The sequence below is a fragment of the Blennius ocellaris genome (assembly GCF_963422515.1).
Source record: "Blennius ocellaris genome assembly, chromosome: 13".
In the NCBI taxonomy this organism is placed as follows: Eukaryota; Metazoa; Chordata; class Actinopteri; order Blenniiformes; family Blenniidae; genus Blennius; species Blennius ocellaris.
Window position 1 is genome coordinate 13,784,282 of NC_137662.1, and position 64,641 is coordinate 13,848,922.

A 64,641-nucleotide genomic window follows, 5' to 3' on the forward strand; every position below is an offset into this window, starting at 1 on the left:
GACAGTTGTGAGTCTTGTCCTTGCATGGATTTTCTGGCTCACACACCTGAAGAGAATAATAATAATGATGGACTGCTTTATGAAAATTGTTAACATCAGAATGAAATGTGCCAGGCTTTAGGTATCCCTTTATTTAGGAGGCCACACTCAAAGTTATTTGATTCCTGGGCAACTTCGATGTCAAGAGACTTGCTGGTCGAAGGTATTCACAGCTGCCACTCATTACCAGCGGATGAACCAAACGGCAGCTTGGATGGCGCTCTGTGACCTCATGAGGCCCAAAGTGACAGCAAGAAGAGGCCTTTGATCTAAACTATAAGATGGAGCAATGAGACAATTCCCCATTTCCAAAATCAATCAGTGAAATTGGGGCATCAAATCGAGAGGCAGCTGCAGACGGCTAAAGAGAAATAAAACACTCCACCAGAGACGTCATGCAAGTCGAAGCTAAAGTGGCATGGCAAGTTTAAAAAGCTTCACAGGAGAGGAAAGCAGCTCTGCCAGTGAAGTAGCTGATGTTGAGTAGCTCATGTGAAAACGTTAATGTAACACTGACAAGAGGAAATACCAGGTTGTTGGTTTTACTGCAAATAACAGCTTTGCAATTTACTTGACTGACAGTACTGACTAGTTTAACATATGAAGCAAATATAAAATGCGGTTCTACTGAAATGACCAGAGATGTGTGACACGTTTGTTGTTAGGCGTTACTCTCCTCTCCTGTGTTTCCTTTTTGCTGGCCCATACTCAGTCAAGGTGAGTTATATCTATATTGTATATGGTGTCCAAGGGCTTTCCCGCCAATACTGTGCAAACAATCTCACTGCAAGAATTATGATTATAAATCATCGAGGCCGCTGCTTCAATCATTCATAAATTTGGATCTGACAAACAAAAATCCACACAGCTGCTCTAAAAAAAAAAAAAAATCAACCCTGAGCAAAAAAAAAAAGTTCACGTTTTGTCCTATACCACATGTTATCATTTTCACTTCTTCAAGGCTTTAGTTGTGTGAAAGGCGTCCAACCAACGGTCACATAAAGGTTCCTGATTGAAGGTGAGCTCACTTGTTTGTTCTTCTTGGCGGCCTCCACGCCCATGCCAAAGGGCTGGTTGCCCTTATAGCGCTTTGGACAGGGCAGGCAATGGAAACCAGGATCAGTGTTGACGCAGCGCTGCGCTCCACTCACTTTGTAGCAAACGTCAGACACAATGTCACACTGGAGGAGGTAAACAGAGTCGTCAGCGAGATGCAAATGGACAGCTGCACGAGGGAAACGTCAAACAGCAGTACGTTTTGTGAGCGTCACCTCATTAACGTCGAAACAGTGGGTACCATTTCCACGGAAGCCAGCGGGGCACGGACCACACTCCCAGGATCCATCCGCTGAGCTGCTGCAGTCCACTCCCCCAAAGCAAGGGTTTGACAGACAACCATCTGTGTGAGATTCAGACAACAAGAATGAAGACAAACCTGAAAAACTCAATATTGGTAACTAAATTAACCAAATGGTGTAGATTTGATTTTATACTCTGATGCTTTTGGAATTTTGCCCATCACATCACAACACAGTCAATACATTATACAATACAATTACCTTAGGTTAAGTTCAACGAAAAACCTTTTTCCTAAAGAACAAAATAAAAATATTTCTTTCTCTGTTGGGTAATTTGTAGAATCTCTTTGTGTAACCCAGACTGCTTTTAATATAAACTATGAAAATAATTATTTAACTTTAAGAAATTATTTGTCTAAAACCAGAAAGCGCACATTTATTTCTCGAAACTCTGTTTAACGCAGCCTCAATAAATATGTTTTCCTACATACAGTAACATATGCCAATAAAATGTCTGAAGTTTTTACATGCTTTTAAAAAAGGCAATATAGCTACTGGAGATTCACAAAAGCTGCTAAATTGCATCATTATTCCAAACATAGGCTTGTCCTACTTAAACGTGTTCATAATCATGCTCTTTTGAATTATCCTGGACTTTTGAAAAGAGAAAAAAAAAATCCCCTACAATGAAGTGCATGCAAAATCAAATTACGAGTTGAAATCATCACTTTTTTCATCAACTTGTTTTTTGTGTTACATTGTAATTTTAGTTATAGCACTAAGCTTAGAAAATGGAAACACAGGTAAAAAAAAAAAAAAAATTTCCTAAGCTACATATAGATATCTGAAAACATCTGATTATCCAATAGTGATTCCCACTACAATTTAAAAATGACTAGAAAATCCTCATTGGCCCTTATGTCAGGCAATTCAAATGGAGCAAGGTGATGTTAACGACTTGGCTTTAACTACTCTTAGCAGTATAATCTTAATGTAATTAAGTACCAGACTCTCAGCAGTTTTGGTGGAATTTGGTCCTAAATGTAAAAGAAGGATATTTAATGCTTCTCATAATGGATACTGTGTTACAATCTGGGCCAATGAAGTAGTTGTACATGAGTGACGCTCACCAATAGGACAGTCCTTCCTGTTACAGCTGTCACTGTCGTTGGATTCCCCGATACAGTTCTTGCCTCCATACTGAGGTTGGGGGCTGTTGCACTCACGCGAGCGTGTTTTCATTCCCCCTCCGCAGGTCGCAGAGCAGGTTGCCCAGGGAGACCACGGTCCCCAACCACCATCGACTGAAAAGATCCAGAAATACACATTGGTAAGGTCTAGTTTATGTCTCTTATTTATCTCTCAGAGATTTTTACTCTTCAACCATTGAGGTTAAAAAAAAAAAAAATCAGAACCTCACAAGCTTTTAACTTAAAACCAACAGAGAAAACATGCTCGGCTGATCTGGGTCAACCTTTCCTGAAAAGATTGACAGGAGGCCAATTCAAAGCACAAGGGGAATGTTGCCTCAGGGTTGTTGTGAAGCGCGAGAGACTATGGCTGCTGGACTTAGATGCCTGGCCTCCATGAAGGAAATTCTGACACACTCACTGGGACACGGCTGAGCGGAGCAGCCCTGCGTCTCTCTCCCGCTTCCCTCGCAGTCGTTGCCACCCAGCTGTGGCACGGGAGCGTTGCAATGGCGAATCCTGGTGATCTGTCCCTCTCCACAGGTCACTGAACAGGATGACCACGGCGACCACAAACTCCACCCTCCATCCTGGCGAACTGGGCATCAAACAGCCAACGTGTCAAACAGAGATCACTAAACCACACATGTCCTGTGTCACCCTGTAGATCTCCATTCAGTTCAAAAGTTACAGACATGTATAATTTGCAATGTGAATAAAAAAAAAAAAAAATGCCACAAGATTTCTGAGTAAATATTATGTGATGTTGGCGGCAGAAGCTCACTTTCAAAGATATATCTGTCATGCTTGCACCAGTATTTATGTCACTGTGGGTAAAATATCTTCGAGTGGTTAGATGGAAGCGGTCGCTCACGCAGACTCAGTGTAATGTTAGCTGCAAGATATGACAGATGCTTATCCTTTTACTTCATGGGTGTCCAACTGATTTGAGTCCACACAGACTCCAGTTTAATCGAGAAGGGACAACAGCCGCAAAAAGCATATAACCTTTTCAATTAACAAAACTTAATTATGACATTCTTTTTTACCCTAAATGAAAAGATGTACAAGTAAATTATGAAAATGTTCACAATTGAATGGATTCTTTGAAAATGGAAACTTGAATTTTCTTTTAAAAAGTTGAAATCTTACCTGCAGTGCTTCAAACCACATCAAAGTTCACAAAAGCCTTTATCTGCTGCATCCTTCTACATATTTTCACAATCTCACTAATGCATTACGGTTGAATTGCACTTGCAGTATGAAAGCGGCTTTCACTGCTGCATAACTACACATATTACTGTGATCTTCATTCTTGTGTTCCAGTGCTACTCCCAGTCATTCAGGGTTTTTTTCTACACAATGTTAGGTAATCCAGCAGGCCAGATGGGATTGTCTGGTACTCATCTCATCAGTTTCACCAACATGGACAAATCACGCAAAATCACCTCACACTATAAGTAGGGCATTCATTTGTCAAAGTCATAATATTTTATGTATTTCATTAAAGGCAATGGTGAGTCACTGCTCTGCGGAGCAGTGACTCAGCCAACAATTTATTTGGATTTGATTTGGACTGGGCACACCCTGCCCTGTGCTATTCTGCTCGTCTCTGTGCCACACTTGGACAAATCTGGATTTATGGAGGCGTTAACTCAGTCTTTATTATTTTGGAGGATCTCATCTGCTGAGCTGAGAATTTCCAGAGTTTTGTCCTGTTACACCCTCCCACAACTGGGTGTTCGTTTTATATTACTGTCAGTGGAGAGTAGATACTTTGAGCGAGATTATATCACAGCACTTTAAGGCAGTTAACTACTGGATGGTACATATTGAAATAAAAAAAATAAGTGACAGGAAATACACTGAAAAAATATTCTCACCACGGCTGTCACATTTGCCCAGACTGCACTTGCGGGTTTGGATAGATGACCCGGTGCAAGGGTTGCTGGTTGCATCACATGACCGGCCCCTCTGTTGAGTTCCTGCACCACAAGTGACGGTGCACTCTGTCCACTCTGACCAGGGGGACCACCCGTCCTCGCTGTCTTTAGCTAAAACAAATAAAAGAAACATTTGGCTCTTTTTGGGTTGTTTTTTTTTACACAAAACCGACTACTGCGTATATTTTCTTCAACAGAACTGTCGTAGTACTAGAAAATGACATTATGCTTTATTTCATACTGTTATTCACATGACGACATCTGAAGGAGCCACAGTTGACATTCCTACTAGTGTCTACCAATAAATATGTGGTTTGCTCCTTAAGACGAACTGCTGCAATTGTCCTGCAGTAAAAAAGTTTAATATGCAAAGCCTTTGGTTTTTTTTTTTTATTATGACACATTGCACCATTATTATATATAACATATACATAAAATTGTGTGCATGTTTTTAATTGTGTTTATGTTCCAACTACTTACGCATACACACAGGGCAACACTCCCCATCAACAAACGAGGGGCTGGCACAGGCCACCGCAGGGCATGTAATTTGGTGACACACAATCTTGGACTCCTGCAATCAGTGCGGATTTGAGATTCATTAGAATTCCTTGTGTATCCGGTGAATCTGTGTATCATTCCATGTGAGTTGCTACTACCTGGCAGGTACATTTGGTGCAGCTGTCTACAACCCAGTCCTCCTTATCATCAAACAGGCGGCCATCCTGCCAGCACATGTTTTTCTCTTTAGTGTCCTTCATCCTCCCAAGGGCCTCCTTCATGACCGTGTTCTCCTCTGTCTGAACATACAGCAGCAGACAGATTTGCAGTCAGAGATGAGCTCAGTGAAAAAGGATTAAGACACGTTTGAGATTGAGGTGTGCTGGTAGCAGTGGGGGGGGGGGGACTCACACATGCTGGCAAGCTTTTTCTTTCAAGAGTGCTAGTGTTAGGTCACTTTTTATCAGGTGGAAAGAGTAACAGCATGTGTCACTCCTGTAAAGCGCTGGTCCTGTTCACTCGTGTAAAAGTAATACAGGCTTTAGTTAAAAAAAAATTGTTACTACAAAATAATCTGAATCATGTTGCATCCTATTAACCTTTCAAACTCAATCCTACAAAAAGTAAACGCTTCAACCTAGTCTGTCTTTCTACAAGTCTCATAAGAAAGAGAAAAACAGCCAAGTCTTGATTTAATGGTAAATATTGGTGATTAAAAAAGACAAATATATTAAAAGTCACTCTTATTATCTGAATACTTTGCTTTTCATTCATGCAGCATACTAAATTTCTTTCACGCCCTCTATGGTTCAAGGAAAATAGTCCAGTGCTGACTTATGCACATCACAACCTCTAACCCAGTTGGAGCCCTGGAGATCTCTGGACTCTTCAACATTTGGGAACTGTCAGCTGAAAAATTACAGCCAAGGTTTGTGTGTCTGTGTCCATCCTTCTGTTGGAAAAGGCAGACGGCAGTGTGCACACACTAAAAAATAAGACACCACTCGGTCTGGAAGAGCCTCAGGGACCCTTCTCATACCAGTCGGTTTTTTTGGTTTTTTTTTTTTTAAACCATGGTTCATGCCCAGACTCTCTTATTGCTGGGAGGCTCCCTGAGGAAACACATGGGCTGTTTAAACAAAGCCAGACATTAGACTGGACCCCATCGCTGCCAGGGGAACACTTCCTATATCCACATGTAACATGTCATAAAATCTGTCTGACTCAAGCTGCCACAGATAGCGGGAGTCAAACGGGTTCAGCCATCACAGGCGACTCTATAAACAGTCCCGCGGCTACTTAATGTTTGCTTCCAAACCAATGTAGGTTACCTAGTAACCCATTTCAAACCCTCTACTTTCTGGCTGCAGCACTGAGTATTGTATCATTTATTTTCCTAAAAATCTTCATTATTCTCTAAAATGTCAAGCAGCTCTCCCTTGCACAGAAAATGTTTACACATTTCACATTCATCAATGCAATTGGCCAATAAAACGAAGCAAAACAGACAGCTGCTTTAGAGCCAGGATGAGGTTGATTTACACAGTGGAAGAATTGAACAGCCAGTTGCTTCTTACCACTTTTTGCAAGCCATCGATGAGGTTACTGACAACAATCCGAAGGCCTTTGAGCTCCTGGAACATGGTGCTGAGCTCCTCGCAGGAACGTTCACACATTTCTGCCCCCAAGTCATCCGTCTTCTGACCAATTATGTTTGTGGTGATAGACGGACTCACGTCCAGAATTTCAGTGGTCTCGCTCACAATGTTGGCATCGTCTGGAAACACAAACAAAGGAGATATCAGAGTGAATCAGAAAAGACACCAAATGAATTAACAAGACGGACTGCCGATCGAACAAATAAATTGAGGGATACTGTATGATGGTTGAATCATAGGCAATGCAATGGTTTCTTGTCTTTTTGTAGCTTGCCAAAGGATTACAACAAGGTGGGTAAATATCATCTTCGCAAAACCAAATGTCCAGTCAACAGTGTTAGACTTGAATGATGTATCTGTTTGGGCGGCAGGGTTGGATGTGGGAGGACAGAAAGGGCATCTCTGTACACAAATCTGGGTGTTCCTCATGCGAATGAAAAACCACACAGATGAGTTTACAATGAGAATATTTAACACTCGTCTTGACCATATATCAAATCCCTGGAGCACACACACTGGGGGGGATGCTTGTCTTGGTAACTAATGCAGGGAAATTCCCAGCTCCAAGCATGTATCACTAACACGGAGGCATAGTGTGCATGTTGTGAAAGCGAACGTTATCTTCAATTCCAGGGATGTTTGAAGAGCGAACTGAAGCTGAAATGTTAAGTTGTTGTTGTTTTTATTTGCATAATCAACAAATCTGGAGCACAAAGTCTAGCCCAGAGTAACGTGTCTGCCAGCTGTGATCCTTTGTGCAGACGCAGAGAGAGAGAAAAAAATGCCAACAGAGCAGGACAGTGCAGATTGTGTTGACTGGAATTTATGATATAATGACTCCTCAGTTTGTCTCAACTTCAACTGAAGCCAGGTTGACTTTATGAATTTGGGATATGCAAAACTAATAGAGAAGACACATATCAAAGCTCCACAGGATGCCTTGTCAGTCAGCTGAAGAAGATCATATATCTGCAACAGGTTTGGATCTGGCTATGTAAATTGGCGAAGATTAATAGCAGACTGGGGGACTCTAAATCACAAAGTCATCCACATTGAGTAGCGATGTCCCACTCCAGCCAGCGCTATGTTTTCTTTCCTCTTTAGTCTGTTAGATTCATTCAAATCTCAGGAGGGCTTCACACAGGGAGCGTGTGTGTGAATGCACTCGCGCTCGTCTGTGAAAGTATTCACACATTCTTCTCTCTCTGACAGCAATCCTCAATTTAAAAAGTATTTCAAAGAAAAGATAAGAAAAAGTATGTATGATTATCTTGTCTTCATTTAACATGAAGGCCATTCTTTTGAAGACAGCTAATTAAAATGCAGTGTAACACACTTTACAGGTGCTGCTTTGTGTGTGCGACACACATTTTGACCACTGTAGAGGTTTGCCGGACAAGTCAACACACAAGACACTTCTGGGCAGGGGTTAAACAAATAAACTCCACCATCGCATGACTCCAAAGCTACTTGTGGCAACAAAAATGCAACGACAAGATCATCATACACTAACACCGCACATGGATTTGTTTTGTCACAGCAGACCAAACCCTGGTGAGCTTTTAGGTTTGTTGCTAAGGATGATTATGTACATATTTACTCAGATATCTGTGTTTCTTTAGTTGCTGCAGCTTTTTCAGTGAATCCCACTGAGGATCAAGCAGTCTTAGGAGTCCCTCGTGTGAGGGAAGCTGCAGTTAAGAAAAAGCAACCCAATCAGCCAATTTATGACTTCAATGCGCGTGAGTCTATGTGCGTGTGTGTGTGTGTGTGTGTGTGTGTGTGTGTGTGTGTGTGTGTGTGTGTGTGTGTGTGTGTGTGTGTGTGTGTGTGTGTGTGTGTGTGTGTGTGTGTGCGTGTGTGTGTGTGTGTGTGTGTGTGTGTGTGCGTGCGTGCGGGTGTGTGTGTATCTGGAAGTAGAAGCTCCCTGCTCCACAGGATAACATTCAGTTTCTGTTTTCTATTTTCTTTCCCAGGGTAATATCCCAAGTACACTGCCAATGGAAATAAATATAAGCATCTGTCGCTCCGTTTGTTCACCGTGCCACTGCATCGACACTACTGAGTCTGTAAACCTGAAGAAATGGTAATGCAGATACAGCCACATATCCAACCTGCAAGCTTTTTGCCAAACCCATAAAAGAGAAGTAGATGGTTGATACTCAAACACGCTTGACAAAACACAGATTGCTTGTGTTTGAAACTTGCATGAGAGACAGTTTCCAAATCACATCTGCGAGGCATCAAGCTTGAATCAATTTTGCAAATGTAATTATCTTAAGTCATTTTTTTGGAGTTGTAAAACTCACATTAAGTAGAATTGGCTTTCATGTATTGAGCGTGGAAGAAAGTTTTGGACCAGGGCACGAATAATAACCAAAAACATCCACCGTTACCTTGCTTGGTGACCTCGCAGTCTCTGCTCAGGAGGATGTCTTCCACTGAGGTGTCGAAGATGAAGCGCACATTCTGGAGGAGGCCCTGTTTTCAGGAGAGAAAAAAAATCAGTCTCAGTTACTGGGGTTTTCATCACGTGCATTTCAGAGTTGGCATATCTATTTCTAAACCCATGACAAGCATGAGGTCGAAACACGTTCAGGCTCCAGCATAGAATTTCACTTTTGATCCTGTCACATACTGAATATTCACCCTCATTTCTTACACACAAGGGAAAGTTTAGAGGCTAAATTTAGAGTCTTTTCCACACAGAGAGATGAGGGTGATGCTCTGCCAGATTTTAAAGAGGGGACATGTTAGTCTCTACTTTTGGAAACTGCTGTTTAAATCCAGCTTACATTATAAGCTTAGCAAAGACCACAAAGTTGTTTTTGAAGCTGGCTATTGGTGACAAAAGCTGTGGAAGTATGACTCCCAGATCCTGGGAAATCTCTGTTGAGTTACTTAAAAAGTCCCAGACTTCTTACCCTGAAGTGGTTTTCCCGAATGGATCCCTTTGCGACATACATGCGGCTTCCCTCAGCCTGCAGGTGCTCATAGAAAGGCTCATCCAGGATGAAGCTGTCTATCAGGTGGCAGCCCACAAACAGGTTTGCATTTTCCCCATGAACGTGAAGCGTGATATTCTTCCATTGCGAGTCAGATAGATCCACATCCTCAAATGAAACCACGTTTTGTGAGCCGTCCACCCAGTAAACCAGGTCCAGAGTGTTTGCACGTCCGTTGGACACGATCTCAAACTGCCGGCGGCCATCAAGGCCCTCCAGACCGATCAGGGTGCCCCGCGAGGCGCGGTCCTGTCGTATGCTGGCAACAAACACAAAGCCCTCGTTGTTTTGGATCTGTCGTAGTATTTGTTTCAGTATGGGGGCTTTCACCGGGGGCAGGTGGTCAAAACGGATGAAGCGGTAAGCTGGGGCATCTATGTTTTGGCCCCGAAACTGTTTGGCCCCCAGGGTCTTGCGTGTGATTTCACTGATTTCAAACAGGTCAAATGACGTCTCGTCCTCCTGCTCACCATCTGCAGAGCACACGATGAGAAATGTGAAATTACAGTCTCTTTAGTGGAAATGAGGAGTTCATCAGTCAGTTAATAAAGAAGGAATGCATTTGATAAAAAAGTTTAAACTTTTAAAGAGTTTAATCTTAAGCATCATTTTTAAAAAAAAGACACTTAACTGGAATAGATGATTGCACAAGTGAGCTTCAATGATTAAAATACTAATATTAAAAAGAATCAATCACATTTTTATACAGGATTGGAGAGGGTAACATTTCCAACTTACCTTGAGGTATTGCTTGAAGGAAATTTAGCGTTAAGAGCAACGCAAAAAGACTCCTGAGTATCATATCTCCTTCAGAAACAAAGAAAACAACATATTAGCAGATTTAATGACCCCCTTGCTAATTTAAATATATTTCTTTGGATCCAATTCATGTAATTAAAAATACAAATAGGACAAGTGAATAAATTCATTAAGGTAGAAAATAATTCGTAAAATGACACGAACTATCAATGCCACAAGTTATCAGAATGTAAAGTTGAGCTTGTGTGCGCTTTAATCTCATATATACAAAGGTTTCATATCGTTTCTAACAAACAACCTAAATAAAAGATTGACTGTAACGTCTTGATAGCCTCACTTACCCGAAGAGTTGAGTATCTATATATATCGAATATCCAGCGCTTAGAAAATGAAAAATAATAATGAAAAAGTTTAAAATTCGACTTATTTAGCGTTTTGAAGTGATGCTTGAATGAATGAGAGGTTGGTATCTCCTCTAAAGGCCGTGCGTAAAAAGCAAAGTCCACTTGGGTTCGACTCCATCCACAGTCTCCAGGCTCAGTAGTGACTGACTGACCGCGGCTCCCTCCTCCGCCTCTTTATACACGCTCCCGCACCGCGCCCGTCAATCAAAGCGCGAGCCGGGTATCGGCAGTCTGGGGTCTCCGCTTTAACTCACAGTTACATAATTATCTTCCGATGGCGTAATTTCCTTATCCCGTGCTCGCACGGGGAGGCTGGTATATGGGGGTGGGGGTGGGGGGGGCGCACCGTGATGCCCACCGTCTCCTCCCTGTCTGCCTGTCCCACCTTCCCATTGCGCTGCTGCTGCCTCACTTTCACTGGACGAGGCATGGAGGGGGTGGTCTCCCCCCCCCCCCCCCCCCCCCCCCCCCCCCCCGGGACGGACCAGGACCAGGCACTGTGATGAGGAAGGGAAAAGCAAACAGTGGCCAAAACCGTACTGGATACTCCAGATACATGATGAAGTCTGCAAGGACTTGTAGAAATAAAGAAAATATATGTTGAGTAAAACTTTGTGGGGGGATAATGTTTTTTTTCTTCTTTTTTTAATGAGACCTGAACCTTTTAAAACACACATGACTCTCTGAAATAGAGGTGTAAATACGGTGTCACGCTAATTTATTAATTACATTATGCACATTTATGTATTTAAAAAAAAATCTACCATCTCATTCAAAACCTTAAAATTCCCCAAATTCCAGAAATACTTGAATTTATGATTCAATAGGCACTCAAAATCTGCACAGAGATCTGAAGCATATCTATCACCAGGTATCTTTAGACTGATGTTTCTAAAGCTATCACTCCTTCAACATGAATGTCATCACTACTACTTATACTTCACTACTACTTTGCTTGACTTCTCTGCTGCATCACTGAGCCCTCATCTTGAGTATCAGTGTTGTTTTGTTTGCTATTCTTTCTAAAACATTAAAAAAATGTCAGTTAATGTTTCTATTTTTCACACTTTGCATGGTCATGTGATGGGCTTGACCGAACCCATGGTTTTTGTGGGCTGTATGTCTGATGCTCTGCCTTGAATGTAAACCTAGATGAATAACACATGACCCAGGCCTTTGAAATCACACTTGGACTATCTTCAGACTTGAAGTCTGGGGTCCTTTGATTACACCTGGGTTGTTTCAGATGTGACCAGGACTCTTTAATGCAGAACTGGAGTCAGTGACATGAAGACAGATTCTTTAAACAAGACACAGGCTCTTAAAATTAGACTATTTAACAACACACAAATCCATCAAACAGCAGCTGGACTATATAAAGTAGACCAAGGTTGTTTGATTACACCAGGACTCTTTGAACTGGACCCAGACTGTTAGAGGTACACATGGACTCTTTTAAATAAACCTAAATTCTTATAGTTATAGTAATAAGATTAATTTACTTATTTGATTTTATTGTGTTGTATTGATATTTTAAATTGTATTGTATTGTATAGTATTGTATTGTATTGTATTGTATTGTATTGTATTGTATTGTATTGTATTCTGTTCCATTTATTAAAAAAATAAAACTACCACCATCAACAACTCATCATGAGAATCTCAGCTGTGCCAGCAATGTGAACAAGACAATGTCCTCTACTACAACAGATACTTCCACTTTGCTCCCACTTTGCTGGAAAGCAGCGTCTCACGCCTGGAGATCATCAGCCTTCTGCCAAGGCTTCCCTCTGCAGAAGGAAAAGAGAAGCTGATATGTCTCCCTCTTGGAGCCCTGTGGAGGGATTCTGCTCCTGACTGTAGGCAGGCCTTCATGTACCAATAGGAAGCATCGCAGCGAAAAGCCCTCCATCAAATGGAAATGTGCATTCAATTCGGGGGGTGGGGGGAGGGGGGGCTGAGAACAGAGGATTTCAAAGCAAACAGGGTGGCTGTCTTTCAACAACACGACGTATTCATTGACCTGGCTGAATTTAGAGATATTAGTGGACGGTTCGTCAGACATATGAGAGGACAACAAGCTGCACTGACCAGGGTGCATCAGATTGAATCTGCCAGGAGCGGAAGAAGCTGAGACACTCCACAGATGTCTGCTCATTAAGAGTGGCAGCAACTGCCATTCTTAGTGTTTCAAGATGAGCGTCAATAAAGGTCTATAAGTGACATCTAAATGAGAAATCAGCAACATTGTGTTATCCGATTAAAGTTTCTAATGGCTGTTTTTACAGGCTTGGCATGTCTGAAACCCAGAGTTAGATTTTATCTTCAGCAGCAAACACAACAGATGCTCGACATCTTGTCACACCAACCGTCTTCAAGTCCTCATTAACTATCCAACAATGTTCTCTGGTAGAAAATGCTTTCAGACAAACAATGCTCAAATTTTTATAGTACATTTTGATAAGCCCTTATTTTACTGGACTGTGAAGGGAAATCCTGGAGTTTCGGAAACATCTTGAAACATTTAGTTTACAATTGTAACATTGCAGCACCTCACAAACCTGTGAATTTTGAACAGTTCCAAAAATTTGAAAAGCACAACCCCCCCCCCCCCCCATAAATAACTGTTAGGCTGGTGGCAATTTCCTTACTTGTCCTCTCCAAGCTATGACTTTTGGAAATGTAGGTATTTTGAATGAAAACAAAGATTTAGACGTACTGTACATGCAAGAAAACATAGAAAAAATAATGTTCAGTATGATTCGAGGTCTCCTTTCAAAGAAGAAATTTGGCACCTGAAACAGTTGAAGTGCTCAGAACAACACATGTAACATGCAATATTTGAATACAAAACAATAGTTTGGGGTATGATGAAAATGAAACGGTAGACATGGTTTTTCAGCTACAAGTGACTCCAATAATCCCCTTAAAGTCGATTATGCCAGAAGTTGAGTAATGCCAATGAAACACATTTGGCCCAAATGACTGGCACTGTAAAATATACTTGCATCATCTCCCAGATGAAATGAGGACTCTGTTCGTGTGGCAATTGTACTTTAATGTGCGAAATTTAAATATCTGGAGAGATGCAACATTTTTAAAGCTGTTATTGTCACCATTATGCATTTACAGGGCAGTGACTATTGCTTGTTTGCTGGAGGTATAGCAGTGATGTCAACAGAATCTTTGTTTTGTTGAAGTTGTTGCAGCCATTTTCATTTTATTTACCCAATTTTGTGCTGTTGAGCAATATCAGTGTGAGCCTATCAAGCCATAATGCAGTTGCATTCTGCTCAGGGAAAACATGTGGCCCAGGTTGATTTCTGTTGGGAAAAAGCCAGGAAAATTATTACAAAAGATGAAATTTGAAGCAATTATTCTACTAACTAAACACTCCAGTGGTTTCTTAAGATCTCCAATGTGGTTAATAATTTCTGACGCCATCAGTCTTAAAACATACTGTACTTTAACAAGACCATATTGGTAGCTTCTGTGACTTGGACAAGACGACTCATCACGCTATAACTGTGTAAATAAAGGTGTCTGAATCTGAATCTGAATCTGTGCTCATGTTTTTTAGATTTCAGTCACATGCACAATCATGCTTTGCGTATAGCCCAAGGCAACGCCATTCGATCAAGAATCCCTATGAAACAATGGACACGGGGACTTTTTCGTCTTCAGGTGTCACAACAACCCTTTTCACTGTCAAAACATTGTGTTGCTTTTCCAAAGCAAACACAAGCCTGTTCGATATCACTGTCATTTACCCCGTTTTGTTTTTGTCTCGCTCCTTGGTTCAGACAGTTGTGTGCACTTGTTTATTTTCCTTCCACAAACTTCAGACACAACGCATCTTCTTGTCTGACCTGAAGGAAAAAGAAAAATCATGGCTTGTAGCTGATGTGTCACACTAACCACCAATCAAAGCCTTTGGGATGCAGAACGTTTGGGAAAACTGAGATGTCTTGCAAAACCAGATCTTTGTGGGAATAATTAACTGAGAAAGAGACATTGGGAGACATTTTGAGATTTAAAAAAAAAGTCACCTATTGTTGCACGTACGTCTCAGCATAATGAAACATCACTGAGACATTCTCCCAGAAAAGTCGCACGTTTTTTTCATCTGACAGGATACACACAGTGTTTCCTCACACACTGAGACGGATGGTTACAAGCCGTAATTTACAACACTTGAGACGCTCAACGTGGAGTCCTTTTTACAGAATAGACTTCTGTGAATTGTTCTCTTTAGTTTTGCGAGGCAATTAAGAAGTCAATGGGGGAGCCTGAAAAACTGTGGAAAACATTTAAGCCGATCCGTGCACACCATAAATCATCACGTCGCTGCACTTCAAGAGTGCCAGTTTGACTTTGTGGCTTTGAAGGAAATTCTAACTGTGCACTTGACGGGCTAATGTGCTCCACCAGTGCGCTTTCAATAAACAAGGGCCTGCTTTTATGAGAAGACGACCTTTATTGCCATCAAGGATTTCATACAGTGATCTGCTGGAAGACCATCATCGCCAAAGTATGCAGCAGGACAACGCAGGAGTTTACAAAACCAACTTGCACAAGATGATTTCTTGTTTCCAGAACAACACATGGTCAGTTTCAAAGCTTCTAATACTAGTTTTAATTTAAAAATTGGCTTCAACTTGACATTGCATTAAAGTGAAATAGGTCATGTCTGGTTTCTCCTTGTCTCAAAGCTTTTGGGTGGGGTATAAAGATAAACCCAAAGCTACAAAACATTTTTTTTTTTTTTGAGGGGGGGGGGGGGGGGGGTGATAATGTCCGCATATTATCAAATGGTGCTAATGATTGCAAAAGTCAGCAATTCCTCTGAAAAACAAAATGCAGCATTAATGATATTCTCAGTCCATTATGACAAAGGGTGAACAGTTTACTACCTTTGCTGCTTGCAAAGGTCTACAAATGTTAGATTTGCACCGGATAGTGATGCATTTATGGACTGAAGACTGATTTCAATATTTTTTTTAATTATTTTGTTGAAATTCAAGATTAAAAAGAATATAGAATTTTAGAACAGTAAGACATGCACTGTTGTCCTTAATTTAGTCACACTGATATTTATTTTAGATGCTGATTCCATCAGACCAGTCTGCTGTTAGCTTCTTCCCTCTTTTTCTCACAATTATAATTTCATTTCTGAGATGCAATTATTTGGTAATGACTTCCAGATTCCCATCCCCCCACACCCCAATGTGCTGCTAATGTGTGGAGTTATAGTAGATTGGTGAAATTCACTGAGGAAATTCATGAGCCCCTGAACTGAGATTTCTGGGTAGAATTTACAGAAAAATGTGTGCAATGTATAACAAAAGAAACCTGGAACAACAATGTGGATCAGAAAGTTTGACGTGTGTGGACAGTGAGCACAAACTCCATGAACAGTGCTCAGCAAGGGAGAGAAAAGTAAGAGTGAAATCTCTTTAGGAGGAGGAGGAGGAGAAGGAGGAGGAGCTCTGGCCTTGGGTCCCTGGGCACAGAAGGTGCAGCAGCACAGCTGAAACTCCACTGCCTGTACAAACCATGGAGGCAAACAAAGCACTTTACAATAAAACACAGTAATAATTGTGTTGAAGTACAACAGTTTTTCCACACCAAAGCTCCTTCCAGAAGTACTGATAGTAGCAGTATGGTCACTTCAGGAGAATTCAAGCATTTGTGCACGAAATCAGTGTTTCCTATTTGTGCTATTTTATGACTGGCAACATTTCAGTGGTTGTTTTTACTGGTTGTTGGACAGGAACAATGTGACGTCACGGTTCACTAAGGTAACTTGTATAGAAATCCCCAAAAGACATTTAAAAGCCATCACGATTATTTTCACTCCAACGAAATACAAAGTTTACCCTGAATACTTTCCATTGGAAACAAGAGCCTCACAATGCAAATCAGTTGTGAGCCATATGACAATGTCATCCTGCCTTTATATTCCATTAAAAATCATTTAAAATCCATAAACACTTTCTGTTCTAATGTTAACACTGCAGCTCATAACAGAAAGAGGATCTTTGTATCGTTCAGCGAGCTGTTTCAATGGTATTCTGTTATTGGCATCATCATTCTTGTGCCTGTCTCTTTATTGTTTTTATGAACTATGCTGTTTCCTCGCACTTTGTGACAAATTAATTTGAAATGAGTCAAAGATCAACTAAGAAACACATTGTCACAGTAAAGTTGATTTCAACAAAAATGGGCCTAAAATGGATCCTTGTGACAGAACTGTGAGATAACATCTAAATAACAGTTTTAATATTTAGCTGAAAGGTAAATGAATAACTGCAGTTTACTGATGAGATCATGGTGGATTTACAGATTCGTACTGATGTTAGAGATGCTACTGTTTAGATATGAGGTGGCAATATAGTCCACTCAGTAAAAGTTATGTACTAATTGAAGAATTTTAAGCACCAAAACACAATTCATTTTATCATTTGACTTAATGCTTTGACTTCATTGTTTGATTTGTTGCAAATTTCTTATAAATGAAATTTGAATAGTTTATGCTCAACTGAGTGCTGTGTTTAATTTTTTCAAAAACAGCAAATTGTCAGCAATATCTGATATTCACATCTGTTATTGATGTCAACTGTTATTGCTGTTATTATTGTCAACTATTATAGTTGACAATAATGTTGATGTGTGTCAGGTGAAATTAAATAGAGACTCAAAATCAACAAAAATTGTTTATCTCTTTAACATGATCAAAGTCAAACAAAGTGATAACGCTTAAAAAAAAATACAATAGAAATTGCTGACAGTAAGATGACTACACATTTTCACCAGATAGGGATACTTTTTTTTTCATTGAGCAGAGTTCTGAAATTTTAACATTTGAATTGTACCTACTGGACCTGCTGAGAGGAAAAAGTCCCACATGTTGGATTTTGTCATAACGAGATAATCATTGAAAACCTGGTGAAGACAGGTGCAGTCAGCAGGAATTAGAGTTTCCACAGGAAAACTCATGACTGACCGCAGGTTTTGTCGCTGGCTCCTCATGACAGTACAGGCAGAGCTTGAAGCATTCAGGCTAAATCAACGTGATGCAGCCTTCGTTTGACGCACACTCAGTGTTGACGCAAATGCAATTCTGAGGCATTTTCTCTGCTGCCGAGCTGGAGTTCATTCGAGGGTATAGAAACCTGGCGTAATATGAAAAGTATTGCCTCATACAAGGTTATTTCTCAAATTTAAGTTATCCAGACAGGTGATAGCCACGGCTAGTTGGCAGCAACATAACTTGAAAATGAAGTTCAAGTACAGAACGGGACATAAGATATCTAAACTTTTCTCTCTTTCATGTGAATCCAAACTCTGCCAGCATTGGAGTTTTAACTTCGATCACATCGTTCTATTCAGAGCTTTTCTGTTTATTTGTTTTGTGGAAAAAGTCAAAGGTTTAGAGTTAACGGCAGCCCCTCTATTGTGGAATGAGCTCCACTGCCCATCAGACAATCCCCCTCACTGCCCACTTTTAAAACTAATCTTAAGACCAATTTTTATTCCTTGGCTTTTAACCACATTTGAGACTGTGCCTGGCTTTATTGTTGCCAATCTTATAGTTTGTTTTTACTGCTTTTTGCTGTTTTTATTCTTCTATTTTTATTTTGTTTTTTATGTGAAATACTTTGGCTTCAGTCACAGTTGTTTTAAAATGCTATGCGAATAAAAGTGACTCGACTTGACTTGACTTAAAAAGTATTACATCATAGTAATCATGAAAATGGATCAAAGAAAGCTCAAATAGCTAATCATGGAAGCATTGTGAAATCTTAAAGCTAATGCAACAGTCATTAAAGTAAGTTTAAACTGAACTATTGTAATAATTGAGCTATTTTCATTGCTGTTAGATTATTGCAATAGGTCCAGTTTGTTGCATTGACTCATTTCTCTTGAGTTGATTTCAAATTCTTTCAATGTTGATGATTAGCTGATTTGTTACGGTGGGAAAGGTTCATTTTCTGTTTCATTCACATCTTCACTCAATATACACATGAGTTCCAGGCATCTCTGTAATGGTTCTTTAAACTTTGAGAACAATAGTTTCAATATATCTGCAAGCAAAAATGTGTGCATCATTTCAAGTTTCTCAAATATGTAATGAAAAGAAAATGGTAAAAGTCAGAATACAACATAATCATACATAGTGAAAAGGTCACATAGAAAGCACAGAAAAGTTTTGAGACTGAGTAAAATAAAAACTCCACAGAATGGACACCTCAGGACTTGATTTGAACCAAGGTTATTGTAACTGTGAGGTGGAAATGCCAACTATACTATAATTGTATAGTCACTTGTACTTATTAGTAGTTATATAAAGAGTGTGACTGTAAAGTTAATCATAACGTGTAAATGCTACTGGATTAGAGCTGATGACCTACTAAGTGAGAAGACTTCACTCCTCCAGACGAACTTCTTGACTCCAGCTTGTCTGTGTAAGGCTGATCATCTGTCAGCTGCTCTGTGCCAGTGACTCCAGGAAAAAAAGATTAAGAAAAACCTGCAACAATTTTAGAACAAGGTCTTATGTTACAAGTAAACTGCCCACTCAGTGACGCATATGATGAAAATGGTGGTAAAAGTGTCAGAAAGTAAAGCTGGGTGAGTTGTGAGGATACTAAGCAGGCAATTAAGGCATGACCTGCTGAGGCTTTTGGGGCCCGTCTTTGAAATAAATTGACTGACACCATTAATTTAGGTGCGTGGAGCTATCTGAGTGTTTGTTGCAGGGAACTAAATGAGCAGCTGAGAATTTTAACCTCTTTCTGACATCAGGACTGATACTCAAATAGATAATACATGAGGGGAGTTTTTAAAAGCTCCACAGTTCAAAAGTGAACGTGGTTTTGTTCAGCGATCTGGCACCTAACGAAACGTGCTCCTGCTTTCCCCATTTTTCCCTGTTAACTCCACAAGGGTCTCAATTTGATTTATCGGAGTGTTAAGCACTTGGATGTTTATGCCTTGTACCCTGGATGACACCATCTGCAACTAATCTGTATTTCCGTCGTTGTCTGCACACAGAAGCCCGGGACTGTTCTTTGAGATGGACTCGAGTACAGAGACATCGATTTCCCTCTTCCTGTGTGGCTTCGTGTGGATTTTTAACGGCCGTTTATAATCATGCTCACCGTGGTACTTTGAACTTAGCTCATACTTTGCAGTCACAAAGGGTTACTCAACCCTGGGACATGTTATTGCACTAGTCAAGCCAGAAATACACCCTTGTCTTTTGTAAAAGACATGAAGACAAACACAGATCTGCTGACACCTGCGTCTTTTCTACAAAGTGTTTAAACAAACATGTGACTCATAAAAGAGAACAAATTCAGGAGTGTTTCTTTTCCCCTGATGTTTATGTAGATTGATGTACAGTGAAATGTTAAAATGAATCCAGCTATTTCTGTGGTGAGACCTAATTTGGCGATGCTACAGGTACTACGTTCTACTCACCTCGCAGCTCTTTTTAAATGTTTCTTTTGGGTGCTACTCAGTGACTCCGGGTTTTTTTTTTTCTTCTGAGTGGGTTTTGATGAAGTTTTCCTCTCCACACTCAGGTCTTTGTTTAGTTTCTGAGGCTGTTGGGCTCATGCTCCAATCAAACTATAGTTGGAGTCGTTGCTGGAACTTCAAAATGTAAAAACTCAACTGAATGATGGATTTTAACAGTAAAATAGATACTCAAAAATCTAAATCTGTCACATTCGTATATTATCCCAGCTATCAAGCCCCACAAGTCAGGATTTATAGATGTTGTGCATATGCATGGTGGTATAGTGCATTGGTCTTGGGAGCATTTGAGGTATGATGTCTTGCTCTAAGACAGGCTGAGAGGGTGATCTAACCACCAACCTTTGGATCAGAAGACTACCTCCTCTGCCAACTGTGCCACAGATGCCTGCAGGGCCAAGGAAGTGAATTTCTAGTTTGAGGAATAGCGTTGTACAAGTTGCTGATAACAAGCACTTGAGAAAAGTTAGTTAACTGAAACTAGAAAGCAGAGACATGAAACATAACTGGTACATCACTTTTAATTGAGTTTTTCAATTTGTATAGCCTAATGACAATCACAGAGTGGTACATCAGTTGAGCTGTCAGCACTATGTGGTTCAGCAAAATGAAAGTTACTGATGTTACATAAGTAAAGTGGTTGCAATTGGCAGCAACATGAATCACTTTTTGTTTGAGTAATTCAGACATTTTCAATTGGAGGCACTTCTTCTCGGCGCATACACATTTCGGGAGTCATACAAAACCCTGCATAACACCTGTTCTTGACAGAAATGGATTGATGAAGTCATGACAAGATACATCTGCATCAAAACAGTTTAGAAAAGGACAAGCAAGCAGACAGCTCTAAATGAAAGAAGTTTATCTCCCCTAACCATGAAACCTTTCTCCCAACTGGTTAGCAATGCTGCTACCTCGGTCATCACCGGACCACCATCCATCCATCACATAACGCCTGTCTTCCAAAAACCCGTCTCATTTTCAATTCACCAACACGTTCATTCCAAAATTCTACTTCTTACACTCAAGGTCTTTCATAACCTCACTCTTCCGCATCAAGCCAAGCATCCATGCTCTCAGATTTGCTTTCTCACTCAGCCCACCTGACTGCCATGACATCCAGAGCCTTCAGCCTCCCTGCATCAGAAACATTCAATCCAAGAGAACTCTCAAATCCCACCTTGGAACTTATGTTGTTGCTGTTTTAAACGTTGAACATTTCATTCTGTATGATGACCTTGAGTGTTGTTCACAACACTGGCGAACACCAACATCTTCACTATTTATTTACGATTGTGGAGGAATTGGTTCTGTCATCTTATTCCTGCAAGACAAACCAATAAAGTAGTTGATCATAACCAAAAAAACCGCAAAATTGTGAGAAAAGTTATGAGGATTTACATCAGGTCTGATTCTGGCTGTAGTGCACACCAGGTGTTAAAGGCAGCAATATTTAAAGCTCTTCACGAGAAGACTGCCAATAACCTGAAATACTGTTTTGTTCTGTCTATCTTCCATAAAATGTAGTAACAATACACATGTCAAAGTTTACATAAATATTTATAAGCCTGGCTCCTTCTCTCATATGAAAGTTTCATAACACATTATGCAGTATTAAGTTTGGACTTGCATGAGTCACAGCTATATGACAGACGTTTTTAACATGTGCACGAATAGTTCCCTCCCTCAACTTGGAGCCTTCAGTCGCTGGCTCTGTAGAGGATCATTAAAATGCATGTTTCATGATGTCCAGTATATTTTACATCAGTTGGGAAAAGTGAAGGCCAAGCCAGAGACCAGAGAGCTCACAGTGACATAAGCCCCCCTACATTTCTGAACATTTCAGTAGAAGATGATGCTGATGTGGAAAATGAAAAGATGAATTGTTTATTGTATCTTGTATCTTGTATCTTTCCATCGCAGGACACTCTGCTCCATTCAGAGCTGTCTTAAATCCAGTGTACTCGTACTTTGTGAAGTTGGACTCAGACTAACTTCATGTTAGTCAAATTAATGACATAGTATTGCGAGAGATGAAAACTTTTGGAGGAGAATGCGTTATGACGTACGGGTGTGGCTGTCCTTGAAGTGCTTTTTATTTTCAAGTACAAACACGTCATTCTTAACTCATGAGATCGACGCAGGGAGTGCACCCAGAATGACTTCACACAGAGAGTGTGTGCACACACTCCAGTATATCACTGAGGCTGGAGAAAAATATGCTCACTGGATCTCAGTAGCCAGTTAATTCATTCAAGAGAAGATACTGTCTACTAAACACACACACACATACATTCCAGCACACAAATGGAGAAAAAACAAGGAAGCATAAATCAAATTTTCCAAAGACAATTTATTAGATTTTACTCCACTCCATGCAGCCAGTAGGAACACTAAAGCTCACTAAGACAGGACTGAACCAAGCTTGCCAATACATACCTATCTTTGTGGCATTAAAACAGACACAAATCCACATGCATATGTAACGTGGCACACGACAAAAACATTAACTATCTCCCCATAAATCCTATATGGGCTCATGCTCTAATATAGACAGATTGTAGGGAATTGGAAATGTTCCAGCTGTTAATAAGTAGCTTGGAAGTTATATTTCAAGCTCTGTGGCTGGTGGTGCACACACAATAATCTTGATATCAAATAAATCACCCGATCCAAAAAGATAAGTAAATCAACGGCAGGATATTGGAAAGGGGACCGAGCGGAGATGAGCAGACTTCTGAAAGATCACTGTCTGAGAGAGTTAAGAACCGGCATCCTATCAGAGGATTTATCTTTATATCATCAGTATAAACATCAGCGTCGCATAATGCGTCAGATACAGGGTTTTTTTTCTTCCCAAATGGATAAGGGATGGGTGATGCTTGAAATTTCATTCCTCTATAGATAGGCAAAGTTTTCCTCCAGCTTCTCCCAAGGCTGAGCTAAGTGTCATAACATCCCAACAGGTGAAGCAAAAAGCTTCACTGCAAGACCACAAGAGGCTCTAACCTTCCTCCTACATTAACTTTTCGAGAAACTTTCAGCAAATAAGTAGCTGTTGGCAACTATAATGGAACAATATCAGTTTGTTTTGATTGTACTCAGCTACCAATGAGGTACCTCAAGCAAAACCTACTCAGAGCATTAGTCACAATTAGATTTGTTAAGACATTTACTGAACATTAAAATGGCATTAAAAATACTCATAAAAGTACAAGTACACGTGTGACAGTAAACAGTCGCTGTCTCATGTTAAAGAATATTATTCAAAGCTTTTTTTCAAATCTGTATGTAAATGCATAGATCTTTATAATTGAAATTAAATTCAAAGCAAAACAAAATACTGAAAGCCAACGATGCAAATTTTCTCATAAACTTCTCAGAGTGGAATTTTATGGTGTTTGAATTCACGTATCGGCACTGTTGATATTATGTTGAGGTGAAGGTCAAAAACAGTAAATGTACAGCTCAAACAATGTGTACGGGTGTGTCAGTATGAACAGTAGGAGCATCAGTGTGCCTGGCAGCCAAAGAGGTTGCACCCAGTTGACGTCATAGCTGATCTGCTGTGGGGTGGTGACAGGCAGTGATATAGAAGTACATCTGTTCCACAAACTGAACAAACTTAATGTGATGCTTTAGCAACCACCATGTGTGACCAATAGGAAGGCTGATGAATAATTATTTGTGGAAAAGTTTAGCTATAATTATCAGTAACCGTGTCATGTTACTGAAGCTGACAAAAAGACAATCAAACAGAAAAGCTTAGAAATGAACAAAGAAGAATAAACTGCAGGAGAAGAAATCACAACAGCAAATCTATTCTTTTTTTTTTTTTGCTCCTGTTTTTCAGTTTAATGAGACAAAAAACAACACTGACGCTGTCCTTTCAGAGTGAAATCCCAGCAATTGAGCTGAACTGCCTTAATGAGGCTCTTGCGTGTTCTCTGCATGTCTCATTTGTAATCATGGAGTCGAGGAGAGAGACACAATGCACAGCAGCACGGGTGTCATGAGTCCAACAGAGACCGGAACAGCCTCAGCTTCCCATCCAGAGTACCAGTCAGCAGCTGCAAGAGAGGGGACAAAAAAAAAATCCGACATCACCTTCAGCTTCACCTTCGGTGGACCATCTCTCATAAACTCTGTCACGCCTCTCTTATTGCATAACAGCACACCTGCTTTGTTATAAAGGAGACAAGCACCACTGAGATCAAGGAGGAGACTGTTTCCCATTGAAATTCTGGATTTTACATACCTGCGATTTACCACAAAAAATACAAAGCCGCCTGCCTGAAACTCTGTTATATAACATTATTTTAATGAGGAGTAGTGGGAATGGAGGTTCCTGCCAGTGCTAGTCTTTGTGAGTCAACTGTTTACAGATTATTAGCAAAACCAGGCAGCAGTAAACTAACAGTGATCCACACCCAGCATGCAAACACTCATGCGCCGCAGCCCAAACCATCACATTAGTGCCGCCCACAGCCGAGCACACATGCAAAGAATCAGTTCTTTACAATTCTGAGTAAGAAGTACACATTATCTCATCTGGTTTTATCAGCCAGAAGCACAGAGGAGTGTGAGGAAACGTTACCTCAACACTCAGACAGCCGATGAGCAGCAATAGCAATAGAAAAAAAAGGTTTTATTTGAGGCTAAGGAATGCATGATACTTACTCAAATCTTTAAAAAGAAAGAATAAAAAGATTTGGAAATCCTAATCAAAGACAAAGCTCAAAGTTCAACTTCATGTCCTTGCATGACCATTTGAAATCATATCACAAGTCAAGTGTAGTCATACGCCTCAATCACCCCGTAAAGACTCCACAAATCTTGCATGACTGAAAATAAACACCTAAATGCTATTTAAAAGAAAACGATGTAGTGAAAATACTTGGATTTACATCATTTCAAAGATGTTAGGTGGCTGTAAAGACCTTTTTTAAGTTTATTAACGACAGACCTTGGAAAGCAAACGTTTGCCAATTGTTGATAAAAAACATATTTGGTACAACAATAGTCCAAGATTTTCTTTTCTCCATGTGCTAAAAGAGTTTTATGCGGAAGAAATAATCTTTTACCAGCAAGCGGATGCCTGTGCTGGGAAAGGGAGTCACAGCAGCGGAGGTCGGAGGATGATTCAAACATACTAAATCGCAGAGGATTTAATACCCCTTAGAGGGAGAAATTTGAGAGATTTCCCAATGTGCAAAGAGCAGACTGTCTTCAAAGAGGCTACCCAGTTTGCAAAAACACTTCATGTCTACACAACTATCTGTTGCACTTGTGTTTTTATAGGAAAGCCCAAGATACTCCCTCAAACAAATGACTTGAGAGCTCTCTTCATAATCTCTTTTATCTTCAGGCCGTCTTCTTTCACCAACACCTCTGGCTCAATGACCTTGATCAACAATAGACAAGCTGTCTGGATCCTTCCCCAGGGGTTGTTAAAATAGCTGCTTAGAACTCCACAAGGTGGGAGAACGGCTCCTTCATCCACCACAGCTCTCCTAATCATCCAAATCCATAATCGCCGCGGCATTACACTCATGTCAAACATGCAGTGTTTATTTGAAACTGAACCACAGAGTCCAAAAAGGCAATAACAACATCGGGGGAATTTTTATGTTTCACACGTGCAGCAAACAACAGCAGTGCAACACATTCCTGCTCTGCAACCTTCAACCTCTGTTTAATTATGCTGAAACAAGCACAGCTGATGAGGGCTGAAGGTTTTGGGCGATGTTGGGGGTTAGAAGTCAGGACTTGTTACAAACTGATTTACTAGAGACCTAAAGAATGAGGTTATGATGGGTCATTGCAAGTGAGTTATGTGGTTTTCCTCAATGCAGCACTTCTAAGAAACATTGTTTTCACAAGCTTGGTAAAGATGTATTTACAATGTCTGATGTGTAGTCTTGTAATCACTACTTGATAAATGTATTTTGTTTGTCTGGTACACTTTGGGACACGCAAAAATCTTGAGAACTGCACATCTCAAAATGTGCGATGTGGCTCTTCAGTTGTCTTTTTCAGTGATGAAAGTCTCCTGTGACCATTGCTCTTACAGTTTCTTTCCAAAAACAAATAGCAATCAAAATCACTCCTTGCACTTAACAGTATCTAAATAATTATCAATTTACTCCCTATCATGGACCCTTTTTTTCACTCTTCATACTTAAAATCAAGGTGCAAACGTATTCAACTTAGCTGACCAGGTGATCATAGAACTTTGCCCGAGTTTATAATTTCTATTGCTGGCACTCTCCAGGAGAAGCATGTCCTGCACTGAAAACCTCCGATCAATGGGACAACTATGACAAATAACGTCCAGAATATGGGCTCCTTCTTCCTTTGTTTCTATTTTTAGAAATCTTCTTGGGAATCCTGAGTAAAATCAGATTGGGAGTTTGAGTGCTGCATCAAGTTATATTCAGGTGCGCTGGCTCAATGTAACAGAAAGACCACAAATCAGTAGTTCAAAGGAGGAATAAATATGACAATTAAGAATGCAACATGGATTACATGTTCAATTGTAAACACTTGTGTCAAAAGTGTCCATCTGTGCAAACTGCTACGAACAAAAGCTTGATAAACTAGAGAGCAATGTGTTTTCCCCTCCGAGAGCACATCATTCATCGGGTGTAGAGTGCAAAGTACACAAGTGCCAGAAAAGCAAGATGTTCTGTACTGAAGATGTCAAGAGGGGAAGGAAGCGCCACAGGAAAGTTCGACAAAGGAGCAGACGCTCTCCACGACAAGCTCACATGTCCATGAGCTCAATGCCAGTAGTTTGAACAAAATTCAAATTCTATCTGTGTGGAAAACATATAGTTTATATTATATATCTGAAACTTGCAAACACACCAAATCTTAACCAACATAGATATTTTTTTTGTTCTTTTTAACAATCAATATACATAATAGCATGTGTCCTATACAGCTCAACAAGATAGAATTTCAAGCAGAGCTGTTGAACTGGATCACATTCAATTTTAAGTCCAACTGATGATGTAGTTGGTGAGGGTATATCAATGTATTATATATTCAAAGTGTCAAACCATAAATCTGAAGCTCATAATAAAGTTTTAAAGATATATCATGTGCTATTTAATAACTTTGTGAATGTAAAAACTGCCCATGTGAATTGCTTTTTTAGCAAGTTCCGAGACAAAGAGTTCTACAATCTTGATCATGTAAGCAGTCTCCAACACCACATCCGACCGAGGAAATTCTGTCTGCTACATGTGAAAAGTTTTTTGTCCTTAAAGATGACACCTGTGATTTTCTACTTCCTGATCATTGCAGATCCAGCTGTGCTGAACAGGCCGAGTGATTTCAGGGAGGCTGTCTCAGCTCAGTCTGTGTCACACTCTCATGTGACATTCTGGAGCCGACAGCGGAGCCCACCTCTGTATTTGCTCTGACCACTTCAGGGTTTCACTCTCTCAGGTCAGGAAAGAAAGGAACCAGCAGATAAAAAAAAGAAGGAGAAAAAGACTACAAAGACCCAGATAAATGTGTTGAGGATGCTATAATAATGTAAAAACTATAAACAATTAAATATATTTTAGAGATCTTAAACGGAACGCAGTAGACAACTAGAAAAGTCTGTTATTGTCATCTTTGGCAGTGTGCTGTGTTTGTGAATGCATCTCTTAATGTTTTCCAGGAATTATGTTAGAAAAACAACTCAAAGAAGAAAGGAGAACACGTTTGTAACATGGAGAGAGATGGTGATGGTGGAAACTGAAGTGTGACAGATTAATTACAGGAAATCTGCCGCAAGTAGGAAATTCAAGGAATTAGCTTTATGTGCGCGTTAAGGCTGGCAGGTTTATTACACTCTATTAAAACCAGGTAAAAGGAGATATAATCCTTAAGTATGTAGCTGCAAGTTACAGTTTATTTATATTAATGACCAACAAATTCTATTCAACCCATGAATTAGTTCATAAAATGTCCAGCTTAGCTTTACTGTGTCTAGGATTGTTTCCTGTTATGTATTACAAATCTAAGAGTACTGAAGATATAAAAATGAATTGTCTAATAGAAAAGAAAACTATGTCACGAAGCTTAAAGTCTTCTCAGCATTGTTAAATCACAAAAAGTAGAACTCCTTGAGGACAATAATTTCTGTGTTGTCAGCTAATAAATTACATCATTACATCCCTTAATTGAGTTAGTACTCTGTATAATTCCTGAGGGAAGCTCAGGGGAAGCTTTTATGTCAAAATCCATCCTTGCAGAGGGCTGAGATTAACTTTACAGACACCAAATGGCCACAAATAAAATGATACGGTATAAAAGGTCTAAAGGGACTGAAAAGAACAAAGGTGGTGCATGCAGACATGTGGAGACAAAACTATGCTGAGAAAAAGTCAGTGAGATGATTCACTCATTGTTCAGCTCAGTTTGGCTGATAGTACGTGGTAACTTTCTCAGACAGCTGCTTGTGTCAGTAAGCGGTCACTGCTCTGCACTCCAACGCACAAAGAGCAGATAGGATCCAAAGCACTCCAGAGACACAGAGAGAGAGAGAGAGAGAGAGAGAGAGAGAGAGAAAGAGAGAGAGAGAGAGCGAGAGAGATTACAAACATTTTTATGATTCCAAAGGCTGAAATGTTAGAGAACATTTCATGAGCCTTTACCCACCCTGATTCTGTTGTTGAAATAATATATGTATACAGTATATTTGGCCATCATTGCAAATCTTGTTTCAATAAACACACACACATACACACACACACTAGAAAAACAAGCAAATAAAACTAAATGTGTCAAACTACAACTTCGTGTTGTTAAAAGACACTTTCACAGAAACTAAATTAGTATAGACTATATTTATTTGTTTGTTTGTTTGTTTATTTATTTACATAGTTTTTCTTCTTGCTTACTGATACCACACACTCATTGCTGAGGCATCTCTTCTAACAGAGAAACTTAAGTAACACAGTCGAGTCTATTTTATGCTTCAGTAGGAGTGTTTAACATGTTTCTCTGTTTAAGGTTGAAATAAATAGGTCACCTTTTAAAAGACGATATTTGAATAATGAGAAACACAAATATTGAGCAATGAAACAAAAAAAACAAAAAAACACAACATCCCAAGAGCATTCAAAACAGTCCATAAAGGAACAATATGTCAAAACAAAATGAGAAGCACACTCTGATGTCCCATCTAATAAACTGAAATCTGGGAAATACTTCAAAGATGTTAAACATTGGTGATGTGGAAGAATATAATCTGAGCTATCGGCAGTTTTACACGAGACAGTACAAATATCTGAGTAACCCAAACAGAACCCGGCCTCTTGTCTGTTTCTTTAAACTGACCCAGTAACCTGCTTCTCATAGTTTCATCTTCTCTGTCAATTTTCTTGGCTTTTGGTCATTTCTAATAATTCCATCAATCCAGCAAACACCTTATCATCACTGTCTTGATTTTTGGCACACAGCTTGGTTTACACCCTACATCCAATTTAATTTCCAGCCAACAACTACAACAACACTGTGCTGCATGCTTGAGAACACGTCTGTTCTAATTTGATAGGTTACTTTCAGGGTCTCACATTTACATCTGACACAAGGAACCATGCTTTTTTTTTTTTTTTTTTTTTTACAGAGGTAAGCCACATGAAATCCCACAAAGTTTTACAAGACAACAAAGTGAAGTGACAATAAAAGCTGGAACCTCTCATTATAGGGTAAAGTACAGGAATAAACCTGAGGGAAAGTACCTCAGAGGTAGATCTGCCTGCTTGATGGTCTTTTAAGTATTAGGATGGAAAACGTGAGTGAAAAATGAGTTAAAAAAAACATGCCTTCCATTATCTACCTGTGTTTCACATCAGAAGCTTCCCACAGCAGTAAATATATTGCACATCTGCACTTCAAATGTGACTAAAAAGCAAAGTGAGCACAGGGTTGGAGATGCTTTATAGATTTAGTCTGTTTGTTTTAAAACTGACCGGCCATTTAACAATGTTAGGTATGATGTTAGCAAAGGAACGTGAAGGAAAAAAAGAAACAAACACTGCAAGAGTGTAGTGCATACATGTGGAGATTGAATGATGAATATCCATTCTTAGCACGGAAAGAAGTCATAAGAGCACAGTTGGTATAATCATAACATTTACTGAGGATGCATTTTAACCGATCCATCTCAAGTAACAACTGAGCAAAACTGCCTCCCTTGACAGGTTTGTATCAAAGCACTCTGAAGAGATCTGTGGTGAAATCGAGTGATAGTCCTCAGCTGTTTGTTCTCTGCACTCAACGACGGCCCGATAAACACTTCAGAAGACTATTCATCGATAGAACACTTGGGTAATAGGAAACTGTGATTGCATAAACTGAACTTAAGTCAAAATTCAACAAAATAGCAGAAATGGCAGGCCATATCCACATGGCCAAGATAGTATCTGGCTTAAATTTTTAGATGGCAAAGCTCCTCATATATTTCAGCACCATCATGATTGTTAAACCAACTGTTAACCTTGAACTAAGGTTGTTTGTGGGGGTTTTTTTAAGTTGGGAGGCTTTGCCATGGTTCTTCATGGAGGAAAACGCTCCAGTTGTCTTCAGTTCCATTGTGAATTTGATACATCCACAGGTTTAGGTGAGGTTGTCATCAACCGAAGGCAGAGAACTTTATCAAGTAAAGGCCAGGAAGGAGCACCATAGTGCATCTATAGTGAATACAGTTAACAAAAATATCTTATGGATACCAACTACTTTGAAAGGCTCATAATGTCCACTCAATGATCACTTTAACCACTGTTGTAAATGCTTAATTGGCGTTCCATGTAGAAATGATTTCTAAAGTTGTTACACTAACAGTCTTTGTTAACATTTCACCAGTTTACATAAAGCTGTGCATATTCAGGATTAAAAAAAACTAACAACATTTTAATTGACTCACGCCTGAGGTGGAAAATACGTTAATAGTTCAGTGCAAGGATGTCCTAATTATTCTTACATTCAGCTTTGACCACATGTCTCATCAAATAAAACAGAATGTGCACAAGTAGTGACGCGAAAGTACACTGTGACTGATGAAGTGCACCTTCAAACTCTGCAGATCGCTGTACTTCAGCCAGTGAATGGCCAAGGACCAAACTTTCCACTTTCAAACTTAGATATTTAAAAGCGATGTCTTACTGCAAGGCTGAATAGAACTGAGTTAGACAGATGGACATACAGATTTAAAACATGTGCCTTGACTCAAGTAGACAGTCAACAAATCTCAGGAGATGTCCAGTATGGTTCAGATATTATATTTTAAGATGTTTCTTTTGCACATCTACTTACCTTGAACTGTTCCAAAGACTAAACTATCAGAATGGTAAACCATTTCTATGGAAAACCGATGCTCTTCAAGAAATGCTCTGGAGGTTTTGTTAGAGACAGTGAGGATATGCTATGAAGTAGCACTGTAAATTTAGACTCCTTATTTTCTTCCAATGTCAATTCAAGCCAGTCAAAAGTATTTTCCAGTTATCGCTGGAAGGATTCCCTGTTGCTCTTGAATTCCTATGGATGTCAGCAAATACAATGAGAAGGTGGGCCAAGCAAAGACAACAAATTGTCACTTATTAGAGGGGGCAATATGAAAAAAAGAGAACAATTGTAGATAATAAAACATTTAAGCATTTCTCGCTCAGGTGGGACTTGGGTAATGCTAAACAACACCGTGCACCAGTAAGTGGTGAGATGTGGAGTCCTGTGAACACTTCATATGTGGCTAAACACAAAAGGTACAAGGAAAATCATGAACTGAACAAGCACAACCTGGGATGCACCTTTTTCTCTATTACTGTGCGTCTGTAAAAACACTTGTGGGACTGTTTATCCAATCACAGCCCAGCAATGAGCCAGTCACACAAGTTAATCAGTCCCAGTACAAACAGCAAGCCATTTGATCCCGCAGGGTTATGGCACAGACAAACAGTAGACATTATCTGATTGGACTGTAAAAAGACCACCCCTGGTTACACCCGCAGAGTGATTTGGGAGATATGAATTTTAAATTAACGTGGTTATATTGCATGGGAGAAATACGGGGAGAAGTTGGTTTGTTTTCTCAATGAGGTACCGGTATGTAGATCTTCTTCAGACATTCCCCTGCTCAATGCGCTACAAAAGATTACATGTTAGCAATTTAAAATTATGTATAAAGACAAAGAAACATAGAGGTAACCATACATACGCGATCTTCATTAAAGCTTCTTGCATAGAAAACAGATTCCCCCGAGTTATTAATGAAGACAGTCTTACAGATGTTTATGTGACAACTTGATATTTTGTACTGGCATAGATTTAACTGCTGAATTTAAGCACAAGAATAACAACAGTGAAGTTGATATTAAACCCTGGGATGCTTATGAAGACAATCTCGATCTACACCTGGAATACTAAAGCAGTATGTGTTTTTCCTGATCAGCAGATGTAGAAAAAAGTGACTGAAATGACAATGTTCAGTTATAATAACTTAGAATAGGTTAGGTTATAATAACTTAACCACAAAGACAAAAAAAAGATTCATACCTGTGGTGTAGCAGGGTTGAAAGCCAAACTGAGCACAGTGTCCGAGTGTTTTTGAAGCTTATGCAAGTAGATACTGCTACGGATGTCATACACGTATGCCTGAAATACACACAAGTGGAGAATAAGAACGCGGGACCTTGTGGCAATGTATAGATTATCCTCAAACAAATAGTTTTGGACTGTGGGAGAAAGTCCTCGGAAGTACGAGGAGAACATGCAAACCCGACAGAGACAGGCCCCTCAACAGTTAGTCCACACGATGTACAAGGCAGTGCAGACTGTTGATGAATTGCATATTGAAAACAGAAGAATCCATTGGCAGCCAATTGAAAGACAGGAAAGAATTGTTTTAACATTTGTAAGAAACCATATCCGGTTTTGTTGCGATTCCAATCCTGTGGCATATACAGTACGTTGTGTTAGAGTTATGACGTTTTCTTTGACCTCCGAACTGTGACGCTTCCCGCATGGACTTATTCAAACTGTTAAAATGGCGGCGGACTGTTTTGTTATTGAGCTGTAGATGGTGGACAAATACCGAAATGCATCATGGGTACCGTAGTTTGTTCAGTCTGTGTGAAGGTCCGCCAATAGGAGAGCACGTTGCTTACGCCTCTTTCTAGCGGTGGCCAATGGGAAGAGGGGATTTAGCAGCGCGCGTGTTTGATCTGGCGGAAGCTCTGTGTGGAGTTTTCTTCTTCCTTCTGCTCTTCGACTGACCTGAGGCGCGTTTATCCTCAGCTGCTTTAACGGCTAAGTATAAGGCGATTCTCTACATGGCCAGTGTTTCTGTCTTTTGTAATAAATTACTGTGTTAATCCAATCTCAAGGTATGTTGAACTATATTTAAAGTTCGCCGCGGCTTCCCTTAACCAAGAGATCTGTCCTCTCTTCTGGGCGGGTGAAAGACAAAAGGACATCAGTTGTTAGCATGTGTACATCTGCTCCTGATTGTTTGTCCATTCATGAGTCAAGATAGATAAATACATCAGACTTTACTGTGAATCCTTACACAGATTAAGGTTTTCGTTATGTCTATCAGACACCATCAACAGTGATCGGCTATCACAAGGAGACCTGGCTATGGTTGATATCAGTAATCAGACGCGTAACAGTCATATGAGATCATTCATTGTCTTTGCCAGGATCCTAACAGCTGGATTAAACCTAAATGGATCTGCAGACAAGTTTAACAGAAGATTTAAAGTGAACGATTGGCAGGTGGTCTCAGTTTTCCATACTTTCTGAGTATGAAACCAAACAGGCAGCACCAGTGATCACATTAATTAATTCAATAGACTCGGATAACCTTTTCCTTTTATTGACAGGGAGAAATTTAAATCTAGCAAAGTTTTCAGATGTATTTGATAAAAAAGTTTATGTTGTGCTTCTGTGTAAAAACTGTAATAATTGAAATGTTCTAAACATTGAGATGACCTTGTTGAACTGATTGAAGAAGCTACTGTCAATCTAAGTGGACACACATCACTTCTGTTCTGTTTCATCAAATATAATTGCATGTGTGACATTGGTGTGAATTTTACATTTGGCATTAGATGGTAAAAAAAAAAAGGGCAAGTTCATGAGGGTTTATAGCAAAGAAATATTTGACTGCGTTATCAGCTTGTAAGCATAGTTTTCTTTTTCCGAATATGATCAGTACATTTTGAGACAGATTTGTTTGTTTCAGAGCCACGACCACCGATAAAAACAGATGTCCAGATGTTTGTTACCAGACGACGACTCATCAGATTCCTGCGGCTGTTTTTTATTATGTTTCTTTGGGAAAAAAAAAAAAAAGCCTCTTCAAGGGAGTTCTGTCAAAAAGTTTAGAGTGACTCCTGTCTGAGGCACATGAACAGTGTGCTGCCGAAAAGGGAATTAGTTACTTGGAAGAAAGAAGCTCTCGTAGGAATGATTAAATATCACAAAGATCCCCCGACGTATCTGTGTTTGTCAGCCATTACTGAAGCAGAGAGCAGGGCCAACAGATTGTGCGGTTAGGAATCATCGGGCATACATCTTCATTAACCAATTAATAGTTGTCTTCTATATATTCAATTCAACGTCAGCTGATAAGGTTGAGGAAATAAAATGAGTGACACTGTGAACTATATGCACAACAGGCTTGTTTTGAAAACACTGAAATCATGACCCCCTTGGAAATACTTCTTTGGAAAATATGTAATATGATCTAGGGAGTCTTTTAAGCGTATTCAACTTTTTTTTTCCATGATTGCCTTTTGATATATGAAGACAAGTACAAATGCGTCTGGCTTATAGAAATCTCAGGGCAGCTACAAATAAATACGATGTTGCTCACAACCGTACACTTTTCCAATTTCCAAGAAATGCTGGAAATGTCCGATCTCGATAGAGATGTTCTCAAATGTCCAAACTGTGCTGAGTCCCCATAATTAATAATAACCACCAGCATACATATATTATTCCACTGCTGTCAACAAGCACACAGACCACAAGAAAAGAGAGATGGTTAAGGAAAGGGAGGTTGTCTCCTGAAAAAGTCCTCAAAGAATGAAGAAGCCGCAGTCTGGAAAACCAATTAAACAGTTCGGCTTCAACATGATTGTTGAATTTGACTCCTTTGGAAAAAGGCTTGAATCCAACGTAACAATGTGAGTGAAGCACGGTCTTCACCTTAAATAGGGGTACAAGTGATTGAAAAAAAGAGCTGCCATTGTCCGGCTGTCTTTTACCTTCATGAGGCCAAGTACATTTGTCTGATGACTCTCAATAGAAAACAACAGGGTGAAGGGTTAAAAATCTGGGGTGCTAACTTTGAGAATGGTATGGAAGCCAAGTTGGCGAGGTTAAAGTCTGAGACAGAAAGAAGATTGAAGAGAAGGATTACGCTTGATCTGTGGGTATTAAGATGGGGCAAAGCCACAAAGAGTGTAAAGTGGGCAGCATTTGAAGTGTAACCTGTAGGATTTAGAAGTCACACTTGCTGAAGCTTTTATTCAGAATATACATTTTTTCTGCCATCGCTGCTTTAAACTCATGAACACATATCAACTGACAATGGTTAACAATGCAGCTTGCTCAGGCTCAATCATTCTATGAAGTTCTTTGAAAGTATTTCTCACATTGCATTGTTCTTTGTAAATTGCACTATTATAACAATAAACACACAATTTTGATGTATACACAAGACTAAATGCTATTTGAAAATATAGTGGCGGTCTATTCTAAGCAATAGGTTAGATAAACTCATAACTTGATTCCAATCCAGGATTACATTCATTCTACTAGAACATTCAGTATTAATACATTCTATGTGGTATGCCTCCATTTTGTAAAGTTGTGGCTGCAACGCAATTTTTTAATCCATGCACTATTGGAAAAGGTAACAAATGTAGTTATAATGACTGACAATGAATAATCTTGCTAAACTGAATTTCTTTTCAATAGCTTCATCATCACCCAATGCAATTTCACATGAAGACATTGAGGAATTGTTGCAGTGATTTCATCAAAATGGCTATCAGATAAGCACAATGCGCATTATGCAGATGCAAAAATAAACAACTACAAAAAAAAAACCCCAAGTGAGATTACTCACAGCATTATCTTCAGAACCCGAGGCAATGAACCGGCCACATGGTGAGATGGCTGCAGAACACGGATGAATGCGATTCACATGGTTGTCATAGCGACGCACACACCTGAAAAGGAAAGGCACACTTTGGTACAAAATAATTTTGACTATCACATCTGAAATCCAAAACTAGATTATATAGAATAGCTGACTATTTGAGCCCTCAGGTTTTATAGTGGATGCCATGATATCACAGCAATACTAAATACCTCTTTACTAAATAGTATAATTTAATCTACAAGACAATGTTTTTTGTCCCCCTGAAGTGTAAATACCAACACAATATGGAGTTACAAGTTTGTTAAAAGATTTTTACAATCAGTGGTGAAGAAGTGATAGAGTTTTGTCACAAATGTGATTTCCTATGAGTTTAGTCATTTTTCTAATGAAGTGATCAGTAGATGTTGTCATACTATTAAATGGAACAGAAAAAAATGTCACTCAGCAGACTTCATGCTTCACACAGACATGTGGAAGAGCTGGGAACAAGGAGGAAAGCTTTACTCAGGTGAAACACAGGAAAGAGAAAATATTAAATGATAAATGGTCCCTTCATGCAACTTCTATTATGTTTGGTTTGGTTTAAAACAACATATAAAGTATTTACAATGCAGTTGTATGCAGCCCAGTTCTCTATGGTGTGTTGGCAGTTCAGGGCTTTGACAGGATCTGGTGAGAGCATGTCTTTAACATCCACATGCTAATGCAATTACACTGGACTGAAAGTAGGTCATATTCACTGGTGATCCTTCAAAAATATAACGTACCTTCTATAAGCGGGTTCCTCAAACTTACAAACAGTGAATGCAAAGGCAGAAAATACAACAAGACGTGAGTTGCTAAACGCTCACTAGTTTGTGGCATTAAACTGCAGCTCACGTGTTGATTCAGCTCTATGTCATTCTCCTCTATTTAATGATGACCTAAATTTCATTTCACAATCGTCTGATCATATTCACATGTAGTGAATATAAATGTTAAGAACCAAGGATGTGTTGCAGCTGAATACCTCCTGCTAAGTCAATCGAATTAAAACATTAAAAATACCTTGTAGCATTGAGACCTATAAAAACGTATCTATGCATTTTTAAACTGTGAAAGCAAAAGCTCCCATTTAGAAAGAAGTGGGACTCAAAGCCAACTAATATGATCATATATCTGATTCAGTTTTCTGCTCAACCCTTTTGCTTGAATTAGATAGTTTTTGAAAGTTCTTCCACATCAGGAAGGATGACAATCTTTTTCATAGCAGTGGTGAAAACTATGATTTGCTGTTGTTAGTTCAGTGCATGCAATGACAAGTCTTTTTCAACTTTGGATGCGCAATAGCTGGCATAACCTGCCTCTATCACACGCATACAAAGCAGAACAGGTTGGAGTAAACACTCGAAAGGTTTTCTAGGTCAGAATGTGGATTTAATGAGGGGAGATGCGAGCATGCGATACACACACACACACACACACACACACACACACACACACACACACACACACACACACACACACACACACACACACACACACGCACATACACACAGTCTCCATGTTGTGTGAGTGATGACTGTTCGACATTTTCCTGATGACTAAGGCAGACTGCACCACAGGATCGGATCCACTTGAATGGAAGCCTATAAGGTTACTGAAGGCACCTGGGTATTCAGTGTCAGTCATCAAGGTAATCAGCAGGATAATCATAGCTCCATACATGCTGCCAGTAAATTTCACCATATTTATCTGTATCACTGCATATCATGTGAAAGTTTGCTTTTTGCATTGGATATATTTTAACGTACATAAATATGGTATTTATGTATGTATTGACAGAATGCATTGCATTGCATTTCCGTGCATTTATGAATGAAGCAAAGTCCATCCTACTTAGGGAAAAGACATCACTGCATAAAGAGAAACAGATTACCATCTGTTCCCTATATTGGAATCAGCATCTGGGAGGATCTGACATTAAAGCATACTGAATGTTGGTGAACTGAGTGAACAGTGAAAGCTTGAAAAAAACTGAAGCAAACTTGAACCTTAATAACACAGAATACTGCACAGAGTACTGCTGTCAAAAAAAACATGAACGTTTATTTGCTCAACCAGATTTGTGAGACTAAACTGGTCTTGTTGAGTTTCTAAGTAATTTTATTTTATGCCTGTCAGCTCACATTTCATGGATTTATGTGAAATTTATACTGATGAAAAGCCATAAAGTTTGATTTCAAAATGTGTTTCTTCCTCCTTGATTTGACATAATTAAAGTTGGTATAAACAACATAATCTTTATGAATTTCAGAAATTTCTAGATGTTTCTCACAGCAAGTTGAAAAGGCAAGTTCAACAAAATGACAAACATTTACTATTTAACAAAGTGCTGCCAGCAGGCTGCTTTTACAAGAATGTACTTAGTTAATTAATGCTGATTCACTTATTATCTTAAAAAACAAACACACAGTAGTCTGGGTGGGGTCACAGTCAATGCCTCATGATACTTTCTTCAACAACACTAAGGGCAACCGAAGGATATAACTCAATTAAAGCCACTATTTTCCAGTCCAGGATGATGCCAGCCATCAAGCAAACAGAACTTATTTCAACAGCAACTGCAAAGGTGAAAAATAACTTTGACTAAACTCCAAGTATGAGGATACAGCTCTCACAACAAGCGTGTAGAGACCTATTAGCCCAGAATAGTGACCCTTGTAACTTATGCTTGCTAAGCATATCCAACAAAATGTCTCAGAACACATTCAGAAGCCAAAAAACTCAAACAAATGTAGACTGGACTATCAAAATCACATATCCATTATTTAATCTGCGTGAATGAGAAAAGCTGATCCCCCTCTGGGATAGGATCTACCTTTTCAGTATGACACTCTTCTTTCTATCCCACTGGAAAGACTTTCCCCTGTGATCCAAAAAAAGCATGATACAATATGAGTTAGAATGGACTTTCCATTTGCCTTTTTAAAAAAACGTGGTTCACTACACTGGTCTACCAGGAAACAAATACTGGACCTGAGGTCCAACCCCAACAGCCCCACGGCTTCTTTGCCTTTATGCATTTCCATACATATTATTCAATAGACCAAGCCACCAAGGAGTGTTTAAGCTAATTTGGTGACCATAAAAAGGGAAATGGAAACAGACAACTGAAAGACAAGACTTAGTTTGTAGAACTGCCAGTGCAAGCATCCTTGCTGCAACCACAACAGAAGCTTTGACCAGTGTTCATTTGACACTCAGACACAAAGTCCACTACGTACTTTTTACTTATTTGTATGTTTGAAATAATGTTTCATTCATTCATTCATTCCTCCACTTCAGGAGATAACATGACACTGGGATAAAAGTGGAATCACTGAGGTCAGCGTCTTCTTCGCAGTGCAACCTCACAATTCCTTGTGTGTCTCGTCATGTCTTGATCCAACTAATCTCTGCTGCCTTTCACACGCAAATTCCCAGAACACACAACGTGTCATCTCAGGTCAGGTAAGAGATCAAAAAAAGGAGATCATCAACCAATGAACATAGATGCTAACATTTATGAAGATCATTTTGTGTGAAGCTCTGGGCAGTCTATGCCTGGTATGGAAATCCAACATAGGTCAGGTCAGAAAGAGCAGATAGACTTTCTTTCAGTGACATCCTCTCGGTCACATGGTTTTTGGAGACTGTATTGAACATGAAACTGTTAACCGAATTTGTTGCCATTAGCTGCAAATCTCCTGCTTACACAAATATAGTGAGGTGATACTTTAGAACTGTAGATAATTTAATGGTTGTCACTAATGACAACGGAAATGAATCAGGAAGTGTACATAAAACAAAAGAGAATGACCTACATATCACACATACATATGTTTCACCTCAGGGGAACTGCCTGTGTTGAAGGAAGCTTGAGAAAAAAAACTATGAGAACCAGGAGTTGACCTGGAAATGAGGCACAAATATTTTTCCGATAACAATAAGATTGTGATGGAGTGTGGGATGAGGAGTAAAACACAAAGGCATTCTCAGACATGAAAGGATGACATACTTAATAATGACTCCAACTGGACCCACAGGAACAATCTGAATTCTGAAATGGCCTCCTTGAATTATGTACCTTATATGGATATCTATGACTAAAGGCCAAGTAAAATCTCTGCACACTGGAATTTGAGCAACTGATAGGCTACTCAACAACAGAAGAATGTTTATGCTCGGAAAATGTTGATGAGATTTGAATATAAGGTAATTTTGCACTCTCAAGATAATAATAATAATAATGTTTTGTAGCTTAAAGTGAGCTTTGTTTCTCTATCGTATTGGACAGATTTCAAGAGTGGAATACACAGCTCGGTAGTTAAATAGAGGTACATGGTGATTTCCAATAGGTTGAGATTACATTCTTGTGCTAAAAATGCTGAATTAATGGCAAAAGAGAATTAAGTTAATATAGAGGATCCTTGTTTTGTTTGTCTGTCTTTGGTTGCTATACAGTATTATAATGCCTCAAAGGTGCTTGAACATTTTCCTTATAAACAGAAATAACACACATTTTCAGATTGAGTAATCAATGCCATCATATCACAAACCTTGTTGTACGAAGGTCCCAAACCTTCACGCCATCTGTGACTGCACTGGTGAGAAAGAGGTTGTATGATTCTGGAGACTGTGTGCTGAATGCGGATCCCTTCAAGATATGCACAAAGGAAAATAGCTTAGTCAGTAAATGCTTGACTGAAATAAGTCATAAATCAACTTCAATTTTTGTCCACTCCTGGAAAGTTCTGCGGCTGTGTGTTCGTCACTGGCAAATAGTTTTCATAAGATTATTCCAGGTAGTATTTATTCTACTTAAAAGCACAAGTTGATTGTAAAAACAATGTAACCACATGAGGGCTAGATGAAAACACTTGTAGTTGTTAAATTGCCTGCGTCATTTTCCATGCATTTTTGTACCTAACTTGGGCTTCATCCCAAACTGTAGATTCCACCGCACATCTGTGTGTAAATTCCATATATAACTTTGAAAGCAGGCTATCAGATGATAGAGTAAAACGTGCACGTGAGGGAGAGGAAAAGAGAGCGAAAGAGAGCAGCAGTGGGGGTGTTTTTTGTTTAGATTTCCATTAAGAGTGTGAGAACGGGAGTCTGAGAGGGCATTTCCAGTTCCATTTTCCGAGAAGTCCTCAGCACTGATGAGTTCCAGGTGAATTTTTGCACGAGGGGCGATGGAAATTTGAAGTGGGGAAAAGCTGCTTTTTTTTCTCTGCAAGTCCTGATGTTTGGTCCGCCTCAGGACGAGACAGCGACAGGGGAGGGAAGAGACATTGTGAGTGCAGTCTCCAGGCAGGGGCAATCCCTCTGATCCACAGGTACTGACCCAGCAGCAGCCAAAGGCCCTCGGGCACCCAGGCGGAGAACCCCACATTGACGCAATAGCCAAGCTGAAACAACACACCACAGGCTTTCCACTATGTGTAGCACACAATAGCTGGCGTGACAAAGAACAGGCACCTCTGGGCTGAAGGAATATAGTCAGCTGTGTGCAAGAGTGGATCACAGTTGAATGCATTAATGCACCTAATCCATGCCACTAGCTGCAGTCTATCCAACTAATCCAGGCTGGTCTGAATGTCGAGTATGTAGAGGCCAACATGCAGAAGTGACTAAAGTCAATATCTTTGGGTCATTAAGTACAAGTTCCTCTGACAACCGTAACCCTTCTGCCGTCCAGCACGTTACGTGAGTATCTGTATGGAGGCTAATCGCTTCCAATATTTTTACAATCAAAATATAGTTATTTTTTTATTGTCACTACATTGCTGGCAAACATTCTTAAGCTGGAAACGATTACCTGCTTTTCACTGTAAAATGGAAAGTGACAGAAATGCGAATCATATGTCGAATTACAGTCATTGGATTTTTATAGGTTTTAGTTCAAGTGATGCAATCGTGTTCAATAGAACTATCACATATGTAGCTCCAGGCCCAAGTTTTCTACTTGCTCGCCACCAGCAAATTGGGTCCACATTGAATCAAGACAGCGATGTGGGAGGAAGGCCATGAAAAACCCACACCACATCATGGAACAGCATTACTCCAAGGCCATCATCCAGCATGTAATCTCCTGCCGCCGTTCCCTATGGCAATCTTTATTCTAATGCTGCAGGGACTTACATTCAAGATGAATGATACTGATGATAGTAGATCCTGTACGTCTGCCTGCCATGGAAACTTTTAGATAATCAGGACATTCTTCTAAGCATTCACGCCACAAACTAACACTGCTACTCACCAAAGTCGATTTGTCTTATGTAACTCACGAAACACTCCGATGGCTTATGTAACGCTGTAACATCTGCCAAGTAGCAGACCCTTCGTGAGTAAGATGGAAGATGAAGCTCATAGTAGCAGTTGATGCCAAGCCAAGCAAATTCATAGCCGAGTCGGTTTATTCTTAATGTTATTTATGGGCTGATGAGCCGTCACTGCTTCTATCCATTCATAGAGGGTAAAAGGTTATCCCAATCACAAGAAACTCACCTGTCCACTTTCCTGACATAACAAGACCTGTTGTCAGAGTTCAAGTCTACATGGCTTGCCATCATACTTCCAATATCAAAAGGGGAAAAGTGTAAAGTAATTGTATTTAGTGATGATTTTTGTGTTCTAACAGTAACACTGTAATTTCTAACTGCGGTCAGACATAAAACGTCTTCATTGGTCTCTTGTCTTTTATTCTACTACTAAATTCTGTTCCTGTTGCGCCATGGGACATTGCCAGCTGCAGATATTCCAGTTCCCATTAAATTGAAATAAAGACTCGGATCCGATAATCAAAACCACCAATTTTTGCTTCGCTTGCCTTAAAAATCAAGGATTGTATATTGATTTGTTGTATCATTTGTCATTCCACATGTGTTGTCACTATTGACATTATGACTGAACAAAATATAATTGTGTTATACAAATAAAATCAAGAACACATAAAATACAGGCCATGAAACATTTTAACTCCTTTTTTGAGCCCTTTGTTTTTGTCATGGAAACACTGTCCAGGCCCTTACCTTATTCTGTGTGATGCAGTGGATGGCTCTGCTGTGGGCTTCAGGCACTTTCCAGACAACTGCAGCTTTGTTCATGTCAAACACTTGCATTGACCTATCAATGCCACCCACCAGGACAATGTCTGAAGCAGTTATCATCGGAAATAATGACATTTATATTCCCTTTCATGAACGTTCATTTCTTGAGACAGCGTTCCACACTAAAATAATGGATTTGATCAAGGAACTTTCATTGGCCGGTACTGAGAGGAGTTGTTGAGCTGTTACAACTGCAGAATACATCAGTTTGCTTTTGGGCAGACATTTACTGTCGTTCCATGCGGTGATACAGAAGTATGTAGCTTTAAAGGTCAGGAGATGCATGTAGGCTTACAAAAGTCTTTTTCTTAATCACTGTTCCCCAGAAATTTCCAATAATCCACAATACAACTCAGAATATGAAAAACCGTACACTGCTTTTTTCACTTCATTGAATCTTGAAAAGTATTTTTTTACAAAGTGATTTCTATTTTTTGCACAATAAAACTGGGTTTCTGGTGAAATTAAGTGGAATAACACCATCTACTGTACCAACTGTACTTTATAAATAACAAAACCTTATTTTAAATACAGTAGTTCTATTCAAATTGATCTTTTTGTGTGATTATCTTCACAATTTGCTAATTTAATTATATATATATATATGTGTGTGTGTGTGTGTGTGTGTGTGTGTGTGTGTGTGTGTGTGTGTGTGTGTGTGTGTGTGTGTGTGCGTGTGTGTGTGTGTGTGTGTGTGTGTGTGTGTGTGTGTGTGTGTGTATATATTCATACAACTACATTTTACCAAAGTTACAGCCCATGTAGTTTCTGTTAACGCACAATAGAGCTGAGGAGTCTGACAGCATCGCATTCATTCCCACACAGCTCTGTTTTGAGGGTTATTGGAAGCTAAATGCATCATAAACACTAACAAGGGGCTGGAATGCAGACATTCCTAAAAAATTAGAAGACACCTCAATCATTTACACGTAAAATCAGCAGTGGAAGCCCCGGAGCCACACGTTAAGATTTTTATGAAGCACATACTGATTGCAGTGGTTCACTTTGAAGTTAGTCCAACCAGATGCTCCAAGTGAAAATACTACAGAGATATGGCCATTTGTTCAGCAATCTGAACTGCATCATAATAACAGCAAGCAGAAGGATACACGAGAAGAAATCATTGATTGAAGACATGGCAGTGATGTCTGTTGCAGATGTTGTGGTAAAGCGACTTGTCAGTTTGATGACACTTTGCTGCTTATACCTAAGAAGAAAAATAGCAGGTTTCATCAGTTTTAAACCAACAAGCATGTAAATAAAGTTTCAACAAAACAAATCACTTTTCAGTCATCTGAACTACACAGCTGAAGCATAAAAGAAAGGACATTGCCCATTATTTTCTTTCCCAACTGATGATTGCTTATGTTTTTTAGGATACAAAAATAAATTGCGCAAATAGGCAAAGGAGTAAACAACATAACCTGTAATAGGCTCCTAAAAAAGAGGATATAAAGGATACAGTAGAAGGCCTGACAGCTTATAGTAAAAAGTGAAGCAGTTTGTATTGTAATTGGGGCAGTGGTGCCTAGAGGTTATAAATGTCTGCGGTAACCACTAAATAAAGCCAGCTTCCTATCAAATTAGTAACAAAGCTAGTTTAAAAAAACAATGCTTTCTTTAATAAAACTTTGGACGGTATTTGAAATAAATCAATCACAATCTATCCATGTATCTAATCTGGAAAATTTCTATTACAATAACATGGTTTGCATTCTATTTTTATAGAAAGTTAAATATTTGAAAATAGCTGGTTTAAATCTCTGAAAAATGCCTTCCACCCTACAAGCATGGGTAATTATTTTCTAAAATAGTAGTGCTTGTGCTAATATGTTAATGGAACAATAGTCATAAACGTTAGATATCAGGTTGACAAAGCAGCCAATATATCATTTTATAGATATCAAATATTTCAGTTATATGCCTGTTACCTAATTTCTTATTTCATAATTACTGTTGCCAATTCATGTCCATTGTGACGAGATATGGTGAATCTGAAGGCAATGTTAAAATCATCTGACAGGATCATGAAACCCACTGCTTGCACTTTACTTCACTGCCTTGTGTGGTCCAAGTAACCCAAATGAGCTAATAAACTAACTCAACTCATCCTGGAGCAAATAGTTTTTTCTGCATCTTAGTTCTGGGATGTGGTGGGTAGCCACATTAGTGGCACACCAGGTACCTGATGGGGGTCAAGGGTCTTTTAGGGAGACACAGTGATGATCTGTCTGCTGTGGGAATCCAAACTGTGAACTCCTGACACTCAAGTCCGCTTCCAGCCTCTTGGCCACCACTGCCCCCTGAGCCGAATTCTCATTTACTGACAATTACCAATGTACAGATACCATTATAGATTTTGTATTATATCCTGAAAATCCAAGTTCATCTCTTCATCTGTCAGTGCTTTGAATGGTGTGGCCACTTGGAGTGTGGTTCATGTGATTACCTTTTTAGGTCATCTTTTGTGGTGTCCACATGATACAGGTACAGGTGAAGAGAAGGTCCAGATGCCAAAAGTAAAAACTTGTCAAGGTAATAGAACTGAGCTCCTCTGATGGGCTTAGAGAACATGTTTTTGTCCTAATAGAAGAAAGATAGACACAACATAGTGATATCTTGAGGTAACTAATGAGTTGCAATGTAAGAACATACATGCCTAAAGGGAAAATCTCAACTTCTTCCTGGAAAAAAAATTCCAGGAAAATATATAGAAAAATATATTTCAATAAGTTATTTAGCTTTTTAGATAACTGATAACAGTCATAGTTCATATCACCTGGAATTCATCAATTACTTACATGTAGTAAAGAAAAGGAGCCTGCAAAACTAGCACTATATAAACATGTGTTAAGGAACTTGTTAAATTTCAAATGAGATTTGGCAATCTTTGGATGTAGTTTGAATATCATTCATGTTGCACATCTGTGTCATAATCCGTTTTGCTCAGTTTAGACATCACAGACACACTTTTACAACAACTAGGTCATTAATAGGGACTCTAATATTAAGAATATCAGGAAGCCAGTTATCATTCCTTTTTACTGAGTTTTGAAAAAAATCCCACACAAAACTATTTGCAAGTCTGGCTCACCGCAAATTAGCTCTTGTCCTTGAAAAGACGCCTATTTGTTTCCAAGTTGTATCAAAAGAACTAAAAGCAGTTGAAGGCTGAAGACACAGCCAAGCTCAAAACAATTTCCCTGAGTGAAGGAAAGCATGGATGGTTAGCATCAGCAGCACGGGGAGACCCTAGTTCTTAAGGACAGACCATTGTTTTCACTTGGCATCGGAAACACACTTCTTACTGTCCCATTAAATGTGATACCCGGTGAAGTAAGCAGTGCCTGCATATAATCAGAGCTTTGGATGCTCTGAGTCCCACAGATGCTTCCAATGACAAAGATGATATAACCAGGGCAAGAACACATTCTATCAGAGCATTTAATTAGATTTTTCCATGTGGTAACTGTGATCAGAAAAAGAAAAGAAGAAAAATTGGCTTTTTACTGACGTGCCAAAAATAGATTTTTAACATTACATTCAAATATACGCATGCGATTCCATTATAAATACATGACAAACACACACAAAGTCATGTTGTGCTTTTGTGCCTTTTGTGGACATTGCATCAACCTATATTCATTCAGACTCACTTGAAACTCAAACGTAACCACTGCTGACCGAACCCTAACCAGAGTTAAATCTTTCACTTTATAGGGATTGGTTTTCCTAATGAGGACTTCCTTAGTCCTAAAAAGCATAATAAGTGCCATACTATGAGTGTGTAAACATTTGTAGGTGAAAAAAGCAAGAAACTACTTGTCAGTGGCAACCAGTAGCTTCTTATAGGTGCCCAATAAACCTAAATATATCTGTTCTTGTGTGAGCTGCTGAAATGAGCTACCTCACAGGGCAATAATCAAATCCAGAGGGGAAAAAACTGAGAAAATACAATCTCAAGAACAACAAATGGATAAAAGATCCATTTGGGATACAATACCAGGCTTGAATGACAGGCAAACCAAATCTTTGAAGCAATCAAACCTGCCATTGAAAACACAAGTGGAAGTAAAAAAATGTGTACAACATGTGTGTGTAGTTAATTTGTTTTACTTTTAAACCAATCTGAGTTTTTAGCCCTTCAGAGAGAGGACATTTTTGCAATATGAGGTCACTCTAGCTGGTCCTCATTTCACAGTTTGTTTTTTTTTTGTTTTTTTTATGGTTAGTACTTGGACTAAGAATGAGAGTATGAAAGTTTCCTTGAGACTTAATGTAGGACAATGGAGTGGTGATGGTGAAGAGAAGAGTGGCATGGAATGATAAAAAAAAGAATAGGAATACATAAACACGTGTGCATAAGCATGGGACATTTACCATGATAATGGCAGGTTCTGAATCGCAGTGGGTCCAGACTCGCAGTGACAGGTCATCTGAGGCGCTTAACCACCACTGTCTGCTGAGGCTCCAGCTCACACAGCTCACCGGTTTGTTATGTCCTGTGTACCAAAACAGAAATTTTCAATGGACCCCGTGTTCCAATGTGGGGTTCAGTATTTACTTTAACCATACTGCCCAGAAAGCAAGACAGACTGGTGGTGACCTGGGCCTCACCTCAACTCCTTTCTTCCTATCTCTGCTGCCCCCCTGTGGTGACTGTGTTCCAGCCACGTTCAAATGGGACTCAGATGTGTCCTTATTTCATTCACTATTTGCTTCACTATTGTAGATAATCAAGAAGATCCACTGTTCTCAACAACTCATTAATATCATAATCATGTGTCTTGATTTCCATATACTCTATCACAAAAAAACAAAACAAAAACGGACCAACACGGAACAAATTCCTGATTTGGAAAATTATCAAAACACTGGGAACAGAAATCATGGGTGTATCTACACTTCTGACAGTGATAGCTGGGTGAGTCAGTTTAAATGCTCATTGAATCTTTCATCTCAAGCCATAGAGCTTATTCAAAGTAGATCAAAGTTCACTCGATTATTCCAAGTAAGGACAAACTTCTTATTATAGATGCCCTCCCTGTCTCCCAAAAGCATCATGGTTTATGGTTATTTGAGGTCTTAACCTTAAGTAACCATTAAATGTGAGGGTCTTTTTTTTTTTAAGACATTTCAGCAAATGCTGACAGACACTGGAGGGAGTAAGGTTAAATATAAAGGATAGCATGAAATACAAATAATTCTGTTAGTTTCACACACCTGTGTAGACAGAGGAGTTACCAGTGAGGCAGGACTTGTACAATAACACTGAACTGTCGCCAAGACCACACAGGATTTGTTTTCCATCACCTGGGAGAGACAAGAAAAGCAATTGTTTTGTCTGTCAGTGACAACACAGCTGATTTATTCCTTGCAAAATAGGAACGAATTTTGCCTAACAAAGAAAAACTTTACATTATTTCTGAGACCAAAAGTGTGACACCAAAAGTGTTGTCTATGTGAGTGATCATCTGCCTCACCGTGTTTGCACTGTGTACGCCGAGCGTCTACTGTCTTCACTCATAGTTAACAGGGATTGGCTCAGTGCCTCACAACATCCAGTTGGAGAAAGAGTTACAGACAGTTGACGACGGAAATCTCAACTACTACCTATTTTTGTTAGTCATCATTAGGCCTTGAACGTTGTATTACCAAATCATGTTTATTCATTTTCATTGTGTTAAGTCATGTTGAATATGACAATTGTGTACATACATTTAAATAAATAAATAAGGAATTGGAGGGCGTCACCCACCAGAAAACTGAAGACAAGAGACTTGTTTGTTGACGATGCTTCGCTCGATACATTGGACAGTTGGTGCTGGACTGTCCACTGGGTAATTTGGAAGGCGAACACCTCTAAATGATAAAAAACACAAATGCTCGCTGAAGATATATTATAGCTACATAGCTATAAATAAATATATATATAACTGTCTAAACACCTTGTATGTTTAGCGCATTTGAAATGCTTACATATTTTTGTTCGTCTGTTTGGAGGAGGGAACCTTCGGCACATTTGTTTTGGGAGTGAACATAGTTGTTCTGAAAAAGTAAAAGGACAGACAAACTTGACTACTTGCTGTAATGTTTCATGCATCTGTTTATATCATTCATCAGAGTTTATTTCAACATTTATTTTTTCAAAAGTAACTGAAAAAAGAAAATTTTTCAAAGCTCGTTGAGTGTTCAGAAAGATTAAATATTAAGAACCGATCAAAGTCAAGAGCTATGATAGAGAGCATCTTGTGGATACTTTTTATTTAAGTAGTTCTACATGTGTGATGTATGTTTATATACTGGCCAGTCCAGGGAGGCCCCCAAAACCATAATATGAGTGGAACCCCCCCGTAATGTGAACCCATATTAAGAAAAGCAAGAAATCTAAGATATGGAAAAAAATCATTTCCATTCATTATTTCTCTTGAATACTTGCAATAAGTTTACTGCTTGCTTAAGTACCAGCCAATCTAATAAAATGTAATTAGATTTTCTGGCAAAAAGCTAACTTACCTTGAGACACAAGTGTATCCAGACGACTTGACTTTTGAGTGGAAAACCAGAGGCTTGTCCTTAATGCCTCCTTTGTAAAACAACAAGAAGTTTAGTGAAACACAAACCAACAAGCATATGAGTGATCATCTAAAATCAAGAATATACGTCCAAAATAAAAATGAACCCTTTCCAAATGGAAAGATGCAATATTATTGGCATGGCATGGGTGAACTAAACTATATTCATTCATTATCTATGTAATACAGCTACTCCTGACACCTGGGTGGTGTACATAAATTATACAAGAGAAGGAGCATTCAGGATTATAGGGAGACCACTGTGCTGTAAAAATTAGGCGCATCACCCAAAAACTGTGGGATAGTTCATTTGGCTCCTGTCAGTGCCTTTACTATATTACAATGAGCTCACTTTTTCCACATCCATTAAAAACATGTCAAGCTTTCTAAATACTCTCCTGTCACACAGAAAGCAAACTAAGAAAGAAAGAAAAAACTTTCAGAAACTTTAATGGAGAACTTTAGGTGCATGAGAATATAAAGAAGTACAAGAGAATAAATAACTTGTCAAGTAATGACAGAGCTTTAAATAAAAAAATCATTAACATTTTTTGAAGGAAGTTAATAATTCAATTCATTATTTTTAGTTGTAAAATCACCAAACTCAAAACAAACCAGAGCCACCTCATCTTGAATAATCATTTCAAGTCCCCCCAAAAAAGTTGGGTTTGCATTGTACGCAGAAAATTCTGCTGACTGAAACCACCCAGTGCAAGAGAAACACATCTGGTTATTTTCAAAACTGTTTCTTATCTAAGAATGGTTTTCATCTTTGATCATCATTGCCAACACTCACTGAAGTGAGGACGCTTTTTTTCGCCCTGTAAATTACATGTGACAATGATTCAATAAGTAATCTGATCCTTTTTTGGGGATTTTGAAAGTCTGCAGGTTGACACCACTGAATTCATCAGCTCTTTCCTCTAATATTGTACTGTTTATCATGTTCGAACAGAACTGGTTCCTAACCCATTCATTTTCCTTTCTTCTTGGGTGTTTTCTCCAAAAACAGCAAATGAAATTAACTTCTTTTTAGCTATATTTCACTGAAAACAAAGTCATACATCATGGTTTCAGTCAATAAAAACCAGAAAGAGAAGTAGTTTTAATTCAGAATCAATTAGATACCAGAAAGTTAAACGCTTTAGGCCAGAGATGTAATTACATTGAGATGCAATCACTTATTTTCACTCAACAGGCCTATTGACCCCCTGCTGATATATAACAGTCATTTACTTTTACATACCAATAAAAATCTTATATTTACGCTGACTTTACACTCGGTGTGATCTGAAGTGAGAGTCTGAGACAAATTTCCATCTCAAGTTATATCTGCATAAAATCACAGCAGTTGGCCTCGTACTTCTTTTATAGCTCATTATGTGTACCTCCGCCTAATAACAACAATCTTTCATAATACTGAAGTACTTTGGTTTGCCTCCAAGCATCAGCATGTTCAGCCTCTTTTGCAGCAGCAGCTCAAATGGGAAAAAGCAATCTTTACAATGAAGTTTTGTTAGCAGCAGATAAACCCACACGTAGGTGCCTGGGCTTGCGTGGGGGAGGACATTATTTCAGCTGCTTGCATATGACATCTCATGCTTTCAGTAGAGCCGACAATTAATGCCGTTTGCTATATCAACATTCACAAGATACATAATTGCAAAAGACTGACTGACCTGCAATAAATTGTGTTTAACTGCATTGTGCATTCACGCTGACAACATAATTCTCCAGTCAGAGACAACCCTACTCAATTTCTACAGACAGATTGCATTTCACTTCATAGCCAGTTGCAACTGATGAAGAGTCTGAAGCACAGAAGTAAATATCATATACATAAGTATGTGCTTTTTTCCCCTATCTATTATGAGATTCAAAATTATATTCACATATCAGAATAGTATCACAAATCAACCAATATTGTGTAGGCCTCATAGGAATATAGATCTACTGGTAAACAGAAAGCTTGATCTTACAGGACAGCTCCGTCTTCATCACAACAGCCCAGTACAGTAACTGCATTACTGCGGCTGACTTTTCGAATTTATGGCCAATCTCACAATCGCTCTTACTATTACTCATAAACAAGACCCTTGATACTTGAACCCAACCTTCACTTTAGACCTGTGAGGAGCAAAACGTAGAGCAAATCATGTGCAAGTAACTGAAAACCGACAGGTATTACTAATATAATGATCGTCTTTACATGATGTTGATGTGCCATTTGTATCAGGAAAAAAATACCATCTGGATAAATAAAGACTGATACAGGTGCCTTAAAACAATAATCAGTAATAAAACAATCTGTGGCAGCCTCAATAGACTCAGAACAAATGATTTCAAGAGTACAGGTCATGTGGACATTACTCTCGATACCATTACTATTTGCAAGCCTGACAACATTTATGATTCATTTGATTAATAATTTTAATGATTCTCCAATAACTGTCACAATGGGCTAAAATTGGTCTCTAAGCAGGGCAGGTTGACCATTCATCGCAGTGCTACCACAAAACATGCAATAACCCCAAACAGTAAAAGGACAAATACACAAGCTTATTTATATCTTTAGAAATACACAGAGTGACTTTTAAACATGCATACAGGGTTAGTCAATGCTTGTTGCTTTTATAGTGGCCAGTAAATAACCTGACAGTAAGATCATTTAATCCACAATCTGTAATGTCAGCAGAAATAATGTGAAATGTAATACATGCAGAATATCTCACACAGCCAGCTGTCCTGCTTAACTTCATGATGATTTTACATAGCAATGTCATATGGCAATAGACCTACTTATTCTGCAATTACAGCTCTTTTCAAAGCACTCCTTCAGACTTGTGCTGCTCTCACAATGGAGGAATATTTTCCTTTTGAAGGATCTTGGGGGTTTATGGTGTAATTTGTATACAATACTTTAAATATCTTTAGAAACATAGAGTTGCATGGGGCCGACATGGTTGGTTATCCGTAAATGCTTGTGGTTTGACGTTGCAGGCACACAGCAACTCCAGACTCCGCATGAGATCTCCTACATAGTCTGGCACGGGAAAATCCTTTCATTCCAACTGTGGGGAGTCCAGTTAATAATGGCTTTCACAGCACCCTATGTAAGAGGAACATGTCAACCTCAGCATAATGTGTGTCTCCAGTAAAATAGTTTCATGCTGCCAAGTCCCAATAATACACCAGAGAAACACAAATAAGCTCAATTTACCTATAAATCCACTACTGCGTGGAGCTAGTTAAAATGTGCAGCACTTTCACTGATGCATTAATTGCAGTACCTGTTGAAATGGCATATACATGACAGATGAGATCTGACACTAGTCGAAAGATGAATGCATCAACGCCTGTTATGATGCAAAGCTCATGATCCTATCCAGCCATATCTTCACAGGTAATGTCGATGTTCGCAGAATATTTCATGATAAAAGAACTACGTTTTATGAATCTACAAACAAAATTTAAAAGCACCAACTCAGGTCATGAAGTGAACTGAAAAATAGGTCAAAGCTATAAAACCCAAAGTCATCAAACAGCAGAAGTTCTGTTCTTATTCCATGAACATGAGTGAGAGGTGAGTGTTCTGACAACAACTGGAATTTTGACCTTTCTGGTTAGAAGGGTTGGGTTCTTTCCTCCTTAACTCATCATTCAGAGGAGATTCGAGCAGTGGAGGGGAACTGAAAACACAGGAGGGGTAAAATAGGGTAAAAGAGTTACTGGAAATGGAGTAGCACAATATTTTCCACCGTTATGGATTATTAGGCTTTCTAATTCTCAGTACCACGGTATTGTCGACTCATGAAAAACCAGATGGCATGAATAGTTGTAATAGGGAAAGTTAATATGGAAATGCCAGAGTCAGAAAGCATTATCAGCAGCAGAAAACTGACTGAAAAACAGGCCACACTCATGTATTCTTCTGCTAGTTAGATAAAAATTAAATAAAAATCTCAGTGACTTGGAGTAAGTAACAAATCTCTATGGTTGCATTGTTTTTGCAGGTTGTAACAAGCTTAGATGATTATGTTTGGCCCATTAAATGTAATTCTGTTTAAGTAGAAAGCCCACTAAATTAATAAAATTATCACGTATTTGTGCAACTGGATTTAGTTAAGTAATCATAAATGTAGGTGCAGTTAATACTCAAAATGAATAGCGTATTCCCCAATGGCCATTTTTGAATTTATGGCATTCTTAAAATTAAATTATTGAAAGGATAATAAATGTAATTTTCTGGTTTAAGAGTGCAGCCAGAACTGACAGCTTTGACACATTTTAAGTGAATGTAAAGGTTTGGACACATGAAAAATGCAATCATTAAATGGAGTGTTTCAAGGCTTAAACCAAATGATTATGTGAGCAACAGAGAAGTTTCTGTCATTCGTGTCACATTTCGACTGATCCTCTCAAAAAATACACCAACTGAATAATCAAATAAGCATATTTTTGTTCTACCTAAAGGCAAATTGTTGACGACCGTCTATAAAATAATGGTTTCCAAAGACAAAGGCATCTTGTGTTTTGCTTTCTTACTCAAGATTGAAAATCAACAAACAAGGGGAAAAGGAAAAGGAAAGTCTGTCACACTAGGAAATTTAAAGAGAAAAAAAAAAAGCAACAATAACTTTGCATTAACATTTACCTTGAAAACACTGAAAAGCCTTGAACACAACCCGTGACCCTCAAGAGATCGCTCAGACAAAACTCCAGCAGGACCACACATGGAGTAAACAAAGAGCCAACTAAAAACACCATCTGTGGAATAAATACATTGATTGCAGGAATGAAAAGACCCACTTGTTCAAGCAAGACAGAGAGGAATTAAAGATACTTCTACAACTGTTATTAGAGATTATCCAAAGATTTACAAGCCAGAATGAAGCATTTTATGCTGTACTATAGTATAAGAATAGCCTCCCCGCAGGAACATAAATATCTGACTTTTCCAAGATAGGCTTACTGGACAGATCTTGTAAAAGATGAAGCATAATCTCTTAAATTATCTGAATTGGTATTCAGACAAATTGGTAAGCATCCCAGTGAACCAATCTAACCCAGTAGGGACTGATGTCAGCATTACAGTTGCAACAGCAGAACCGAAACTGATTAGCAATTACGTGAAACGTTCTGAACCGGTATTAGATCCCACACACCAACTGAACTATTGAAGTTACATAGTTTGAAAAGCCAAATCAAGGCAGCTTGAAGGTTGTTTCACAAGATATTTGTGAAATTACTCACTTTGTTGTTGCACGCAGAAGAGACTGACCATGAACCAGCCATACATAAACTCACATCAGGGTGATCTAGAACAAAAAAAATGAATGACTGCTTTGTGTAGTAACATAGACTGAAGATATTGCCTGACAGCAAGAGTTATTTTATCTTTAATTCACTGTCAAAGAATGTACTTATGAACCTAATATCGAATGTTATATCTAAAGAGCTGGACTTGTACACTGTTACATTTTTCCTGAAGATCTTTGTAAAAAAAATGTCAAGCCATCAATTTCTCCACGGAGGAAGAAAAGCATCCGCAAGATTTTCTATTTGGGCAATTTCTTGCCACTGCCGGACCAAATAGAAGGCTCCAATGTATATAAGCATAGTATTTTTTAAATGTTCCAACATCAGATATGATGCTATAGGGAAATATTTTACAGCCTTTTGGGGAGAAATGTGTGATCCTCCAATTGAGTTTAAAATAAATCGCTGAGGTTTAAAAAAAAAACAACAACTTGGGTAAAATCATTCTACCAGCAGCCCACCTTTGAAATAAAGTGCCTCTTGGAGTTCTGAAGTAGCCAGATCCACCACATACAAGCCATCAGAGCTTCCAATACAAAACCAGCTGTCATTCCTGCAGGAGTGCACACATATGGAAAAACAGTGTTACAGGAGTTCCCTTAAAAGCATTTTTTCAGATCATTCGGGGAATCACAATGAAACCACATACGAAAGAAAAACATAGGGATGTGATGGAGTGGTAGGGCACCCACACCAAAAGCCTATAGATCTTTATTCAAGTTTCCTTTGACTTGATGTAATCTAAACTAAACGCACCCAGCACTATGGAAACTACTGCTTCTGTCATACAATTTGGCTTTTTTAAATCTCTCTTCTTGCGCTGAGCTGCATGCTGAGAGTGTTGTGGAGGATTAAAGACTTACATTTTAATCCTTCAATATTATCATACTTAATATGTTCTTACATGAACATTAAAACCACTACTGTACACTGAATGAGGACTTATAATATGACTTTTGCATTGTTCTAGTTATTAAAATCTATACATTTTTGTTGGTGTGGCAGAGTTGTGGTTTACATTGTGCATGCTTCAAGATGTTACCATTTCCTAAAAATGTTATTATGAAAACCAGTGACAGGGCTGACGCACCATAATCCCTTTTATTATCTAACCACAGTCCACCTTTTGTTCTTTTAATTGAGATTTCTTCTTAAAAATCAAAAGGGAAGAAATCTTGAAAAAGGCATCTCCTGATCTCATAATATTATAATATTCTTGGTGTTGCACCCGCCAACCTGAAACTCTCTGGTGCCCCCAAGGGGAGGCCTGCAGCACATTTCGAGAACCTCTGGTCTACCTGTTTATTTCCCTCATGAGTCAACTGCCTCGTCTTCCTTAAAGATGTTCCAATGGAAACTATTAAAATAGTGAATACAGACAGACATATCAACGGTATATTAAACTAACTTTAAAGTTAATGTCCCGTTCGCAGTACTTGTAAAGAGGGTGTAGAGAGAGTTCCCTGAAATCACATGATTTTCCTCATCACAGTCCATTTCAACTCAGTGGTCCAAAAAATACAAAGGGAGTTATGTCTTTGCTCTTAAAGTGCCCACTTCCCATCATAAAATCAAATGTTTGGACAGCCCGACACAGCTATGCTATGAGACTTAAGCTTCCTGTGCCTTGTTTTCTGTTTTTGTGCAAATGTGGGGGAAATTAGTCCGCAAAGATAAGGTATTTATTCGAGAATTTCTTCCAGGGTTTTGTGGTAATCTAACATCTATGACACATCAATGGCAAAAAAGTGTGCAACTATTTTCCTGGATAGCTATGGAGTTCTTTCTGGAAATATAAACAAACTAAACCATTTTAAATTTGATTCATTACTGGCAGTATTATACCTCACTTCAACTTTCAGATTCCCTGGCAAAAGATAAAAATACAAAATAAGTTCCTCCTTTTGGTGAAGTGAAAGGATAAGGTCCATTAAAGCATGTGGAGTGTGAGAGTGAATGAGTCAGACTGGTCTCAATCCTGAGATTACAACATCCACCTCAGAGTTTTTCATTTCCTGCAACTAATTGAGTGGAGCAAAGTTCCAAAGCAGAATATGACCTACTTCACTGTCACCTCTTTAATCGGTTAAGTAGGTCAAAAAGTAAGACAACTTTAAAAAAAAAAGAAAAAAGAAAACTCTTTCCACTGCTGTTTTTCCTTACTGTGGTTGGTCGACATTGGTGTCTGTAATTGGGCTACATGAAGCAATTCTGAGCACTGGTTTGGAAGTTTCCACTTGGTCTGAGTCTTCAGCAACACCTGAAAGAAGGGATAAAAAAAAATATTAAAGTAACTGAGTTATGTCTTGCCACTCGGGCAGCTGAAAAAGGCATTTAATCATATAGTTCGGGCAGCGTCACATTTTGACATCTCACCGGTTTGATGATGGTTCACTGCCTCCTGGTAAACTTTATGTCTCTTTTCCATCTTGTGAAGGTCCATTTTTGTCACCAGGTGACACTTGTGGTCACCATTAAAAGAAAAGCACCACACCTAACACAAGCAGTTGTCTTACAACTTCAGAATATTAACTCTCGCCTCTCGGTTTTTTCGAGCTTTCGAATGATCTGTGTATAATTTACAAACCTGTCCATTATTTGAGCCAATGATGAGGTGCTTGTCCTTCTCCAAGAAAAACGCAGTGAGCAGTGGACAAGCTAAAAAAATATATATATTTTCAGTTATTATACAAGGTTCGACTCCTCAAGAAACAATTCAAATGTAGCATTTGAAACATTTAGGTTGTTCCAAAATATATTTACTTGAGCTTGACTGTTTTGTACAAATGTGATTTTGACCTAATGAATTGTGATCAACTGAGTAACAAAAAAGAAGGTGGAAAATAATGTACCTGAGAGCACAAATGACTGGTAGAAAGCACTTTGAGTTTGTAAATCCCAAACCTGAAAAGAGGCAAGGTGAAGCACAAAGTTTTTTTTACAGTGTTTGCAAAGTCATTTGGTATTTCTTCCATAAATCAATACACACCTGAGACACTAAATAAAACAAATGGGTCTTAATTGAGTACCTTAAAAGTCCGGTCCTCTGATGTGGTGACAAGAAGATTTTCATTCCAAGGACAAAACTCTGCTGATGTTAAAGGTCCTTGGTGGCTAACCAAGGTACATATCACTTCTTCTTTCTGATAAAAGATAAGATAAGGTTAGGTAAGGTATGGTACGATGGGATGGGTCGGGACGAGACGGGACGAGATGAGACGAGACGAGATAAGATACGATCTGGAATGAGTACAAAACATCTGTGAAACATGGATAAACAAAACTACCGATTTACTGTATCCTGTATTCTGACAACACTAAACACCTTTTAACAAAGAACTGTTGTGAAAACAGCAGTAAACAGCAGACAAATTAAACTAGTATGCAAAGAACAGTATTTGCACTACATATCATATCAAGCTAAGACATGAGTAAGCCTTATTTTCTACCTTAGAACTTAGAACGTAGGTAGTTTCTCCTGAGCAGGCAGCCACTCGTTCATCAGAGAAACAGAATGAAAGGTGAACAGTTTTTCCCAGTAAAGCCCCAATCACTATTCCAGTTGCAACCTGGCCTGCAAAAGAAACCAGGTTGATTATATTCAAAGGAAAGATGATGCATTGGATGGGAGCAGGCATGGAATGTTTATTCAGTAATATGTCACTAGATGGCAGGCTTGTTAAAGTTTTCACTGAAGAATTACAGACAATAAGCTGTGCAACATTATTGCTCTGTGGTAGTGATAGAAACATACGGTATTCTGGATTTGCTTCTGACAGGTGAATATTGTAAACACTTGACTCCCAGAGCTAATTTGCTCACCTTCCTGTATTCTCATCTTGCACAGTTCAATATCCCAGACAATAATATAATCATCAGAGGCAGAGCACAGGAGAACTGGAGAGTTTCCCCGTCCAAAAGTCATGGCGCTGACATCTCCATGATGGCCAGTGAGCAGCAGAGGCTGTGGACAAATAAGTTCACATAAAATAGATGTCACTTGGAAGTAAATCAAATAAATATATTTTACTGAAGTGACTTGTGTTAACAGACAGTGTTGTATGTAAACAATGGGAAGTATCATTGAGCTGTACAGCATGCCTGAGACCCACTTCTTTACTTGTCATCCCAAGTGGCAATAGTAATTTAACATTGTTTAGTAATGTTTTATTATTGTTTGGGGTTGTTTTTTATTTGCACAAAATAAGAATATAATAGAGAATTGCAAGAAATAGAACCTGACTGTGCAGGAGAGGAAAGAAGCCCATGGAGGCTTATATGAAATAATCTTCCTCAATAAACATATTAGTAGAATAAAAATACACAACAAAGGACAAAGTAACAACAAGCAGAGAAAACTAACAAAGGAATTGATTAAAAAAAAATTTTTAAATCACCTAACCACACAGCAAATTGTTAAACGTTTAAACACTAAAAGTGCAGTTAACTCTTGACCACAGTGGGTAGCTTTTTGATAGCAGTGTCAATACAAACAAAGTTGTTTAAAAAAAAAAAACAAACCTGCTGCAGTAGGTCCGTGTTGCTGTACACCTGGATGTCCTTTCTGTGCAGTGGGATGCTAAAATAACAGTGATCACAGGCCAGCTGCTGATGTGACAATAGTTCCTCACAATCCACCTTGAGCTTCTCAATCATCTCTGTTTCTGTCCGTCAAGCTGCCACATAAAAGCACCAATACCACTAGAAAATTCCTGAAAAAAATGGTGTATGCATAAGGTCAAAGGAATCTATTGCTGAACTTCCTGCACGTTTTTTTGACGTTCTTGTTGCGTCCGTGCTCCTAAGGGAGCGGGACGAGTCACACGCCCCCCCCCCCCCCCCCCCCCCCCCCCCCAACAAGAAAGAAAGAAACAAACAAACAATATTAAAATAATCTATCTGCTAGGATAGTAGTCTTTGCTCCTTGCCACTGAGGCAGGCACACGAATTATACCTCTGTTACCTGAACAAAGCGCAGCTAACACGTCTAGCACAATGTCGATGTTACTACAGGTTGCCAGGATACGGGTCAAACTCGGACGTCACACACAGCCAGTAAAAAAAGGGTATCAATTTCCCTCTGACACAGAAACACAAAACTTCTCGAAATGTTATTATATTAGCTCCACGTCAGAGATGACCACCTTACTAAAACATTAAAGTTTTAGGCTTTGACACTGGCGTCATGTCGTTTTCTTGTTGTTTGTGCATTTGAGTATTTTGAGCTAAAGATCAGAGTGGGACTTCGAGATCCAAGAGTAACAGGTACCTGTACTTCTCCGTTAAACCGCAGGGTGGCAGTGACAGTTCAGTAAAAGGCAGCAGTGTACTGATTAAACAAACAAACAAACAAATAAATAAATAAATAAATACCAGTATTGGTGTTGTTGTGTAACAAGAATAAATGTCCTTTAAAAAATGTTAAAAAAAAACTTTTCATCTCCGGCAAAGGTCATAAAGCCGTAGTTACGAAAACGCTGGAGTGCTGTGTCATCATTATCTGACTTATTAGACAAAAGAGTCTGTGTTTATGTATTCAATTCTTTGTCATGGTTTGATAACTCTAAGAGCCCACCGTGGTCTGAGTCATTTGACTAATTGGGGGGTTTCACAGCATTTGGGAAATATTACATTGAGTGTGGTCAGACTGACTCTGAAATATGATAACTTGCATTTGCATTATTAGCTCAACTACTACACTTCATTCATTCATTCATTCATTCATTCATTCCACCCATCCATCCATCCATCCATACATTCATTTGTTTACTCTCTTACTTAAGTACCTACAGAGCCCCACACATAACCTCTAAAATGAAACTTTAAATTGTCCCACAAATTAATATCTAATATCCACGAAAGTCTAACTTGTGGACACACATTGGTATTTCATCATTTCAAATTCATGTGATAAACAAAAACATCACACTCTAAGTCATTCTCTTAAGGACAATTTCGAATCAATGTCACAAACGAAAGAAATGCTGGAAATTTGCTTTAGGTTGAGATTCAAGTCGAGAAACTGCAACATTGAAATGGCTGAAACTAATTTTCAGTATGAATACAGACCGTGAAAGTGGGGCCTCACCATCCTTCTAACTTTTTGGGTTTTAGACAGGAGGATTCAGAAAAGTTACCACAGGGACCGATTAGTTTTACCCTACTGATGGTGTGTTGTTGCAATAGTAATGCTATTCTGCTTATTAGTATTGTGATAACACATCCTCATTAGGGTAAAACTAACCTGCCTCACGACATTTCTGCATGTATCTATTATGTCACTTTTAATCAAACCTAAACTTTTGTAAATATTTCTGTGAAGCCTCCACAACATGATAAATAGTTTTTTGAGTGTTTATTTTGAGAAGAAGCCAGCGGAGGACATAGCTCTTAAGTGGATTTCCACTTATCCTGTTATAAAAAGCAGGGAGGTCGCGGTGCAGGCTGGGACACGTAGTTCCTCACGCGGCCAGCGGAAGTGACGGCCCGGATTGTGTCGCTGGTAGCTAGGTGTCGTCTGCAGTCTCCTCTGCTGTAGTTGGATGAATCAGTCGACGTTGACAGTCCTTGGGATATGACAGTGCTTTTGTAGTACAGAGCTAACTTTAGCTAGACCGTTAGCAGGATTTTAGGATTGCGTTAGCCGAAAGACAGGACGACAGTGCCAAGGCGGTTTGAGGGGATAAAGTCTTGTTTTTTCCGTTCGCCTTAATGTCTCTGAAAGATGACGCCGGCCGCGTTTTTATTATTGTCTGATAAAGGAAGCTAATTTAACTTTAGCTAGATGGCGAGCGAGCGTGTCATCAACTTGTGAATCTGATAAGTTGGTGTCTTTGTGGGCCATAAAGGGGCTGCTTATTCATCGGAGGCGGCAGTTAGCCGGAGCTTTAGCCGAGGCGCAAAGCAACGTGCACCGGGAAGCGGAGGCGGAGAAGCGCTAGCTCATTGAAGCTAGCCGGCTGGAATCTGGGACATGAAGAGGACACAGTGTGGCACTTTGGATTTTGTTCCTCAGAAAGACATCGTTTACAACAAACTTCTGCCATACGCGGACAAGCTAGACGACGAGTCCAATGCTATTTTGAGTAAAATAAAAGGAAACTTGGGCCGAGCTGTCCAGCTTCGGGAGCTATGGCCCGGCGTCCTGTTTTGGACGAGGAAACTTTCCACGTAAGTAACACTAATCTTTAGTTTCCCAGCGCAACATTCACAGTTGTTGTTTACTTCATGACCCCGTTATTTCCCGTTCTCGCTGTGCTTCTTTTATTACCTCGAGCATTATTGTGCAACATTTACTTTGTGGATTTTTATAACCATGTGTGATTTTTTTATTTTTATTTTATTATGTTCTTCTATGACTTGTATAACGCTACAAAGTCTTCTATGCTTGTAATCGGAGTACAAACAAGCCTCCTGTGTTCCATTAGCCATGGCTTTCATAATCGGTAGTGTTTAACAGACAACCTGACCCAGCCGGGGCCGAGCAGCGCTGTGGCAGGTCACTGTCATTACTGTTATGTTTGTGTTCCGCTTTTCTATTTGAAGAGCAAGTCATATGGCAACTCAACACTTTTGGAATACATTTCAATTTCACAAACCCAAAACTTAAATATTCAGTTTATTTTCTGTAAACAAAAAAATGAGATTTTTTTGTTTGTTCCTTGTCAGTTTTTGCTTAACAATTACTCGATGTTACGTGATAAATGTGGCTACTAAAATACTTTTGTGTCTATTTACATTTATCTTTGAGATGTCGCATTAAAGATACAAAGACCTTCTATCATTGACAGTGGATTATTTCTCACAGTGCTGTTTTATTTTATTGTTTTTAATCCTTGTCAGTCTTTAAGGCTCTAGTATTGCTCTCTACAATACTGCGGGAGCAGAGATGGAAGTTCACAGTTGGCTTGACCCAGATTCAGTTTATTGGTATTCTGACATTCTTGCCAACAATGTGTAGATTTTCTTTTTGTCTGAGAGTGTTAACAGATCTTAACAGGTTTAGTTGTGTCATTTTAACAGTTTCTCACCAGAGTTGTGTTTGGCTGAGTTTATTATTATTGTAAAAGATACTCGGACTGTTATTACATTTTGCTACGTCATTACTCTGTTTGTCATCTTCACTTTTCCACTCATACACCAACAAGGACATGTCCCCCCCCCCCCCCCCCCCAATGTACACATGTCCAGGAATGAGATAGGGAATCGAATAATCAGATCCACCAACTGAAACCGGGGCAAATATCCATAAATCTTTTTCCTCCTATAAAGGTATATGAGGCTGTATGGACGCAAATTCAGCAAAGAAGACCATGTGCTCTTCATCAAGTTGCTGTACGAGCTAGTGACGATCCCCAAGCTGGAGATCAGCATGATGCAGGGCCTCGCTCGGCTTCTTATCAACCTCCTCAAGTAAGAATCGTCCTTATCTCCTTCACTTCACAACACATCAGAATGTGCAACAGACAGATATTTCATGCCTGCTTTGTTACTTTTGTTTCTCTCTCCAAAAGTTGTTTACTCGGTATAATTGACGTGTGTTTACGTTTTGTTTTTTTTTTAATGCTAGGGTGATTTATAACATGCTAGTATTTGTTTAGGCTGATATGTGTGGATGTCGTGTTTTTCCAACAGGAAGAGGGAACTACTTTCAAGGGAGGACCTTGAGTTGCCGTGGAGACCGCTGTATGAGCTCCATGACAGGATCCTGTTCTCCAAGACGGAGCATCTGGGTTTGAACTGGTTTCCCAAGTAGGCTTCCTTCTCTACTCATGCTTCTGATTTATTTAAAGCGTGTTCATTATTATTATTACTATCACAAAATAACTGATTTGACTACAGATGGTTATAAAGTAGGCCAGTCCTTACTGTAACATATATATGTGGATAAACTCCATGCCAGATGGTTGAATCTCATCGTAAAGTATCTCCTACCACGCACATTGACCATCTGATAGTTAGGTTTGTCGACCTTTATGTGCAACTTTTCAACCTCCATGTGTCCACTACACACCGCGACAGGCCAGCTGTGTGGAGTGAAAAGAATTGGTTTGTCTTTAACTGCTTTTATTCGTCACTAAAATATATTGGCATTCATCAT

The 64,641-nt window shown here is 39.1% G+C and overlaps 3 protein-coding genes across 5 annotated transcripts in view; 1 reads left to right on the top strand and 2 right to left on the bottom strand.

The window, feature by feature from the left end:
* The window catches only part of thbs2a (thrombospondin 2a), a 17,452-nt gene extending 6,385 nt beyond the window's left edge, over positions 1-11,067 (bottom strand). For both annotated transcript variants that reach the window (XM_080507628.1, XM_080507627.1), the window contains exons 1-13: positions 10,735-11,067; positions 10,373-10,441; positions 9,554-10,107; positions 9,026-9,110; positions 6,549-6,748; positions 5,130-5,270; positions 4,951-5,044; positions 4,411-4,581; positions 2,949-3,125; positions 2,468-2,641; positions 1,311-1,438; positions 1,068-1,220; positions 1-46 (exon numbers count right to left, since the gene is read on the bottom strand). The exon at positions 1-46 is cut by the window's left edge and continues 173 nt beyond it. In XM_080507628.1, coding sequence (XP_080363754.1) covers positions 1-46; positions 1,068-1,220; positions 1,311-1,438; positions 2,468-2,641; positions 2,949-3,125; positions 4,411-4,581; positions 4,951-5,044; positions 5,130-5,270; positions 6,549-6,748; positions 9,026-9,110; positions 9,554-10,107; positions 10,373-10,436 — 1,987 coding nt within the window. In that variant the 5' untranslated portion in view covers positions 10,437-10,441; positions 10,735-11,067. The remainder of the gene's footprint in view (positions 47-1,067; positions 1,221-1,310; positions 1,439-2,467; positions 2,642-2,948; positions 3,126-4,410; positions 4,582-4,950; positions 5,045-5,129; positions 5,271-6,548; positions 6,749-9,025; positions 9,111-9,553; positions 10,108-10,372; positions 10,442-10,734) is intronic.
* Positions 11,068-24,350: 13,283 nt separating this feature from the next.
* Positions 24,351-60,197, bottom strand: wdr27 (WD repeat domain 27; the record flags this gene model as incomplete). The annotated part of the gene is made up of 22 exons (XM_080507412.1): positions 24,351-24,410; positions 32,893-32,991; positions 36,476-36,578; positions 41,092-41,189; positions 43,570-43,691; positions 44,757-44,854; positions 46,097-46,230; positions 48,028-48,149; positions 48,871-48,960; positions 49,406-49,509; positions 50,164-50,233; positions 53,838-53,911; positions 54,877-54,895; positions 56,003-56,094; positions 57,705-57,801; positions 57,918-58,035; positions 58,129-58,199; positions 58,394-58,445; positions 58,571-58,684; positions 58,991-59,115; positions 59,364-59,505; positions 60,063-60,197. 22 exons carry the CDS (start codon positions 60,195-60,197, stop codon positions 24,351-24,353), a joined length of 2,139 nt encoding a protein of 712 aa, XP_080363538.1.
* A 1,895-nt stretch (positions 60,198-62,092) lies between these two features.
* The window catches only part of psme4a (proteasome activator subunit 4a), a 23,629-nt gene continuing 21,080 nt past the window's right edge, over positions 62,093-64,641 (top strand). For both annotated transcript variants that reach the window (XM_080507507.1, XM_080507506.1), the window contains exons 1-3: positions 62,093-62,711; positions 63,813-63,953; positions 64,176-64,292. In XM_080507507.1, coding sequence (XP_080363633.1) covers positions 62,515-62,711; positions 63,813-63,953; positions 64,176-64,292 — 455 coding nt within the window. In that variant the 5' untranslated portion in view covers positions 62,093-62,514. The remainder of the gene's footprint in view (positions 62,712-63,812; positions 63,954-64,175; positions 64,293-64,641) is intronic.